General features: G+C 38.4%; 2 pseudogenes; both read left to right on the top strand.

The window, feature by feature from the left end:
* The first annotated feature begins 10533 nt into the window (after positions 1 to 10533).
* Positions 10534 to 10625, top strand: LOC111529006 (annotated as a pseudogene).
* Positions 10626 to 30474: 19849 nt separating this feature from the next.
* LOC111528992 lies at positions 30475 to 31297 on the top strand (annotated as a pseudogene).
* The last annotated feature ends 40792 nt before the right edge of the window (positions 31298 to 72089 follow it).

A 72089-nucleotide genomic window follows, 5' to 3' on the forward strand; every position in this document is an offset into this window, starting at 1 on the left:
TCCTGAACACAGCTTTTGGAGATAACATGGCAGTAGTGTCAGGCCTCTGAGCCCAAGCTAAGCCATCATATCTCCAGTAACCTGCACGTACACATCCAGATCTCCTGAAGCAACTGAAGATCCACAGAAGTGAAAATAGCTTCACTGATGACATTCCACCATTGTGATTTGCTTCTACCCCATCGTAACTGATCAATGTTCTTTATAATCTCCCCTACCCTTAAGAAGTTTCTTTGTAATTCTCCCCACCCTTGAGAATGTACTTTGTGAGATCCACCCCCTCCCCCCAAAACATTGCTCTTAACTCCACCACCTATCCCAAAACCTGTAAGGACTCATGATAATCCCACCACCTTTACTGACTCCTTTTTCGGACTCAGCCCTCCTGCACACAGGTGGATAAACAGCCTTGTTGCTCACACAAAGCCCGTTTGGTGTTGTCTTCACACAGACACGTGAAACAGGTAGAACTTGCTCTGAGCATCAAGGGAGCCTCGGCCAACATGAGAGATGCAGGTACTCTGAGAACAGTTGCCATTCAATGGCCTTTCCAATCAATATTCCTTAACTATTTATTCTACATTTATTTAGAGAAGAAGAGAAAAACGTTTTCTATTATGCAAATTTTATAGGTAATTTAAATTCAGAATATAAATTACATTTTACGCCGGAAAATTGTTCAGAAACATGAAAAACAGAAAAAAAAAATTCTTTTAATTTTTTTGGTTTCCACTTGAAAACATTGGTAAAAATCTTTCCTGTTTTCTGTGCTTTCTATTATTTTTATTTTATAAATTTTAAACTAATGGAACTATTCATGATTTAAATTTAATAATAAATAAATAATAAATAAAGTAAATCACCTATTCCTAGTAAATGACCCTACTCGTTTCATAATATCAATGAATTTTAACTGGTCCTCAATACAGAAGACTGTCAGTTGGCATGTGACAGATTTGCAGCATTGCCTGAATTTAACAATTTGAACAAAAGGACAAAAACTGAACACAGTTGATGAAGTGTAATTGAGCCAAACTTTCATGTACAGAGTCAAGGCTGCAGTCAGTGTTACATAAACCAAAGTTACTTGCAAGTTAAATTAATTGAGAAGCAGAGAGGGTGTGCTTGAGAGAGAGTGTGTGTGTGCGCGTTGGTCTTCAGAGAAGAAAACAAACAAATGTGTAGAACAAGCCCGAGAAGGGAGTTCTCAGGCCCCAAGGACAACGGAGAGGGTAGTCTCCACTACGGATGTGCCACTTCCTGCCCCTTTGTGGGTAGTTCTCCTCTAAACCAATCACCTCCTTCCCTAACATCACCTTTACTTTGAACTAGTCTGAGTACACTTCAGTTACTTATAACGAGTGGGAAGTTTTAAGACTGATGTGGGGTGTGCATGTGTGTGTGTGTGTGTGTGTGTGTGTGTGTGTGTGTTGAACAATCTCAGAGTGTTAGGGAGATTTTTAAAGGAAGGAAATGAGAGACAAGGCAACTCAGTGGCCAAACAGGTTGATTTACAAGAATAAGCCTGCGAGGGCTCCCAGTCAGGAATCTGGCTGAGACCCTGACTGCTCATAAGCTGAGGTTTTCATAATCCAGTTTCTACAGGGGAGGGGTTGGGGAAGCGCTGGCAGGTTGGAACTGTCAGGGGCAGGGGAGGGATGTAGTTAGGGCCAGTCAGGCTTTGTTGTGGTCAGGGTTGTTACACTCTGTTAAAGGTATGAGCGAGGTTGACCTTTGCTTTTTTTGGGGAACACTGTCACCAAGGTAGGAAACACAAGATACCAAGGTAGAAAAATGTCATTGCTATTGTTAATTCTCACACAGCGGAGGAAACTTAGAAATCAGTTCAAGGGAAGAGGCTGGCAGAGGGGTTTCCTAAGTCTTTGGAACAAATCAATCCAAGTGCTAAACAACACGGAGACAACATTTATTGAGCACCTACTAAGTACTGGGTTGGGGAGAGAGGTACAGTCCCTTAGGCCAGTGATGCCAGGAGCCCAGGCATTCTATTAATACCTTTTAGCAATCAGTAATGGAAGGGAGAGCTTGCCCAACTGGTGATTCTGAGGCTGACAGGAGACTAGAGTGTATGGCTGCATGAGTATGCCACGGCCAACGCAGAAGCCATGCAGATAACGTGCCAAGGCCGAAGGTAATGCATTATGTTCCAGGACAGTGACATCAGAAGGCGAGTAGAGAAGGCAGCCCAATTTTGGTGGGGTTCTCACTCTTCCTCAATTGTCTGTTACATCTAGGTAGCAAGAGAAAGATAGAAAAATTACTCAGCAACATCTAAAGCCCTGATTGATCTATCCACTGTGGAAACTCTGCAAATGTCAGCTCTAAATCCTACTTCTTCTGGAGTATGACTTTCATTGTCTTTCAGGGCATTCATGTCAATGTCTATAAGGAAACAGACAAACATAGTCATTGGCAAATATGTAGATTAAATACATTGGGTGGATGGAGGGGTAAAGTGGTCTTAGAGGAGTGTATTGAAGGGTGTATTGAAGTTGTAATGACAACTCTTTGAAGGATTCACTGATTCTTCCTGGGAGAGGTAAGACTTCTAGGCACTCCCTCCTGAGTTCAGCAGACCAGATGTTCAGGCCACACTGCTAAGTAAAAGGAAAAAAAATATAGCCTCACTAAGGCACTAGAAATGGGATCATTGATATTTTGTCAAGCTCAGCCTCTTACCCAAAATACAAACAAAACTCTGGTAGTTATTCAGTGTGAAGAAAACAGTTGCGGTGTGTTATCAAATCCTGTGAGAGACTAAAGCTTCAGATTAATCAATAACACAATCTGACTTCTGTCTTAGTGAATTAGGCCCAAGGGCTAGAAATCTTTCTGAAAATCAAGAGAAGTCTTCCACTGTATCAGGGCTGATCCTGTTTCCATTGAATCTGGCCCTGTTAAGAGAAAGGCCTTGGTGATAAAATAGGTGTTCTCAGATCCTATATCATGGTTTTTCTCCTGATTCAACTCTTGGGGCAGGGAGTGTGATGGGGAACAAGTTTGTTAAGCTTTGCACATAAAAGATATACCTTCAGAAACATAAAATGTCATTTTCAATACAGCACTTCATAAACTAAATAGCCGCCCGACCCCAACTTTTAACAAGCAGTCTGCCTTTAATACTTGAAAACCAAAATTGCTTTCTGTTTTAATCGATGAAAACCAAGCTTTAGCTTATAAATGGATTTTTCCCAGAATTCTTTATAAACCACCGGAAGTGGATATTTATAATGGAAGTCCACTTGGTTCTTCATAAAGCTAATTTAGGCTGGGTAATTCCCTTCAGGCAGCAGTAGGCATTTTTCTCTTCAGCTCTTGTATAATTAATACCAAGATACAAATATATTCCTATCTATTTCAGGGGGTGCAGAAGTGGTGAGAAAAAAAAGAAGGGGAGATGATACTAGTGTCAAATGAATTCTCTAATACATTTCCCCACTAGAGGGAAAGATAAATTAAATGTGCAATAAAAATTTAATAGCGAACAGTGATTGCACTATAGGAACCCTGATAGAAATAAGCATAATGGCATAATAAATTTTCTTGTGTGAGAAATGATTATTTGGAGCTTTAAGCTTTGACAATTCTTGTAAATCTTATCTGTTTGTTAGCAATTAATAATATTAAATTGCTTCACATCTCCCTAGATAAACATCAGCAAGCTTTCAAATCATTGTTGAAGAAATGCATAATCTACTGCACATCATCAGAGTTTTCTAAAATTTCCGAGATATTAAATAGCACTGTTCCAAGGAGAAATAAAAGCAATTTGATCTTTACTACTGATATAAATAGATCAACAAATATTTGTTAAATCCGACTTTGTGCTTAGTAGAGATAGCTAGCTGTCCATCAAAATCCATTTTTGTATTTTAGGGTATAATAGGAGTATAGCACATCCCCAGTCTCCTATGCCTCTACTGTGACCATATGACTCATCTCTCCGATAACACTGACTGGAAATGATGTTTGCATTTGTAAGCTAAGTTTTAAGAATAGGACCATGGGTCGGGCGCGGTGGCTCATGCTTGTAATCCCAGCACTCTGGGAGGCTGAGATGGGTGGATCACGAGGTCAGGAGTTCAAGACCAGTCTGGCCAACATGGTGAAACCCTGTCTCTACTAAAAATACAAAAATTAGCTAGGCATGGTGGTGGGCGCCTGTAATCCAAGCTACTCAGGAGGCTGAGGCAGGAGAATCATTTGAACCCAGGAGGCGGAGGTTGCAGTGAGCTGAGATTGCGAGACTGAATCTCAAAAAAAAAAAAAAAAGGGGGGGGTGACCACTTGGCTCTTCAGGCTCTTTCAGCTTCTCCAAGCTCCATGTAGAAAACAACAAAATCCTAAAATAGGAAGAACCACACATTGAGAGGAGCTGGCTCTGAGTCTACATGTGGCGAAAAGCTGTTCATGAACAGGAACAAGAATGCCAGCCTTGGTTAAGTGAATAAGATCTAGACTTCTGTTACATTTCAGCCATTACATATCGGTGAGTCTATTTGTCATAGCATGTTTGCCCTGTCTGACCAGTAGAATAGCATTCTTACAGACTTCATGAGATACATAAAGAAGTGAAAGACATTGCTCTTCTTACAAAAAATTACTTTACTCTGGTTAGAAAAACAAAGAATATGTGCAAGAAAAGTAAAATATCATAAAAATAGGAAATGATAGTTGAAGAGATGCCAGAGGATAGTACAAGAGTAAATTCACAACTAATTGGCATTGGCACAAAGTACTAGGAGTTCAAAGGTAAAAACCTAAATATGTATTTGGAAAATATCCATAGGAAAATGGTAGGTTCTACTGGTGAGAGCTTCAAGCTATGCTGCTGATAATAATCAAATCACCTTCTGGGAAATTCTTCACTTGAATAAATAAACCTAAAGCTCCTGGTATCCTTAATTCGTTTAGATATTGATATAGTTTGTGTATTTGTTTCCACCCAAATCTCATGTTGAATTGTAATCCCCAGTATTGGAGGTGGGGCCCAGTGGCAGGTGATTGGATCATGGGAGTGAATTTCTCATGAATGGTTGAGCACCATCCCCTTGGTGCTGTACTCACAATAGTGAGTTCTCATGAGACCTGGTCGTGTAAAAGTGTGTGACACAACTCCACTTCTCTGTCTTGCTCCTGCTTTCACCATACGACGTGCCTGCTCCCCCTTCACCTTTTGCCATGATTGTAAGCTTCCTGAGGCCACCCTAGAAGCTGAGCAGATGCCAGCACCATACTTCTTGTAAAGCCTGCAAAACTGTGAGCCAATTAAACCTCTTTTCTTGTAAATTACCCAGTGTCAGGTATTTCTTTATAGCAATGCAAAATCAGCCTAATACCTATGTGTTCCAGAATCTCTGATTTGCCTGCAGTTGTAAGCTTATTTATTCTTGTAATGTCTACTTTTGACCTGATTAGACCATTTATGTTCTAATTTTGTTGTTGTTTCCTTAAAACATCATGTTATGATCAATCTCTTCCCTTTCAGTGTAAAATGATTTCTATTTCACTGATTCCATTTCATTCAGGAAGTAAGTTTGTAAATTCTAGCTAAAAGAGACTCAGTTCAAATTTCAGCTCAGATTAGAAGAGTTCCAGAAATAAACATGATGTATTCATATTATTTTTAAAGCTTCTTATTAAGTGTTACAATTTGCTAGCCACAGTGGATGTAATGATGAACGCCATGTAGACCACAGCCTTTTGGTACTTATATTCTAATGAGACTTCCTGTAAAAGAGGAGGTCATATCATAGACAGAAAGAACTAGATACATGAAGCCTGTAGGCCTGGAGATGACTCAATGGTCAAAAGATAACTGTCTTCTTTAAATCTTTAACGGTTTTTTTCCTAGGGAACAGAGATCAGACTTATTTCTCATGGATTTTGCCCACTGATATGGACAGTGGGCATTGTTAGTCACTCAAAAAATGTATTTTGAATGAATGAATGTCATCTTGAGCCTAGGAACTTGAATCAATTCCAGATATTTTTCATTTGCTGTAAGAAATGGCACATAACTTGGTCATCTAATTGCTGTGATCTTTCAGGAAAAAAAAAAAAAAAAAAGTCAACCTAAGAACCAGGACCACTGGTAATAGCCATAGGAAGAAGGATTTGGGTTTGAGATAAAGATGCAATTTCTAAAGGTCAGAGTGTTCAAACATGCATGATCTTACTTTCTGAAAGGAATTAAGACGTTTTCAGGCATCGTGGACCAAATGACAAAGATATGAGGCGGAAGACATTCAGACATTGGAGGTTCTTAGGCAAGGGCTCAAGATACTCCGAGCTGAATCTTCAGTGAAAACGTGGGGTTAGCTGGGAATTAGCAAAGCAAAGGCCCTAGGGTCCCTGGGGGATGAGGTAGGGGAAAGAGCTAGACAGGAACCAGGACCCCATAGATAGTCCACAGGGTAGAACTAGAACACCAGAAAAAACTAAGGAACTTAATTAAGGGAGAGAAACCTCACCGGAGGCTCTGTCATGTTGAGTGGGCCACCCAGAAAATGGTATGCTTGGGACCACACAGATACTGAGAACTCATCCCTTAGCCCTGAATACAAGGTCTGTTTGGCCGTGAAAAGCAGTGTGTTTGTTTTAGAGGAAACCAAGGCTCTCAGCAGTCCTGGTGGGAACACTTGACCCTGCCCTGGGAGTTTCTCTTAATTCTGTGCTCTATCATACAGAGGTAGTAAAAAACGAAGGGTCTTCTGGAATGTTTAATAGCTCTGTGACTTGGGGAAGTCCACTCTGACCTTCAGTTTCATCAGCCAAAGGAGGACAACAACATGAAGCTGGGAGGGTGGTGTGAGAATTAAATAAGAATTGGCTCTGATCTGTGCTAGGTGCCTAATCAATGTATTGCTTCTTTTACCCCTTCTAGCCTTGAACTTTTATAATTCTTTCTCCATGAGAAGCTTCAAAATCTTTTTATTTTCAAGCCAAGCATGATGGCTCACGCCTGCAATCCCAGCACTTTGGGAGGCCTAGGCTGGTGGGGATCACCTGAGGTCAGAAGTTCGAGGCCAGCCTAGCCAACATGGAGAAATCCCAACTCTACTAAAAATACAAAATTAGCCAGGTGTGGTGGCATATGTCTGTAACCCCAGCTACTCAGGAGGCTGAGACAAAAGAATCACTTGATTTTTTTTTTTTTTTTTTTTCATTTTCTCTTGGGAGCCACTAATTTATCATTTGAGAAAGTCAGGTGGTATTTATAGATCCATGAAACTGGAATGTGCTGTGTAAACTAAGATGAAGGCAAAGCCAGGGCTTTTGGTTGCCCCCTCAGGATCCTAGTAGCCCAGTCTGGCTATTTTGTAAACCTAACTAATTTTTCTCCATGTCTGCTAGTGTTACTATAAATTAAGATGTAATGCATTCTAGAAGTTCATTGGCATTTGAAAGGTCTTCTCTAAACTGTATCTAAATAACCTAGAGTTGATGCAGCATTCTAGGAAGGACAAACATGTATTTTTACATTTAATTCAGAACGTGGCAAAAAAGCAGAGGCTGTCACGTGTTCTTTTCTTCATCCAGAAAATCTCATTCCACAAGCATAATTCTCTTCTCGCCAGGAGTCACCAGACTTGCATCAAACAAAAGTGTGTTGGCATTACAATAATCAAAGCAGGACCAAATGTCCTTCAATCTTCACGTTCCTTTCAAACCAAACAAAATATGGCCCAATGCACATCTATTCCAGACAAAGCACTCCCATGGGAGTGGGGGTAAAATGCCCTAATGCATTTTCAATTTACAAAGTAACTTTCCCTATATTTAGATCAGTCAGTTTATATCTGAGTTCAAAAATTCAAGAGAATCTGGCATCTTTCCTCCCTAGCACGATTATGTTTTTCAAAGAATTCTGTTCTCAAAAATTTTTACCCTTCTCTCAGAAATAGGCTCTTTAGTTGGGGTATTTTAAGCTATATAAATGTTTCTTTATTTTCATACTTACAAACTGTCTAATTCACTTTGTTAGTGCATGGTTTTGCTTTTCAAAAGATCTGTTTACGACACATACAACAAAACCAAGTAATCATGTTGTCACCCAATATTAGAAAAATGATCATTAGTGCTCACAACAATCATTTCAGGCCACATAAAATCAAAATAATGCCTTATGATCCATCCAAGACTATCAGATCTGAGTTGTTTATGTTTATATATTTTATTCTATAATAAATCCTTGATATGTGGGTAAGTCATTTGTCTGCAATACATTTTAATATGAATTAGGTGGGCTTTTTTGTTTTGTTTTGTTTTAGATAGTAACATAAGGAGGGCAGGGGCAAGATTAGGAAACATTAAAAGACTTGAAAAATGCTCTAAAATAAACATAGGGCATCAAAGAGAAACACAGTATTTAAGAGCAAGGATGAGGAAAAGAAGATAATCACATAAAAATGTTTCATTCCTCCATGTTAGTGGTCAGAAGTGACCCAAGTGCTAAGTACCACACCACAGAAAGATTTTTACAAAGTAGATAACATAATATTTCTGAATTAGAGTTTTGGGATGTAATTCATGTTAAGTGGTTAGTTCAGGCTTTCAGGCAGTTTGCACTTTGAAATCAGAGTCATTTCTGAAATCCTATGAGAATTTAGTTTTTAATTTCCTAAGAAATAACTGACTTGCCCGAAAATCAAATGTTGGAATTGAAAAGGGCAGATTTTTAGATAAAATCATGTTACAGTTGATTCTGTGAGCACCCGTATTAGTTATTTCTGGTTGTCAATATACCTCAAAACACCTCATGCTGGCTGGGTGCGGTGGCTCACACCTACAATCCCAGCACTTTGGGAGGCCGAAGAGGGTGGATCCACCTGAGATCAAGAACTCGAGACCAGCCTGGCCAACATGGTGAAAACTCGTTTCTGCTAAAAATACAAAAAATTAGCTGGGCATGGTGGCAGGCACCTGTAATCCCAGCTACTCAGGAGGCTAAGGCAGGAGAATCACTTGAACCTGGGAGGCAGAGGTTGCAGTAAGCTGAGATTGTGCCATTGTACTCCAGCCTAGGCATCACGAGCAAAACTCCATCTCAAAAACAAACAAAAAAACCAAAACACTCTTTGTGCTGTGCTGAAGTGTTGGTTGAGAGAGAATTGCAGACATCAGGGCATGCTGGAGCCCTACCTCAATGGGCACTAAGCACAATTAAGCAACAAGCAGGGAACGGAGGCGGCAGGTAAGAGCAGGGACGTGCCTGCTGAGCCGCCCTTCACCCTTGACTGTGGGCAGTGGACAGGGATCATCCAGGTCTTCACGAAAGTATAGACAGCTTTCCAGATGGAATGGAGGCTTAGATGCCTAAATAATAGATGTCTGTTAAATAGACTAACAACATCAAGAGGGCAGAGGATGATGAAACAAACACTAAAAAGATATGGAGGCTGAAGAACTGGGTTCAGAAGAGAATTCTTTGGGGCACCAGCAGGCACCTTAGAACCTTGCCTTGGATTTATGGAGGCTTGCAGAAATAGAAGTGGCATGTCCAAACCGCCATCTTCATTACTATTCATTGTATGTGCTTACATGAACTGAGGACTGTGGGTGCACTGTTATCAGAACAGGGCCATGGGACATGATTAATGGAAAGACATGAACAGCCACAGATAAAGGATGCAAAAGTTATATCTGAACCAAAATTTTAAAATTTACAGAGATAGTTATTGACAGAGGCAACACAGCATGCTCCCAGATGGAAGTAAAGGCTCCCCATGTCTACAGTCTTGCATGGAGATGCAGGTACTGTATCACACACCAAGTGACCATTTCCCTAAATGCAAGGAGCTCATAGCTGCCATCCACATGGTACTAGTGTGTATTGGGAGGGAATTTATTATACTCTCCTGACCCCTCCCCATATTTCTGATGTGGAGATTCTTGTTCAGTCTGCCTTTTCACCACATACAAGGAACTGCTGTAAAACCACTCAAGTAAGCATTTGATTGGATAAATCCACGACCTTGTCCAAACACATAGCATTCCTTAGGATATCCAAAGATCGGGTTTGTTTTAGGTCCATTTCTACAGAGGACATGGTTTACATGTTTACTCTAAAAACCTGAAGCTGGTATTTCCAACTCAGACTAGTCTGGAAATGGTGACTTCTGGGGAAGGTTCTATTTGAAGATTTCATTATAAGTTTCATCCAGTCTTCAGTTTGATTACTTTTAGGCCTGAACTGACTTCTGGTGCCCCCAGCTGAGCTAGGCTAGCTGGCAAGTGGAGGCCTAATAACAGATCCACTTTCAATCAAAAGGTCATTGCTGTGCTTGTTGATAAATACCGCATGTGTGACTCATGTTATTTATTTAACCTTTAATAATGCTTACTACACCTGCATTTCTGGGGCCTGTGGCTAAAGTTTAGGAATCAGTCCACTTGATTATGAGTTTAGAGACCCAAATTTAGTCCTAGTACCAATGGTACCAACAGGGCAGTAAATTAAGTAGCTTCACATCTCAAGTGACTTTCTTCATCTATAAAATAAGGCAATCGATCCTTTTGTAGTTCATGAGCATAGATGAGTGGGTGTTCACGCACTTGTGTGAGATGTGCCACCCTTGAACTGGCTCATTACCCATCTGACCTGGAGAAAAAAAATTAAATGAAAAACATTTAAAAAATAAAAATAAAATAAGGCAATTGGACTAGGTTAACGTTTATCCAAGATTTTCCTGAAGTTTCTCACTGGTCTCACCTGACGTGGACTCATCCCCGACCTAGATTCAGAATCTTTGGAGAAGGGGTCTGGAATATTTCACTTGCAGGAAATTCCCCTACGGACACTGAACCATCAGGTCATTTCTGAGGTTTCATTGATCTTTGACATTACATGAGGACAAGGACAAAGTAATATTTCTATTGATCTGATATGACTATATGAATAAGGTTAATTCTAGCAATTTGGCCCAAATGTGTTAGGTCACCTTCACGTGCTTTATATCAGGTGATTGAGTCATCAAGCATAGAGGTACTATGGCAACTGTTGAAGAAGCTCAGAATTTTAAGCCAAGATGACCTGGGTTCAAATCCCGCCTCATTTCTGCTCCAATTCTCTTCCTTCCTGATTCCCTAAGCCTCCATTTCCCAATCTGTTAAGCGTGTGTGATAACAATGCCTGTGTCTTAGGCAGTACCATCACAAATGTTTCCATAAAAGACAGCTTAGGAGAGGCAACTGTAAGAGAGGGATAGGGTAGGAAGTGAAGGGCGGGGAATGGGATGGAGGACTGATCTTGAAACTTCATTTGCATAAGAAGGTCCATGTGAGGTGACTTTGGCAAAGGTAGGAGGATGGGAACTGATGGAGATTTACTATCACTACTTGTGATGATTATGAAGATTAATAAGAAAATAAGGATATTTTTCATAGATTTTTCTGACACAATGATCAATGAGTAACAGCTCTTATTAAGTTGAACCATATGAAATTGCTAATTTTCAACTCTTTTTGACTGTCTAAATGGCAGTTTCATATGATTTCAAAATAATATAATTTAATATTGAAATCCCAGTATGACACAATGAGTTTATTTTTCCCAAATTATTCATGTCATTTTCAAGTAAGAAAAAGTGGGAGAGGTATCACTGAATATATAACATGTTTTTTCTTTTATAATGATTTTTTTCTTTTAATGAAAATTCAAAAGGCTTCACCTTAAGTCACACTACCATCATTTTTCTAAGTAATGATACAATAAGAAGGGAGGCAGCAGGTAGGAGTTGTGATGGAAAACACCCAGGAGGATGTCAGATGAGGGATTCTTATGCCTTGTTCTAACGATTACAATAACAGCTGTCTTTCTTGTAGAGCACACCCTGTCTCTGCGACTTTAATGATGACATGGACTCCTAATCGGGTGTTAATGTGACCCATGGACACCACTGGGTGCTTAAAAAGTCACACACTTTCTGCCTGCTAGTAATGGATGGCTCTGCATTTCCTTTCCTTAGAGGCCATCTTATAAACAAGAACTAGTCATATGGGGTATAAAAATTATTAACGGTCTTAACTGAACTATTAATATTATGTTACTAACCAGATGAGGTATCAATCTAATTTAATTTGCTAATTTCATATTCACATTTTATCTAATAGCTAAAATGAAGAATAAATCATGTTGACTCTCATATGTTTATGCTTCATGTTTTTAAACTTTGTGGGTGTGGATGTCTCCATTGAAATTTATTTTCTGTAAGTTCTCAGAATATCTGGAAAGCTTGCTAAAAGGAAAAATGGAACCGTAAGGTTTTCCAGGCCATGACGACTCACACTGAACACATCACCCAGCAGATATAACATTTGTTACTACATGAGTCCAAATACTCAAGATGTCACATAAAAATATGAGAACTCAGACTGGGAAAATAAGCCTGAATATTTTATTAGAAACCCAGAATTGCAAAGAACCCAGGTCTGACTAAACACATCCATGATTACTATTGGTCTATACTGATTCATTAATTCAATCATTTTATCTCTCAGGTGGCAGGAGAAAGCATAGAAGAAAAGCATTCTTTGAAAAATAGATTAGCGAGGATTTTCTTGTGTACTTCGTATTTGTTTTGTTGTTGGTGGTGTTTAATTGAAAGAAGATGAAAGGAAGAGAGAGATCTATACCTAAATTTTTCCACACCTCCATCTCTGACTTGATCTCTGCACCAATCCTTGGCAACTCCGAGGAGATTCTATTTCTGTGTCTTTCTGGGTCTGATGTAAGTGAGGAAAGAATGCTGAACTGAGAACTAATAATAATGGACTTGGGACAGTAGTGACCTGAGCTCTTAAACTGCCTTTAATTTGATCTAGTGTGATATATTTAAACATCATGAGAGGGTAAAGAAAATACTATAGGAAAGACAAGAGAGAAACAAAAAAAGGAACCCTCAGTTCCAGTCCTGGTTCAGCTTCTGACATAAGACCAGGAAACAGAGAAAAAGAAAACCCTTTAAAAAAAAGCCAGGGAAGCACACTAGCCAGGCTGAGACTGGGCAGCAACTCTGAAGGCAATGATGTGGAAGTCTTGGCACATTCAGGGACCTGACGAGAGGATGTGTTAGGATGGTCTCATGGAGTTCATGGAGTTTGGGATTTTCAAGAACAGCAGGATTCAGGAGGCAAAAGCAGAGGTCAGTAAACTATAACAACCAAAAATCGAATCCAGCCCCACCCCTTTGTTTGCATGGTATCTATGCTGCTTTCATTCAACAATAGCAAATGGAATCAAGTAGTTGCAACAGAGACCATGTGGCCCACAAAGCTGAAAATGCTTAGTATCTGACCCTTTGCAGAAGTTTGTTGATGCCTGGGGTAGAAGAATTCAGAAGGAAGGTCAGAATATTACAACAAAAGTAGGAAATTGGGAATGACCATACTACATTAAAAGACAAAAAGGACAGCAATCTGCCCTAAACAGAAACCCCTACACGTAAGGAATGGGGAGTCGGGGGTATCACCTTGCAAAATTCATACTATGGAGTCTTGATGATGAGATCAAAGAATTTTCACTTCATTCTCTAGGTAGTAAAAGAAAAAAGAAAAGAGTCACTTCAAGGTTTTTCACTAGTAAGAACGCCAGTGATGTTTTAATTTAGTTACTGTATGTGAGATGAGCTACATAGGAAATCTCCAGAAAAACGACCCTCAGTGTGTGCAATGGAGAAAACTGGAAAGGAACCAACTCAGGTACAGACCTAAGATTCCCTACACCTCAGGCCAGTTCAAAGATTGTTGCATCCTTGTAAAAGTGAAACATCTATCAATATATGTTTTTAAGGCGAGTAATTTAGGTTTTCCTAGTCCAGACATTTTTCTTTTCCTACCTGATTTTTTCTACCTTTTTCCCTTAACATCTTGCATATACCTTGGCTAGTTGTGATCAGTTCTTAAAGCTGGAGGAGACATCTGTTGCTGAGCATTGGTCACTGCTCAGTAACCTGCCTGTAAGTTAATAATGGCAGGCGATCACTGAATAATAACTGTTAACTTTCTTCATAATGTCCCTGAAGCATTATTAAATGTGGCACTTACAGCTCCTTATATGCCATTTACCTCTGTAAAAGGTCATCTGCAAATATAGTACTTAAAAATATGCCACAAGGAAGTGTGCAATTACATGCTGAGCCATTCATTACCAGCACATGCCTACACAGAATACGTCCCATTTTAAATTTAGCCACTACCTCTTAAAACTGGCAATGGAGTTGTCTTTGATGCACCTTCACAGCAGAAAACATCCTGTCTCCCTCACTTTTCTGCCTGTTGTAAAGCCATACCTTAGCTCCAAAATGCTAAGAAATCAAAGGCTGAAGCAGGTGATACTTACCCTCAATGAGTCCCGTTGCTCTTTCTCATTCCTGAAAGATAACAGGGTATTCATGCTTCTCCTAGACTCCCCAGGTGCACCTACCCTAACCATATTTTAGTGTTCTCCTTTCAGCAGTATCTTATGCTCTGGACTTTCCTCAATTCCTGCTCTTCCCCAAAAAACCAACATGTCAAGGAGGTTCCAGGTTAAGATGGTGGATTAAAAATACAAATCTAATTTTACATCCTTTGTATTAGTCAGCTCAGGCTGCTATAACAAAATTCCATAGACTGGGTAGCTTCAACAACAGCCATTCATTTATCACAGTCCTGGGTAGACTATGAGGCTGGGAAGTCCAAGATCAAGGTGCTAGAAATTTAATTGCTAGTGAGGGCCCCTTCCTGGCTTACAGATAGGAGTCTTTGCACTGCATACTCACATGAAGACAATGATGCCTGGTTTTTCTTTCTCTTTTTATAAGGATATTATAATTCTATCATTGAGACCTCATCCTAATGACCTTGTCTAAACCTAACTACCTCCCAAGGTTCCCACCTCCAAATACCATCACATTGGAGGTTATAACTTCAACATATGAATTTAGGTAACACAAACATTCAGTCATAACACCTTCTTAAAACATCTCTAAATTTAAAACAAAAGGATAAAAAGATGTATAACCACAAAGAGAATGAGAACAGAAAAAGCAGCAAAAGCAAAAATATTTTGGAACCTGGAAGGAAAATTAATGAAAGCGAAGTTCTGAGTCTACAGTGAATAATGTAAAAAATTCAACCTAATTTATACCAGATAATCCTCAAAACTTGCAGGAACTGATAGCACCACCTATTTATGAAGTTAGCAGTGAAGGGGGGCACTTAAAATGAGGAAGAATCAAGTCAAAAAGTAATCATGTCTCTAAATATCATCTCCAACTCCATATCATTCAATCATGGACCCTCACAAACCAAGTAGAAATCTGGAGATCATTTTTTCTATAAAGAGGATAAAAGAGAGGGTAATGGTTAATTCTGAAGCAAATGAAGCAAGAACAAGATGTTCTAAAAAAGAAAATTCAGAACACAAATTAGAGCAACTCTTAGAAATCAAAAGTATGGTGGCAGAAATCAAAACTTTATAGAGAAAAAGAAACTTGAAGAAATTTCCAGAAAATAGAGTACAAACATAAAACTAAGAATGAAGAGATGAGAAAACTGCAGATTCAATCCAGAAAAACAAATTTAAGTTATAACCATTCCTGCAAGAGAAAATGAAGGAAATGGATAGAAGAAATCATGAATAAACTAGTTCAAAAAAATTCCCAAAATTAAAAGACAGTTTTCGTATTGAAAAGTCTCACAAGGTCTGGTGCAGTGGCTCATGCCTGTAATCCCAGCACTTTGGGAGGCTGAGGTGGGCAGATCACTTGAGGCCAGAAATTTGAGACCAGCCTGACCAACACGACGTGACAACATGTCTCTACTGTAAACAGAAAAAATTGGCTGAGTGTGGTGGTGTCCACCTGTAATCCTAGCTACACCAGAGGATGAGGCATGAGAATCACTTGAACCCAGGAAGTGGGAAGCAGAAGTTGCAGTGAGCTGAGATCAAGCCACTGCACTCCAGCCTTGGCAATAGAGTGAGACTCCGTCTCAAGAGAAAAAGAAGAGAAAAGTCTCAAAAAACCCAGGAAAATGAGTAATAAACCAAGGCATAATATTGTGACAATTTAGCTTATTGGAGACATTAGAAGATTTTAAACACATCAAGATAAAAGGAAACTAAGACAACTGTCTTCTGAGTTCTCAAAAGTGACCTTGGAAGCTGTATTAATGCTTTCAAAAGTCTGAAGAAAAACAATCACCAGGGTAGAATTTAATACCCAGCTAAACTATCAATCAAGAATAAAAATAAATTTAAAATGTGTTGTATCTAAGAAGATCTCAAGTTGTTTATCTCCCATACACACCTTTCTCTGAAAAACTACTGGAAGTTTTCATGAAAATGAGGAAGGAATGTAAGAAGCAAAGAAAATTCCCAAAATGGTGGCAACAAAGGATCCCAGAAAAACTTTTGTGTACCAAATAGAGAAAGCAACCAATCCAGACAGAAGCAAGTTGAAAAATGTGTGGTGACGGCCTCATATTGACGGCCAGCTTTCCCTCCAGAGTGAAGTGTTAAGCATACTGAAATTAAAGAAACAATCACTTTATTGGTGACATGCATCATGATGACAGTGAATGGCTAATACTAAATGACAAGATAACAAGGAGTTATGTTCCTATCAGAAACATTCACATCAAAGCCTAGCATCTCTGCTTTATTTAGTGTCCTGGCAAGAGCTATATAGCCTTTCTATAAACTACAATGCAGAAGAAAACACAAATCCACTTAGATGAAAGAAATTCTCCAATGTACACAGTTGCTTATATATGTATGAAATATTTCTGAGGGATTTCTTAACAAGCTGGTAGCAATATTTCCTGGTGGCTAGGTGAGAAGAGGTTGACTGAAGACTTAATTTTCACAATTTAACCCTTTGATACTTTAAAAAATATACAATACATTCTTCTATTGCCTACTATAGAATAAAATAAAATGTATTTCCTAAAAATTATTATAAATACACACACTTTGGCTCCAGTTATTTGCTTCTAGGGATTTATCTAACAAATATACCCAAACATGTACATGATGACATGGATGGGAGATTATTCATTGAAATATTGCTTGTAATACCAAAAGACTAGCAACAATAAAAATAATTATCAATAGGGCAAGAGTGAAATAAAATGGAAGCACTACATGAAAGAAATAAGAGGAGGCATATAAGTAACCTCAATAATGTCAATGAATTAAACACCAGTTTCCAACAAACATGAAAAGATGCTCAATGACATTAATTGGGGAGATATAGAGTAAAATATCAATGAGGTACATTTTCATAACTATCAGATTGACAGAGTCTTATAATTTATTCATTATGATATGAGGAAACAGAAACTCTAATTTTACCTGAGTTTGCCAATATTTTGCTGTCAGAAGCTATATATACCCACATTTCCAGCCAGGGCATTTAATACTCTTGAATATGAGATGTCAAAAATGCCTAATCATCTTCCCATGAATCCCTCAGTCACCTCTGACCTTCACCATTCCAAGAAGTCTCTCTGGAAATGCCAGGCGCCATCTTCACTCTCTGCGCCCTGCGGCTCCCCCGTACCTTGTCCTGAAACACCGTGCCGCGTGCACAGCCCACAGTCCTGATCCCTGCTAGTTCGTCTATTCTTTTCTTCATTCTTTTGGCATTGGAATTTTTTCTTTCTCCTCATCTTTAATTAGTGAAATCTGCTGCATATTGTGCACTACAGTTTTGGTTTGTTTCTGTCCACCTTCAGTGGTTGCTCTGCTCTGTTTTTTGAGATGGAATCTCACTCTGTTGCCAGGCTGAAGTGCAGTGGCTCTGTCTCGGCTCACTGCAACCTCTGCCTCCCGGGTTCAAGTGATTCTCCTGCCTCAGCCTCCTGAGTAGCTGGGATTAGAGGCGCCCACCACCACGCCCGGCTAATATTTTTGTATTTTTAGTAGAGACAGGGTTTCACCACATTGGTGAAACTCCTGACCTTGTGATCCAATACTCCTGACCTCCTGATCCGCCCCCCTCGGCCTCCCAAAGTGCTGAGATTACAGGCATGAGCCATCGCGCGGCCTGGTATGACTTTTCTGATTCTGTACTTGGTGCTTATAGATGACAGCAGCTTGACAATGAGGTTTGTGGGAGACGAAGTGAGAAGGAGAGAGGATGCAGAGATCTAACATTTATTGAGCTGTAACCACATATCTGTCATCATATAAAATTTATTTTATTTCATCCTTCAAATAACTTTGAAAGGAAGATAATATTATATTTCCCCTTTTACAGATGAGGAAACAGGTTTTTGCTTATGTATTTTTTCTTTCTTTTCTTTTTAATTGTGTGATTTACTGGGCAGGAGGACAAAGAGGATTCACAGCAAGGGCAGCACTTCTCGGTCAGCATTTTAAGAGATTGTCCTTGAAGAAAAAGGAAAGCACTTTTGTAGTTAAATACAATTTATGCAACCTAGCCCCTCCACTGTCACGTCGCTGACCTTTCTCCTTTATTTCTTCCCATCCTGGATCTACCAGCTGTGCTGACCATCTTGGTTTCCTCATATGCTCCAGAAATGTCCCTTCCTCAGAGCCTTTGCTCTTGCTGCTTCCCTCACCTGAATGTCTTTTCCCCCAGGGGATCCTTCACTCACCTCCTTCATGTCTATGCTCAAACATCACCTTAGAGTAACCACTAACCACTCAACTTAAAATGGCAACTCCTGCTGGGCGTGGTGGCACTCATCCACAGTCCCAGCTATTTGGGAGGCTGAAGTGTGAGGGTTGCTTGAGCCCAGGAATTAGAGGTTGCAGTGAGCCATGACTGCACCACTGCACTTCAACCTCGTGACAGGGTGAGACCCTGTCTCAAAAATTTTCTTAAAGGGCGATTCCCCATGAAAGCCTTCCTATCCTTCCTTCTTTATGTTTCTCCATAGTACTAATCATGATCTGATACATCAGATTTTTATTTATTTACTGTGCACTCACTGTCTGTCCCACTAGAAAGTAAATTCCACAGGGCAGAGACTTATCTGACTGTTCACTCTCTGTACCTAGACCATTTCCTGACATATTATAGATGTTTCATTAATGCTTATTGAATAAAATAAAGTGAAGCGAATTAATAAAGTTTAGGAAATTTTGAGTTCCTCCGTGCCAGCCAGATTTTTTTATCTGCAAGAGGAAGAGCCTTTAGTATTTCTGTAAGTATTTTCAATCACCAAGAATAGAATCTAGTATGCACACTTTCCCAAACTCATGTGAACATACAACCTTCTTTCCATGGAGCAGGTTGCAAGTGCTTGTGCTCATGCTTTGGGAAATGCTTCTTTAAGCTTTCAAGCACTTATGCAGAAACGGAAACAGAATTGTAAAAGCAGATTTTGATGAAAAGGAAAAAGAGGAGGACACTAGAATTCAATGTGTCTGCAGTGAAGTGAGACAGCCATTTCACTCAAGGGTTCATTTATTTGTTCAGCAAGGATTTTTTGAGTGCATCTGATGGGCCACACACCTTCCAGACATAGAGACTAGGTAAAGATCAACAGCAGCTGAGGTCTCAGCTTCACAGAGCTGGCTTTGCTGACTGCTTTTAATCCTATGAAATTCAGAGGAAGATCATTCCAAGCCTGTGCCCCTCTCCTTTGAAGACTTTTCTTTCTGATTAGAAAGATACAGAGATGTAATTAACCCCTGGACGAGGGTGCCACACGCAAATTTGTGCGCCAACTGGAGGTATGGATTTCTCACCTGCTCTGATTTAATCCCTTCAGGATCCGTACCATAATCAATATCCTGCCACCTGGAAGGCATGACTGAATGAACCCAGACAAGCACCATGGACAGCCTCGCACTCTTCTATCATGTCTTCTTTTGGAGCAAGGGAGAGGATCACAGTGCAAAAGGGAGGAGGCTGGCTGGAAGATGAATTGCTAGGAGCTTGTTTTATCATCTCCAGGAGCCACTAAAAATAAATTAATTAATTAATTTCATTTTGTAAAAAAAGGATCCTCTTCCTGATAAACAGAACAGGGCAACAACATATTGTTCAGTGAGTTATGGTGGCTAAAATCTCACTCTGAAAATTATTTGTCATGGCAACGGGTGAGTGTCACCCCTGAAGCCAGCAGCCTGAAGCAGATAGATTGTTTCAATTATCTAATTTTCACAATGAATGGACTCTGCTTATAGGAAATCCATAGGTGGTTGGCAGTGGGAAATGGCGGCTGTGACAAGTTCAGAGCTGGGAGATCTACATCCTCTCTCAAAATATAGAACAGGATTGTCACAGAAGTAAAAGGAAGAAGAGCAAGACAAAGAAGGAAACTCATAAAACTTCACTTTTTGTCTTAACTCCTGGCTCTGCATTTTCTTTCCAAATTGTCCACACTGTCTGGTTCAGAGAAAGCTACAGGTAGGCATGTACTCGCACTGTCTAACTGTCTCCCTCTTCTTTCTGTGCCTCTCACAGTGCTTTGAAAGTTATACACATGTGAACAGAAAATGTCTACCTTGGCTTCAATGAACTCTTTGGCCTCCATGGAAACTGCTATTTTGCAAACTGAATTTCACATTAAATGTTTGGTAAAATTGTGTATAAAGCTCTATACCAAACAAAAAATTCAGTTACCCTTCATTTAGATAACCTCTCTCTTCTTTGCGTCTTCTTCCGACATAGTCAGTTGTCTAGAGCATATTTAGGGGACCAAAGGTGTCATTAATTTTTTGCCCCACCCAGATAGATGTTCTTGGTTTAAATGAAGCCAGGAAAGAGGCAAGACTTGTGGATGGTGCACTCTCATCTTCCAGCCCACCCCTCAGGGGCCTTTGACTCACTGGCATAGTCCTTTGCTCCTTCCTACTCTCTTAGCCCAAATAGGGCTGATACAGCTCTAATTTTGTCTCCCTTTCTCCTGTTCCAGTTTCTATACCTTGGTTTCACCAATCCCTACATATTCTGTGTGTGATTTTTTGAGGGAGGCCATTTCAACCAGAATGACTACCAAGAAATGACTTCCCCAAAGCAATGAGATTTTAGGGTGAAATGCCAAGAGAGTTTGGAAATGTGTTAACATTGAGTGTTTTTTTGCTTTGTTTTGTTTTTTTGTAACCAGCGAGGGTGAGGAGCAAAGCTTACAATCACACTGTCTGTAATTAATCTTTCCAACCAAGCCTGCTTTTTAGGATGACCCTCAGCCCCGAAGGAAATCACCACCCAGACTACATCTTACACTTTCCTGAGATTCTCAATGCATTCAGAGCTTGACTCCAGTGGAAAAAAAACTCAGTCTCTACACTAATATTTTTCTAATAATTCTCTGCACTGACTTTTTTCAGGTATATTTAGAAAAAGAAGAATTTTATTTTAGCGTAATCTCATTTTGGGTAGGGCTAACATTGATTACGTTGGTTTGTTTTCAAAATAATAGTTATTGAATCCCAAAAATGAACAGAGACTTAAGTGTTCAGTTATGCATCACTTCAATACCCTTGTTTGGCAAAGTTCAGTTTACAAAGCAAAACTCAAAAATGATTTACTTTTTAATAAACTGGAAGAACACCCAAGGAAACGATTGCCCAAAGTCTGCTGGCTGGGGTATGCCGGATGCATCTTCAGAAAATCTAGAGCCATATTTTCTTCCAAAGACTCTGACAGATAAGAGAAGCTATAATTATCAGTGTATCAAGTTTTGGCCTCATGAGAATTTCTGATCAGTCTCTTCTCTTCAGTATCTGTTCAAAGAGCATATGTCTTCAGTTCAATAGTTTAAACTCTAATAATCAAATCAGTAAATGTTTATTTTGTAAATTGCTGAGAGGGAAGGCATAGACAGACTCAACCTTTCACTGATATTTTGTTTACAGTGATGAAAAAAAAATGCCATCAGGTGAGCCAGAGTCTTTTTTTTTTTTTTTTTTTTTTTTTTTTTTTTGAGACAGAGTCTCATTCTGTAGCCCAGGCTCAAATTCAATGGCTCAATCTCGGCTCACTACAACCTCCGCCTCCCAGGTTCAAGTGATTCTCCCACCCCAGCCTCTCGAGTAGCTGGGACTACAGGTATACGCCACCATGACGGGCTAATTTTTATATTTTTAGTAGAGATGGGGTTTCAACCATGTTGGCCAGGTTAGTCTCAAACTTCTGACCTCAAGTGATTCGCCTGCCTCAGCCTCCCAAAGTGCTGAGATTACAGGCGTGAGTCACTGCACCCAGCCCTGAGAGTCTTTTTCTATCAGGCACATAGCATTTATTAGTGAGAGGTTGAGGATTGTTTTGTTTTTATTTTAAAGGAGAATATATTGAATAGTATTCTTGGATGTTCTGCATCATTGTCCCTTTCCTTAGATGCACTGGGATTTTGATGAATTCTTTGCCACAAAATCAGTATATTTGATGGGTATGCATATTAAACATGCTACAGATTTTGTAAGACACTTCGGGAATAAATGCAGTTGCACTCTTCTAGAGAGTCAGCATCAAGTGAGAAGTCTGGAGAGTCAAGGGTAAGATGTTTTAAGTTTTCACAAATCCTACCTCTGGGTATTTCTACAGAATAATTGCAATCGGAATCTCAAAGAGACATTGACACTCCCATACTCATTGTAACACAATCTACAATAGGCAAGATGTGAAAACACTGATGAATGAATGGACAAAGAAAATACTGTATATACATACAATGGAACACTGTGCAGCCTTAGAAAAGGAAGGAAATTCTGCTATATGCAACAACATGGATGAACCTTGAGAATATTACGCTAAGTAAAATAAACCAGTCACAAGAATACCAATTGTGTATGATTTCACTTGCATGAAGTGTCTAAAATGGTCAAATTAATAGAATCTAAGAGTGGAATATTGGTGACAAAGGCCTAGGAAGAGAAGAAAATGGAGAGTCACTAATCAATGGATAAAAAGTCTCAAACTACATGAATGACCTCTAGACATCTGCTGTACAACATTGTACCTATAGTCAACTCAACTTATATATTTGTTGAGGATAGATCTCATGTTGTGTTCTCATCAAAATAAAATAAAACATGGTATAATAAAATATATGAGAAGTCTTCATGGAATTTGGACTGTTATCTCTATAAAAAATGGGATTACTCTTGACTTCACACGACAGTAGCAGAAAGGGGAATGTTAGATGAAGGCACAGTTGGTATATCCATCAGACTTCTATTTATACTTTTACTCCCAAAGTATGTCATTTTACGTTCTTAAGTTCTATGGCTTTAGGAAATTCCAGAGGCCTGACTTCTTGTCAATTGCAACAAACATTATATTTTCAATGTTGATTATTTTATAAATATTTCCATTTAGTCTTCAACATTATATAGGCCAAGACAGGAAGTTGAAGGAGGCTTGGGCTGACTCTCGTGGAGCTGTATACAAAGAGTTACAGCTGTTCTACAGACAGACCTATCAGGACACTACAGATTTTTAAAATTGAGGATTTTTGAAAGGTTTCATTAAAGCAGGCTTTGAGCACAGGCTCAGACTACTAGACAGGGCAATCAGAGATCAAATTTAGAACAACAGGTCTGAGGTCAGGTTGCAAGGGGCTGAACCTGGGAAAGGACATGAAATAGATGCTCAGCAGTGAGGCAGCAGCCGGCAAACCCACCGAGCAGTATGAACACCCAGCAAGGCTGTGCCCGCTTATCTGAGGGCTGAAATTGGATATCCCAAACAGTGGCTTTAAAAATAAAGGTAAGTAAAATTGACAGATGGCACAAGATGCCACTTTTTTATTCATTCAATAAATATTTATAACACCTCTTAAGTGTCAGGCACTCTGGTAGGTGCTAAGGATATAGTGGTATATAAAACAGCCTTGATTCTTGCCTAACTGAGTTTATAAACCAGTGGGAAGCCAGGCTTTAAAAAAATCATCACAAGTAAAATATACACTAGCAACAGTCCTCATCTTAAGTTCTAAGTATGAATGTATATTTTTATTTTAATCAGGGGAGACTTTCTGGGGATGCAGCTTTAAACTGAGACCTGAAGGGAAAGTAGAGGTGAGACAGAGACAGAGGAAGACCGTGAAGGCAGAGGTGTGAGCTAGCACGTGCAGAGCCTGCAGCAGCGGGAAGAACTTGTTGAGTCCCAGGGTTTTCTGGAAGTCCACCATGGCTAGACAACAGTAAGTAATGGAGCAGGACAGCCACAGACATGAGAGCAGGGATACTACTGGGCCCCTTAGGAGCCATAGTAGGATTTTGGATTTTATGCCAAGTGCAATGGAAAGTCATTGGAAGATTTCAACCAGGGAGTCAATTGATTAAGTTAGCATTTGTTTCAAAAGTTCACTATGGCTTTCTAAATTGGAGCAGAAAGGGTAAGCAGAAAGAGTAGTTAGATTTTTGCATGGTCATTTGAGAGTTAAGAGTGGTGGTTTGGCAGGACCGGTGGGGATGGAGAGAAATTAGTGGAAATTTTGTTTTCTTTTGTTTTCCAACTGCCCCTTGCTATGGCACAGATGAAGCCCACCAACCCTGTTTCTAGTCTCACCTTGGGTAACTAGCCCAATTTCTGTCTCCTAGTTCCATCTAATTGGCCCATGAATATCAGAAAAGAGGACTCAAGACCACTCTAGCAGTTACTTAGATTAGTAATCCTCAGAGAAGCTTTTATAACCAAGATTCACTTGAAAAACTGTACCTCTATTTCTTTTTAAGCTAAAAGGCATTTTATGGTGAGCAAAGCAAAACTATTGCACACTGCTAATTCTTTTTGCATTTGTTTGACAGGAGACTTCTGAAATACTAGAGCCAAACACACTGGAACTGACCTAACCACAGGAAAAGCAATGTTGCTGAATTGAAAGCCTGCAAGAAATTCATCATTTATTATTAATGTCACCATGAGCACCGAAGGCTTTGATATGGATGCTGAAGATACTTCCCTGCTTTCAAGCAGGCACGACAATCTCACACCCTTTCCTCTTGCCTAAAAGCATTTAATTCATGGGGAAGAAAGCATTTTCTGCAGCTTGCCCTCCAGACCATCATAATAACAGAAGTTTTGAATGCAGAAACAAAATTATTTCAAAGGGTGTGTAAAATTTGCTCTCAGCACAATCTGGAAAATCACAAGATTTAGTAGAAACAGGGCCTGAAAAAAGCAATGAGTTTATGAGCGGGATTGCAGTGCACACCCCACGTCACTTACATGTGAAAACCATGTTTGTTGTCTAAGCCCAAAGTACTTCATTCTTTACCTTACTTCCAAATGCCCCAAAAGGCAGAAAATTTTTAGGACCTTGATGGTTGTTTCCAGTTTTTGGTGGCCATACACAGGATTATGTACAACTACATCACATCCACTAGCTCAGCTAATGCTGGGGACCTCTTGATGACTCTGGCAAATCAAGGATGCAGTGGGACATGGAGTGGCCAGAGCCATCACTTGGGACTTCGTACAAAGACTACAGACTACAGAGTGCACACCAGGAAAGCGGAGGCACACCACTGTCCTTATCTTGCCAGCAATTCATGCGAACAACTTTGCTCCATAAGCTCCCATGCCCAGTCTGCTAGGTCTTCCCACTGCCACAGAGAATATTTATTCCGTCAAATGGAGTTAAAAGGGGCTCTCTTCATTCACTCCTTGCATTGGCTGTATAACATTTATTCATTCATGATTGACTTAATAAATATTTGAATGCTGGACACCAGGCTCCTTAGACAAGTTACTTAACCTCTCCGAGCCCCAGAGGTCTTATATGTAGACTGGGGATCATAACCCCATTACCAGGTGATTGTGACAATTAAAGAGGTAATTTTTTAAAGCACCAAGCACATTGTCTAGCAATCAGTAGCTGCTCCATTTTTTCCCTTTCTCTTGCCTTGCACCTGCACCTGTCACTCCTTCAGCATGTTTTTTCTTCTTGTCCCTGAACTTATGCCCTCCTTAGAAAAACGGGCAGCTGCACAAGGCTTGGAGCTGCCAGGAGAGAGTCTATATCGAATATTCAAGAGCCACCTCTGTGCTCAGGGGAGAATAAATAGGAAACCCATGCAATTCTCTGCAGTCTCAGATAAACATGGGACTCGATTGGCCTGGTAACACATCTCCATGATGGCGAGATGCAATTATGTCCCCTTTTCTGTGCCGATGCTATTGTGATTTCTAATTGATGGCTTTCGGGAGGTCAGGGAAGTCTTGGTCCTTTCCTGTGGGGACAAAAATTGGACATGTTCTGTGCTCTTAAAGGGAAGAGCTTTCTTGGCTGACTTCTGGATTGCCTACAAAGGCACAGTACTCTGAGGGGCAGAGGCTCTTGTTATTTGCAAAAGTACCTCAAAATATCAAGCAAGGCACACCACACAGCCACTGAGAGAAATAAAATATTCATCAGAGGACATTACTAGGAAGGAAACAGCACAGTTAATTTCACAAAAACTCAATCATAATAGAGGCACAAAATTAATCATGCAATAGTGTTATGACTCCTGAGCCTCAAAGCCAACATAAAATAACTGAGGAAAAAAAGAGAAAATAAAACAAACATATGCCCTGCATAGAGAGCATCCATGACTGGAAGCTGATTTTCAACTATCTGCAAATTCCAGCAATGCCAAATCATGACTAGAGCTCTCTCATTTACTTAGAAAGACAAATCTTAACACATTTCACTAATGTTAATGCCAGTAGTCATATTTTGTTTGAATATATTTGACAGAAGTTTTACTGAAATAGGAAGAAAGAGCAAAAGGCTTGCAAAGTGAGAATGAGTTAGTTGTGCTACCCCTGGGTGCAAATTTTGCAGACTTCATAACCCACATATTTTCCAAATACAGCGCTTGGTAAGTCTAATTTTTCATTCTTCATGGCAGGGATCATTAAGAAAAACTTTACCAAACAAGGTCCTGCACTATAGAATGTAGGGCCTAAAACAGAGTGGCTAAAACTAAGGGAGTAGCTACCATTACTTGAGCATCTATTCTCTGCTAGGCCCCACACAGTGCACTTGGTATATATGACCTCCTGAGCCACCTGTGTGAAAGACCTTGAGAAGCAACAAAGTGAGCAGGCAGGAGAAATTGCCAAGGAGTCAGAAACCTCAGGTTTAAGTCCTGCCTTTGAAAAATCACTATGTGATATTGAACAAGTCATGCGCTCTTTCTGTGCCTCAGCCACCCCAGCTGTGAAATGGGGGAAGTGATTCTTCTTGTGCCTGCCTCAAATGGTTTGTGAAAGAACAAAATGAAATCAATAAAGCATACAAAACAAATGTAATGCAAATCCCAAGGGTTTTTCTTTTCTTCTTTTGTTTTATTTTGCTTTTGGAATCCTTTGAACTTAAAATTCTGATGAAAAGAATAAATGAATTCTCTAAACCTGTGGAAAGATGGCCTCAGCCTCCCGCCACAGTATTTGCAGGGACTAGGGGATTACATTTCTCCTGCTTTTCTGATTGATCTGACCTTACAGAGCTCCTTATTATGCATACCTTGCTCTAATTATGATGCTCGTGAAATGAAGGGGAGGTTAAGAAAGTGGTTTTGTTTTGTTTTGTTTTTTTGCAGGAAGCTTGGAGTCTCTCCAGGTATTTAAAGAGACTGGATTTGTGAGCTAACACTGATCTATTTTTCCAACTCCAGCAACACCCACGTACTCTCACATCTTTATATTTCAAAATGTGATAGTAGCCAAATCATTTGCTTCTGCATTTTCCCTCTTCAGTGAAACCCAGGTCCGCTTGCCCCCCTCATTTCAAGTGCTCCATAGGGGCACATCTGTGTGAACTCCTATAGGTATTTGGCAACCAGAGGTATGAGATAGAGGCCTTGACTCGTCTGACATCACTGCTTAGATGGTAAGGAGTATGTGACACAATGATATTATCCCACCCTTTTGTGGAATCTGAACATTTTAGAGTCCAAATAAACCTTCCCAGTTACTCAGTCTGACACCCTGGATGTGTGGATGAGAAAAATTTGGTCCAAGGAGATTCAAAAGCTCGTCTGACATCTGGACCTGGAAAGTGTGTCACTTGCCTCATTTTTTTCCCCCACCTAAGTCAGGAGTCTTCCAAGGACTCCCGGGTGACAAGGAGCAGGACAAGGGCTTGCTTCCTATGACTGCTGAGAGAAGTAGTAGGAATATTCTGAAAGCTGAGTTACAAATCCAGAAACAGGAACACCAGGGGGGCATGAGGATGCTTTCTGTGTTCCCCTAACAGACTCTATAAGAAAGAGACAATGAAATATACATGATCCCATGACAAATGTGTTTATTTTTGCTCATATAACCAAAGACATAAGACATAAGGCATGTCATGTAGAACTCAAAGAATCAGAAAGCATTAGAGAAATAAGGCACCGTGTGTCAGTAGTCAAGAAATGTGATGTTTAAATACATAGCCAAAACAGAGATCTAAGGATTATTCCTTAATTCCTATTTCATAATGGTTGAAAATTAAAGACTGTGATAAGAGAATCACTTAACAAAATGTAAAAATTTGGCAGAAAAACTCATATTTTCAGTAATGTAATTTATTTTGATTTCTTATTTTTAATGAATGATTTTTATCTCAAAGTAACCCATTTACATGGTTAGAAAATATTAAATAATAAAGAAAAGCTTAAGTTGAAAAGCAATCTCACATTACGTCTTCCCCACTTCCTCACATGAGGCAACCACTTTTATCTTTTTTATTTGTTTTTATTAATAATTATTATATCGCCAACTAGTAGTCTTAATCAATATTTCTTGGTTTATCAATTAATCACTTTTGAAATTGGCTGTATTTTGTGTTTTTATTGTCATCAGGTGAACAATTAGATATTTGAGTAAAGAAAATTGAATAGGTTTCCTGTCTACAGGGCTTTTATGACTTTAGAAGGCCGTGGACATTCACTGAAGAAATAAAAGTTAGCTGATAAACACTGATATATCTAGGTATACTGGTAGGTAATGGGTCATGTTATTTATTTGTTTATTCACATATTTACTTATTTAGCTCTATATTTTAATTTTTTTTCCAAGTTTCTTGTATAGAGTATTTTACTCCTAAATTTTAGGAAAACTTATATATCTTCTCTTTTCTGTTGTTCATTAAGACAGGGATCTCACTATGTTTCCGGACTTGAACTCCTGGGCTCCAGTGACCCGCCTGCCTCAGCCTGCCAAGTTATCTGGGACTACAGGCACGTGCTATCCCACTTGACTTAGAAAAACATATTTTAAAATTTAGAAAGACATATGGTTAGAAATGGTGAAATAAAGACACATATACCACCAAGTGAAAACACCACAATGAGAGAAAGAGTTCCGTCTTCATTAAAGTTAGAAAATATCTACAATCCATATGTTAAACTTACATCGTTTATGGAAGACACAAGGATAAAACATGATAACATGTACCTTTATGTTCTCGTGTGACAGAAAACCTTTGACGTTATGTAGCAAGGACTTGAAGTGTCCAAAGTACGATTCCCTTATTTAGGAGAGCAAGGTCAAGGGTTTGAGGGAGCTATTGACCCAGCACTGAATTCGCACCCCTGTAAGGTTTAGGGAAGAGGAACAAATGAGGAAATCTGTAGGCATCTACCTACTCAAGGGGCCAGATTCTGGGGTGGCCTGGGTAGGTTTTCTGCCTTGCAGCTACCTCTAATGATCAGCTGAAGGAAAATAAACACATAAAATACTGAAGGGAGAGAGAGTGAGAAAGAGGAAGGAAAGAGGGAGAGAGAGACTTGCGACATACAGGACTAAACAATTTGACACAGAGATTCCTGCCTCCTCAAGGGGCTGCTAACCTCCTCTGAGAGCACAGAGCACACATACCCTGGGGCAGAGTTGGTGAGGCCCTTAGAAACAACAAGCCTGGATGAAACTGCCTTTCTGCTGGTTCATTTCTCTAGCCTGTATCATATCTGCTCCAACAGCTAGCTCCAAAATGAGCACCACAAATATAATTTATAATCCATTAGGGTTCAGTATAGACAGCAAGTAAAAAGAAGGAAAATAATATAACAAACAGAAGGCATGTAAAGACTGCTCTTCAAGGTCATACCAGGAAGCAGGGGAACATTTAAAAGACTTTTTATGATATTCTATAAATTAGAGAAAGTATGACCTCATTGAAATCAGAATATAAAGGAAAGATAAACAAATCAAAAAAAGAAATATAAGATGTAGTAAGGAAATGAATACCAAGCCGGCAGATATCAGTAAATAAATGGAAGGCATAATAAAAAATCACGGAAATGAAAACAATTTATAGTCAGTAAGAAGTAGAATTGAACCTGCTGAAAACAGCCAAGGGACATTTGAGACAGGCTTTGAACAAACAAAATGAGAAACATGAAATTGGAAACAGAATTCATAAGTTTAAGAAGAACAATATATGCAGAACATGAGATCCAGTATACATATAATAGGCGTTATTGAAGTCAAAGGAAACAGAACAATAAAAGAAAAAAATGTCCAAAGATACAATAAAAGAAACATTTTCTGAACTAAAAATCAATCTGAATATATGTTTTCTTTCATCAATGATGGAACGACTGACAGGGAAAGGGATACAGTGATGCCCCTGATTATACAGGGTTTTAAAGATGAAGCTGAGGAAGCAGGAACGCCTGTAACGAGTGGCCAAAGAGTGCTAACCTCCTGGATTGTTTTGGGAGGAGTCACTACAACAACAGGCCAATCAATTTATCATGACAGACAATACAGTGCCAGGGAAGGGATGTACCAGAGTTCACAAAACCCCTGGGGCCACAAGTAGCAGTGGCTGTGCACCACTGACACTTGTGTCAAATAGCAGTGGCTGGATATTCTTGAAAAATGAAATAAAATTAAACTAGTGGTCACCCATGAAGATGTAGAGTTGACGTACCAAGCAGCAATAATGAACATGGTGAAAAGTTCAACAGGAAAGCTTCATCATGCACACATTCAGAGCCCATGCAGCCACAGACATCATGGGCATTAGGATTTGGGGCCATGCACAGAACCCGACCAAGCAGCAGAGGAATGGTTTTTTTGTAATTCACAATGGCTCCTGTGCTGGCCAAGATGACTGTGATGAGCAACGCCTGTGGCAACATGTTCAGCCTCATGCACGGAACGTGTCCAGAGACAGCAGGAGCCATTCTGATCTGTTTACCCCATGAGCAAGCAGCTTGGCTCTGTGCAGAGATAAACTGCCCCAAATGTGGTAGAGACCACCAAGGATGGATTACTGGATTGTTGAGAAGAACAACCATGCAGCTGGAATCATAGACCAACCCTGGATCACTGAGGTTACCCAAATAGCCACTCAAAATGTGAATCCCACACCTGGGGCCACTTCTTAATCTAGACAGAAAAAACTATTTGGTTTTGTTTTAAAATAGATCTATTTCCTTTATCATCACTTCAATTAAAGACTATAAACAACAAAAATCTCACGGTATCTACACATCTGGTGACCCTAGGTCAATTTGTGAGTGGATACAATTAACAAAATAAAATCCATTGTCTTTTTTTCCTGTTACATTAACTGAAATTGCACCTAATCTTGAGTCAGCTTCTGAGTAGAGAATTATATTGTTACCTGATACTGTTGATTCATTTGGAATCTCTAGACACTTATCTCTTGCACATAGGTACTCTCTTTTTAAAAGTGCTTTCACATAGGACAGACATTACCAATAGCAATGTCAAATAGCAGTTGATGTCTTTTCATTTTATGTATGTTTATCAGGTAAGTCTTATGGTTTTTTAAGTATCTTGAATGGTTTTCTGGAAAGACAGCATTGGTAAGTGGCCCATGACAGTATCCCAGTCATAAGAGGGTTATGTGATTACTTCTAGTCTTTGAATTGAAAAGCCTTGTCTTGTCATTCAAGAGCGTCTTATACCCAGGACATTCTCCAGTACAGAATTGGGTTCAACACGGCAAGTACTTCACTGCATGAAAAACATTTTGAAAAAATGAAACTGTATTTCTTTTTTTGTAGCCTTCCTCATATTTACAGTAATACCATTAATGGTTTTCTTTATCAATAGCAAAAAAGGCTACTTTTTGCAATGTAATGTAATTAGACATTTCATAATGCAACAAGGAGTTCCCCTCCAAAAGAAGGTTCGTGTATAACACTCATTTACAATTCAATATATAATTATGCAAATAATTTTAAACATAATTAATAAAGACTGTTCTATGGATGGTAGTGTTTAATACATTTTATATTTTGTATAGTGATTTCAGGCCTTTTCTCTTAAAAGCAAGAGCTATATTTAGTCTAATTCTTAGCACTGTTTTGTCCTTTGCACTAGTACTTTTTTTGGGCATGTTTTTTGTGATCCGTGTTAAAAATCCGCATTCCCAAAATTGCAGCTCAGATGTAAACTTATTATTCAAATAAATGTATAATTCTTAAAATTGCTCTTTTAATCAGATGCTCTTTTAGTATTATTTTAGAAACATTGAAAGGGTTTTTTGCCTAAAGTACTATTTGCTGGGAGAAACTAGCTTTTGGTTTTATAAAACTCTTAAATCTTTCATGGGACCTATATTTTCTTGAATTAAATTTTTACTTCTAGAATAAATAAGCAATCTAAAAAGGTGTTATCTGTGTTACTTAAAAACAGGCTTTCTCATATTTTAACCTACTAAACAATGAGGAGGAATTCCTGTCGTTAAGCATAAGGGCACTGAATTCTCAGGTGTCTGTCTTCCTAAGAGAAAAAGTGGCACATTCTGCAAGTTTCAGACACTTCCTGCTCATAGGCACCAAAGCCACGTGTGTAAACTGATCAACTTCTTGCCAAAGGAAACCACCCCTGGGAAAATGAAGCTCCCTGGAAGAGGCATTCACTTGGACACACGGTGCTCCAGGAACCAGTGGGCAGCCTTTATACGTGTGTGACCAGACCCCCAGCCATAGTATGGTGTGCAGTACAGAACAGCCTGCTATGTAACTGAAACTAACTGGACATTTTATAGGAAGTGATAGAGATGTTGGTCGTCAAAAGCTTCAAATCAGTGATCTGCAAAATAAAATGTGTTAGAAATCTCTGAAAGAAAAGAATTTTTTCTTCTAACATATTTTGGAACATTATTCTTCCATTTTAAGTATACATATGTATGTGTGTATATAAAAATGTCCAGGAAAATGCCATAATTAACAGGGAGATATACACATTTAAAGATGTTACCAAACTTCAAGGATCGACCAAAGATTCCTAAGGAGGGGACATCTAGGAAAAGAAAAAGTTCTGCTTCAAAAATCAATTTTCTAGAAGAAATGGAATAATATATATACAGTATACACACATGTACATAACTAAAGACATATAAAATGGTCTTGAGTGATAACAAACAAAGCTGATAGCATTAGTTACTTCTTTTTAAATGTACAAAGCTGATAACATTACTTACTTTTTTAAAAATGTACTGGAATTGGGAAGATAGTCAAAGATACTGATCTTCTTTAAAATTTTAATTTTTAAAATAGAATATGAAATATTAATCACCACCACCACAACAAGAATAACAATGATGAAGCAACTTCTACCAACTTATCAGGATGAGACAGTGTGACCCAAGTTGTTTTTTAAGTAGAAAGGAGAAAACATCATATTCAAATATACAAGGCCTAAACCACCTCGTGAAATAATTTTGATAAGCAAGAAATGACTGGAGAAGCCATGACTTTTTAAAAAATTGGTAGTAAGCAACCAATCTATTATAACATTGTTAGACAATTGTGAAAATGGTTATAGAATAGAATTACATGCTGTAAACCTGAAAAGATAGTGGGGGAGAAATCAGCTTTTTTTTTAATACTCAACTGGACTCAAGAAGGAATATGGTGGATGAATTCTTATATAAGTAACATCAATAAATGTTAACAATGTCTAAGAATTTAAATTATGCCAAAAAAAGAAATGTGTTTTGATGGCTTTCTCAGATTAGAGTCTCCCAGAAACTTTATCTTTCAGAAAGATTCCAACATTAGACAAACCACAGAACAAGGTAATAGAAAGCTGTTATCAGTTCAGAGATGGTATGGCAGATTATATTATTCTTAAAAAGCATTTATTATTCCCCATCCCCTCCCTGCATATACTACCCCATTTCATTAATGTAGGATTTGACCACGTGACTTTTTTTACTCAATGTAACATTAGCAGACTTGACACAACCAGGGGCTTCCAATGTGATTACAAGGTTGAGTCCATTCTCTCTTGGCTCTGCGATTATTATTACAAGAATCACAGGACGCTTATCATCCCTCATCTTTAGTCCCAAAAGCAAAAATAAAACGGGTGTTAAGAGACAGAGAAGACAAGCCACAGACTGGGAGAAAATATTGCAAAACACACCCACAATAAAGGAATTATATCTAAACTGTATTAAAAACTCACTTGAGTTAAAAAAAAAAAAAAAACTTATAAGTGAGCAAAAGATCTGAAGACACATCTCAACAAAGATTCACAAGCGACAAATCAGCTAATAAAAGATTCTCAATATATTTCATCAATAGGGAACTGAAAATTAAAACAACAATGAGATTTCTCTACACACCTATTAGCATAGCTCAAAAAAATTGGCAATACCAAATATTTGCAATGATGAAGAGCAATGGGAACTCTCATCTTCATTGCTGGTGAGAATACAAAATGCTACAGCCACTTTAGAAGACAGTTTGGTAGTTTCTTACATAGATAACATAGTCTTGCCATGCAATCCAAGAATTGCTTCTAGTCGTTTATACTAATGAGATGAAAATTTATATCTACACAAAAATATGCACACAAAGTTTTATAGTACTTTTATTCATAATCACCCAAAACTGAAAACAGCTAATATGCCCTTCAGTAGGTTGAGTGGATAAACTGTGGTACATCATATAATGGAACGCTATTCTTCAGTAAAAAGAAACATACTATCAAACTACAAAGGACATAGAGGAATCCTAAATGCATAATGCTAAGTGAAAGAAGCCAGTACAAAAAGGCTACATACTTTAGAATTCCAATTATATGACATTCTGGAAAGGACAAAACTATATAGACTGTAAAACATTCATTGCTTTCTAGGGGTTTACAGAAAGAAGATGAGAGAAGCACAGGGAATTTTTATAATGGTAAAATTATTTTGTATAATACTGTAATCGTGGCACATGACATTATACATTTATCAAAATTCATAGAGTTTTACAAAACAAAGAATGAATCTTCATGTATAACAAATTTGTTAAATTATTTAGGAGGTTGAGGGATCCCAGGAAAGAATGCAGAATATGAGAAGAGAATTTAACTGTGTTACAAATGTGTGAAACAGCCTCACTGAAGAAGGTTAGGGAGAAAACGTATTGAAGTAAGTAGCTTTGGAAATGAGTAGAATTTGTAAGATTAAAGGTGAAAGTTACTGCACCTAAGCACTGTACTCTGGCTAATAAAATTGTTTCCCGTGTGGTATGGATTAACAATTCTGACACTGATGTATGTGTATACTAATAATGAACAATTATGTAAATGGATGGTGGATGCTGGTTTTCATTGTTAAACAGAAGATTACAAACAAGAAAGGAAAACTACCCATAGTGACCCATGTGGTAATGAATTAGAGTTAGAGACATACCAATTAATGATTCATTAATTGTACCAAATTGTAACAACTTATGTTTAACTCTTAATATAGATGCACTTCATTATATATAGAAATGTTTATAGATAATTGGACAGATATGGATTAGTATACATAAATATTTCTTTGCTCTGTCAGCCAAGGAAGCCCATAAGAAGTGACACTATAGGAGCACTGAGCACACGTTGCAGTCAGATCTTGTTTTCTATTTTTCAATAAGGAAACAAGGCCACTTAGAGAAATGATTGATTCTAGGACAGGGGCACGAAATATACAAAATGAGCCTGGAGCATCTTGCAGCCCATTAAGAAAATGCTCGAGGAAAATGCACATACACACACACACACACGGAGGTATGTCAAAGCAACACAAGAGACAAAAGGAAATAGTCAAAATTGGAACAATATAAGCAATGAAATAAATAGTTTTAAACTATAACACCAAATATTTTAAAAATCAAAGAGTCTATACTCATATAAATAAATGATTGAATAAATTAACAAGTGGGAGAGAAGAGAAAAATCTGCCATGCAGAAGAATTCCAATAAGTTATGCAGATACTCTACCCCAAAGGAGGAAGTGCGTAACTCCCCACTCAAGTGCAGGCTGCACATACTGTACCATGTGGAGTCTAGGAAATGCCTACAGTATGGAAAGCTGGAGGCAGAAAATTTATAGTAAAGAAACCTGACAAGCACTGCTTCAGCAGACGATTAAGGTAAACCATTATACAATCAATAATCATAAATCATGTTGAGAGTATGTACCCTTGATATCATTTGATGAAAATTGCCTTTTATTTCTGTGATCCTGTGTACCAAAATCCATAACCTCAATCTAATAATGAGAAAAACATTGGAAATATTTCAATACAAGGGCATCCTCCGCTATATTAATGCCTGACCAGTACTCCTCAAGACTGTCAAGGTCACTGAAAACAAAGGAAGTCTAAGAAACTGTCACAGCCAGTAGGAGGCTAAAAAGACGTGACAACTAAATGTACTATGATATCTCAGATGGGATCCTGGGACAGACAATAGATAATACATAAAACCTAAAGAAATCAAGAAAAATTATGGATATCAGTTAATAGCAACATACCAATATTGATTCATTATCTGTACCAAATGTACTATACTAATATAATACTAGGGGAAATGGTGCAGGAGGAGAGTGGTGTATGTTAGGTCTTGGTGTCATTTCTGTAAATCTGAAACTATGAAGTCTGTCGAATTTTTAAAAACATATAAAAACATGGGATAGGCCTGAGTCCAAATCTAAATAAGAAACCTAGCCTAGCCAGATCCATAAGCAGGAGATGAAGTTGTCCATCCAGCCTAAATAAGCTGACTCGCAGAACTAGAAAGGGAATTCTGGAAATTCCTGAAATTTTTGACATAAAGAACACGCAGTTTCAACTTTGCTAAATATCACAAAATTGCTCTCCAAAATGGTTCTACTATTTAAACATTCACCAAATGCATGAGCTTTTAATCACTCCCACTTTTGCTTCCCATTGTCAGTGCAAACATTTTAATTTTGGCTACTCTAACAGGGGAGATATTTTATTTCTTTGAATCTGTATATCACAGATTCCTAGTAAAGGTGGTGGTCATCTTTTATCAATAAATAATCCAGTAAGTATCTCAACAGATAGAACTTAAAAAAAAATGACTTCAATAGAGGTGTTATGAAATTAACAATAAAGTGAGTTTGAATCAGGATCCAAACAATGTCCACATATTACATTTAGATTATGTGTATCACAAGTCTCTCTTAAAATATAGTAATTCTTCCTCTTTATGTGCTATTTGTTCTTTTTCTTTAAACAACTAAATCCTTTGTCTTGTGGAATATCTAGGTTTTTCTGATTAAAGCATTGTGATGTCATTTAACATGACCCTCCATCCTCATAGTTTTTGTAAACTGGGAGTTAGATCCAGAGGCCTGACTAGATATGTTATTTTTTAAACACTATTTAGTGTCTCTAAATGCTTTCTATTGCCTTACATCAAAAGAAAAATAATGTCACATTTGTTCCTCTTTTAGTAATGGAAAGATTAATTAGTGAACTCAGGTCATGTCAGCCTGATCCATCTATTATAAAATTTAACATCTAGTGTTTCTTATCTAACAGTTTTTGCAACTATTAATGACCATTATCTAGACACATTAAGTTTTGCAAATGTGGTTTTCTCTATCATTTCTTTTCATTTATTAGCTGTGATGCTTTTCAAAAGAAAACTTTACTCCACCAATTATTTTGCTACTCTGAAATGTAATCCATGAAAGAAAAATACTAACCTCTCACATTTGAAATACAGTGTCAGAGAATATCAGAACCTGGGAGATATTGCAGCCACTTTTTCAGCCAGTGGACGGGGGAGCTGACTCTAGAGGTCTAGCACCAAGCTTTCTTCTGCCTTCAGTGCTTTTCCCAGTGCAGCTATTTGAGCACTGAATGCTTCCAGCCAACCCTTCTTGTATTCACCCTCTGAGTCAGAGTCATCTTCCTGAGGGTCTTTGTCAGGGCTTTATCTGCAGAACACCTAGACACTATCTCTGACAAACAGGCTGGGTAGAAACCATTGTAGCAAGAAGAGTGACATTGCTGCCTCCTTTGATATTATTGATCAGCTTTAACTATCTTCAATGAATCTTTATACTATAAGAGACTAGAAGCAACATGTGGCTACACTTGACCCATTTTCACTTGCCATGATTTTTTCTCTACATTTTTTGGTATATATATATATACATATATATATATATATATACATACACATACATACATACATACACACACACATACATATACATACACACACACACATACACATATATATATATATATATATATAAATGAACTGATAAAATCGACATGGAATAATATTTAAAACTCAAGCCAAAGCTTATATTAGTATCTTCTTTCCTCTTAAGATATGTATTGCACTATATCAAGATCAACTCTAGTGAAGAAATATTTTAGCCTGAAAACACACGGATTTTGTTCAGTGCCATCAAGAGGAAATATATCTTACGTATCAGTCCCTTGCTATCTATGACTACTAGGCCAAGTGCTTTAAAATATGTTACTTTTGACTTCACAGAAACTCTCTAAGTTTGCTTTATAAGTGAATAAAGTGCTCACAATCATTCAGATCATTAAGTAGTAAAACTGATACTGTAACCTAGGTCAGAATTGTTTCAAGGCCTGTGTCTTAATCCATTTGCGTTGCAATAAAGAAAATACCTGAGGCTGGGTAATGTATAAATAAAACAGGTTTGTTTGGCTCATGGTTCTGCAGACTGTACAAGAAGCATGGCACCAGCATCTGCTTCTGCTGAGGACCTCAACCTGCTTCCACTCACAGCAAAAGGCAAACGGAATTAGGCAACATGTGGTGAGAAAGAAAGGAAGTGAAAGGGAGGTGCCAGGATATTTTTAACAGTCAGTTCTCATAGATGGAGAGGAGGAAGCTCTTGAGGGAATTAACAGAGATAGAACTCATTACTGGGAATACAGTACCAAACTACTCATGAGGGATCCACTCTCATGACCCAGACATCTTCCATTAGACCCCACCTCCAACACTGGGAATCAAATTTCAGCATGAGATTTAGAGGGCACAAATATCAAAACTATACCAGTCTGCATACTTTTCTTTGTACTATACCGACAAAAACAATCACTGAACCTCTTTCACTCCCAAGGCACTGTAAAGAAACAGAGTAATAGGGTGGCCTCTGCCCTCTACAACCTAGCTACTTGCTACTCAGGCTGTAGTCTGAGATCTAGCAGCAGGGACTTCACCTGGAGCTTGTTAACTGTGAAGAATCTAAGGTTTTGCCTCAAATCTAGGAAACAGAATCTGCATTTTAACAAGACCCCTAAGTATCTCATATGTGCATAAGAAATATGTTTGAGATGCACTGATAGAGAATTCTTCATCTAGTTGTGGAAATAATACAGACATTTAAAAAGAAAACTAACCACACAGAGTGGCCAGAAATGAGAACACATTGAGTTCTACAAGAAGTCAGCAATAGGGGACAGATTGGAGCTAGAAGTTGTATAGCACAGATCCAGGGAAGGTTGCTTGGAGGAGGTGGAGCTCAAACTGGGTCATGCAAAATGCTTTGACTGATAAAGTGGAAGATTGTTTTGAGAAGAAAGACTGTAACAATGAAGTGTGGAGGTGAAGACATGTTTGAGACATACAGAATGTTTGAGAAGCAGTGTTGACTCTGCCCAGAATGGCAACTCATCAGACTCTCTAGAAATGCACAAAGGCTGTGGTTTCATCTCTGTTCTCCTGAATTGTACCCAGAATCCAGGACTTTGCTGCTATTCAGTAAATACTTGTAGAATAAAAGGCACTTATCAAAAGTTACACTTCCTCATTGAATGATTTCATATATGCATAAACTCCCTAATTGTTATTGATAGTTCCTGAGTATGTTGGGGCTTGAGGAGGCAGGTTCAGCCATTGCCTTCCAAACCTTGGTTGTTGTGTCTAAAACACAGTGGTGCACTTCAAAATAATGAACATGCAGAATTTTTTAAAGTGATGCACAGAGATCAGGAACATACACAAGCATCTTATTTCCTGGATAGACTTACTATGGCCAGTATTTAGACATATTTCCTTAGAATAAAATAATAAAATAAAATTACTTAATGAAAGATATATAAACATTGTAGATCTTTAAATTACTCTGCTGAGTTGATTTTCAAAAAAGATATTCTCCTCAGCAATATCCTTTGTTTGGCTTTCCAGATCTTGGTCTGAAAGATCTGCTTAGAAAGAAGAAGGATACAGAGAAGTGGGTTAACTGGTGAATAGCAAGTAATTGCTACTATGTTGAGCTGTTATCATTTTCCAGAAAATGTAATAGTCATATTACATATTTTGTCTCTAATCCTCACCACAGCCTTTAAGAGATATATTTTGTGCTGCCATTTTACAGATAAGGAAACTTTTCTTTAAGGCTGACAGTGGCTTAATAGCTGTCCCCAAAGTTACATAGCTATGAAATGTTAGAACCAGAATTTGAAGCCAGGGCACTAAGTCTGCAAGTTCTGTATGCTTCCATTATATCTAACTTCTTGTTCTGCATAACAATTACCCCAAAATCCAGTGCTTAACACAGCCACTATTTTCTTATATGACACAATTTTGCAAATCATGAATTTGGGCAGGCATGGCTAGGCAATTCTCCTTCTTTACGTGGTATTAGCTGGGCAGTTTACATGGAACTGGAGTATCCACTTCCAAGATAGCTGACTTAGGATCACAAGTTAGTTCTGGCTGTTGGCTGCAAGCTCAGCTGAGGCTGTCCTGAGTTGAGGGCCTTAGTTCTTTTTACCTGAGCCTCTTCACTGGAATAATTGAGTTTTCTCACAGCATGGCAACTGGGTTCCACAAGTAAATATCCAAGAGACGGGAAGAAGAAACTCATAGTCTCCTAAGGCCTGAGCCATAAAACTGTCACAGAATCACGTCTGCATATTCAAGTGGTGAGGACACTCACAGAGCCATCCAAATTTAAAGGGAAGAGTTATAGGCATAGACCCTGCCAATACGCACGCGCACAACACACACACACACACACACACACACACACACACACATATATCAAGTAGCAACCATCTTTAATTTAGCACGTTTTCTAAAATACAGTTGTATTAGTCCATTCTCACGCTGCTATGAAGCAATACCCGAGGCTGGGTAATTTATAAAGTAAACAGGTTTAATTGACTCACAGTCTGCATGGCTGCGGAGGCCTCAGGAAACTTACAATTTCAGTGAAGGGCAGTTCTTCACAGGGCAGCAGGAGAGAAAGTGAGTACTGAGTGAAGGGGGAAGCCCCTTATAAAACCAAGGGCTCTTATGAGAACTCACTCACTATTGCAGCATGGGCAGAAACCACGCCCATGATTCAATTATCTCCACCTGGCCCTGCCCTTGACATGTGGGGATTATTATAAGTCAAGGTGAGATTTGTGTGGGGACACAGAGCCAAACCATACCAACAGTGCTGAAAATACATACAGCCAAGTTACATATCATGTATTAAATTATTCTGTTTTTGTTAACAGATCATAACACATCAAAGAAGAATGTTGTTTCCCATGATAAGATTTTCCTTACTTTTCTATTTTCTGCAACTGCATGCATGAGTTATTTTGAAAAAAAATTAAAACATTTTCTTAAGATTTTACTATAAAGTTTCTGTTTATTTCAGAAACTAGAAGTGGTCAAAGACAGAATGCTAATGGTGGAATGCTATGACCTTTTAGTTTTCTCGCCTTTGCTATATGAACTTGCTTGTTTAGCTGCCACCAGGAAGTTGCAATTTGAGGAGTGGCAACACTGGATTCAAGATATGGTTTCCAGGCTGATAGGCGTTAAACACTGCTTCTTCTTCAACGAAGCGCTGCAAAGCAGTGTGCTTCAACAGATGACTACTGAAGAGAGCCTCAGTTTTCCCAATTGCAGAGTAAAACTGGCCTGACTTCATCAGTGTCTTTAATCTATTTAGAATGTAAGTCAGGTTTTCATTTTGCAAATCCATGCAGACCTCACCCCAAGCCAACACAAGTGTAACTGGCTCACTGGCTATCTAATTACGCTGAAGCATTTCCACCCCATTAACAATTTCCTTTCCTCTCACATCAGTGTTGCAACACCACATTTACATTTGGCTAAGCACATTGGTTTCGGGTGTTATCCAAAGCTCCACACAATCCATTTTCCCACTTTAAGCAAATATGGAAAGCCAACATAACTCTCATATATCTACTTAACCCCTACTTTCTTGAATTTCCTAATCTAAATAGGAATTTGTTCCTACAAGCATCTCCACTGGAAACTCTCCAGGAAAATTCAGACTCTTCTTTCTACTCATGATTAAGCCTCAAGGTCCTGTCAGTGCAGCCAGGTCAGAAGAACAACCACAGTGAATTGATGAAAAGATGTAAAAAGGGCCTTCATTAACAGGGCAATAGAAATTTCCTTTGTGAACCTATCTCCATATGAATGGCCAGCAATACAGGACGAGTATATGAAGAAGTGTGCCTGACCTAGCAAGTTGCACTCTAGCTCCCAATCCATGATTTAAGGGTTAACTGTTGTCCCTCCACATTCTCACAGCTGAAGGAGTATTGTGAATAACATGCTCATTTGAAAATACATTCACAGAGGGACTCCTCCACATAATGGAGTGAGCTACACGTTCCCTGTTGCCAGGCAGTTGCCAGAAGCCACAAATGCGAGTTTGAATTAGGATTTCTGGCAGTGCTATTAAGAACACCTTGGCAAGTTGACAAGTCAGAGATTAGATTCAGTTCCCCAAGTTGTGAGCGATCCTATTTGTTCTAGCTGCTAACCACTTCTCACCTCACCTACAACCACTTTTTCCTGGAACGCCAAACAGAAAAAATATATATATTCTTTAATTTCTCTGTCATTTCAAAGTTATGGCAAAACTTGGGCAAAAGGTTAATCAAGTTATCTCCCCATCATGAACTTATGAAAGCTTATGCTGTATAAAATCTTCCCAACAGCAACATGTAATATAGGGTGTCCTAATGATGTTTTTTTGAACCACTTTATATTTTCTGAGAGATGGCTTCTGTGGGAGGACTAACTGCTTTATAATATAATATAGAGAAGAATAAAGAATTAATTCAGGCTTTGGGCTTTGCTTTATTTGGCTACAAAATTAAAGCACTGGAATTCTCATCACTTAACAGAAATTCATGTAACATTTTACCTGAATATACATCCAGACAGAGAGGTTTGTTACCAAGATTGAATGCTCATAATGTAACAATATATTACTTTATATAATATACTTAATAATAATATAGTTCTTTTTATAATTGAAATATTAATAATTAATAGAAAATAAAAGAAAAGATAACTATATATTTGTAATTGCATGACCTGATTAGAAAGTAAGGTGGCCCAAACTTGCATACCCTCTGACCTAATAAGTGTTCTTTTCAATATATATCTTTTTCTTAGCCCACATTTTCCAGAAAACAAAGCCTGAGACAATATTTACATAGAAAGTTTTATGAGGAGTATAATCCCAAGGAAGCTAGAGTAGGGAAAAAAAAATCAGGCAAAGAAAGGGAAAAATAAAATACAAAATGGTGTATAATGAATTTGGTTGTGGTCTTATTAGAAACCATACCCGGTTGCTCACCCACATAGCCCACCTCCTGAAGGGGCATTGGAAACACTGTGTCTCGTAACAACTTATCAGGTGGAGGGAGAATAACTTATCAGCCAGTTCCCTCATATCCCCTGTTTGGCATTGATCAAGCTCTCCTCTGGGGCCAGTAAGAATGCAGTCAGTGCCAGGCTGTCTTCTTTCACACCCAGCAGAAAACTATGGCCAAGTACATTTGACAAAGTACGTAAACTAGATCTAGCACAATTGTGAGGAAATACTTGCACTTATGCTTAAAACATATTTATTGTAGCATTGCTTTTATAAAGAATATGTAAAAGAGACTGAATGATCATTAATAGAGAAATGGTTAAATATATTACCATACTCACCTATCATTGGATTAAAGATAACGTAGAACTAGGTCTATTTAACCAAAAATATATCCAGGGCTTATTACATTTTTTTAAAAGTCTCAGAATTATACATATATCACAATTCACTTTCACACGACAAAGAAAAACTCCATATGAGACACATATATGTATATCATATAGACATACATCTCCCTCATATAAAAAATGGTTAGTAAGACAAATCAAAATAGTGGCTACAACCAAAACGGAGAGGGTAAGGATAGAATTCTCTGATGGGAGATTTTGTATTTTTATTTAATCATTTGTAATTTAACATTTTTTAAGTTAAATAATTTAGAGGAAAAAAGAAGGAAGAAAAGGAGGAGAGGGGACTAGAGGTATAAAAGAGCACAGAATTGGGATCCAGATTTAGCCCCTCACTTAATCCATTCAGGCAACAGTCACAGAATACACACAAAAGACTGTGTGGCTTACAAACAAAAATGTTATTTCTCACAGTTCTGGAGGCTGGAAAGTCCAAGATTAAGGTGCCACCAGATTCAGTGTCCGGTGAGGGCCTACTTCTTCTTTCATAAATCATGTCTGTCTTTGTGCTGTGTCCTCATATCTCAGAAGGAACAAAAGAGGTTTCTGGGGTCTCTTTTACAGGGACACTAATTCCATTCATGAGTGCTCCACCCTCATGACCTATTCACCTCCCACAAAGACCCCCGTCTTAACAGCATCGCTTTGGAGCTTAAGATTTCAACAATGAATGGAGTGGGGAGAGGCATGAACATTCAGTTCCATAGCAGCTACATCTGAATTCTGGCAGGATAGTGAACTATCCCAACCAAGAAACGTGTTTCCTCTTGAGACCTGATTTCTGAGTTCCAATCCTAACATGACTGGAGTGATTTACAAGAGCTTTTGCTTTAGAATAGTTCAAATGCTATGCTTTAATAGGTAATTATATGCATGTTAGAGGCAAATCCACGAATAAGATAAAACAGTTTGAATGACTTTTGTTGAAAATTACAAACCCAAAGAATGACCCCAACAAATTATCATGGAAAGAAAGTCCTGCGAGAGGACATGAGTGAAACAGAGAAAGGGAATGGCAGACAAATCAACCCATCTCAGTCAAATGTCATCTCAGATCATGAGGGTACAAAAGGACTGCGTAAGTAAAACAGCAGAACGAGCGAATGGTTGCTGAGGGGGTTGAAAAGTTTGTTGAAGCGACCTTAGTAAAATATGCCTTACAAATGTGTCCTAAGTAACAGCAATGAAAAACTTTCAGCTATCCTCAGTCTAATAGGCAGTGCAGGGAAATAAGAGCTCCCTTGAAGAGTGAGGGACTGGCCTCATTTTTCCCAGTGCCTTTTAACTAGACAAATAAAGGAAATAAATCTCTGCAATTGGTAAGTAAGAGATCTCATTCTGAAGGAGCTCCAACTAAATGTGATCATTTAAGTCAATAGAGTCAGTGGCGCCAACATATTCCAAGTGTTGTCTCATGTGTCTTCTAAGTCATTAATTTGTCCAAAGGTCACTGAATGTTAAAGCAGAGATAGACCTTAAAGACTATCTTACCAACTTCTTATTTTTAAAGTGAAAACACAACACAGTGTGTCACCTCCTCTGTAAAATATGATCACCCTCTGCATTTCTTCCCGTATTAACACTATTGTTAATTATTTCTTTTAGGAAAACATGAGAACATTTTTCAGGCTAAAGATAAGTAATCATACTCTTCCATTTCACATATAGGCTGAGGGGGCCTAAAAACATTAAATAATTTGTTCAAGTCCTAATAGCAAGGATTTTGCACAAAGAGATTTGAGAAATATTTTTTTCCAAAAATAAATAGCTTTTTACCTTGTTTTTAAAATGTTACATTCTCTTTTTTTAAACTAAAATGTAGGGAAAAGTACAGACGAATCACCTTAAATCTTATTGCCTAGAAATAGCCAAGTTGAAATGTTGCTGAAAATGCATCCTAAATAATTTCCATTGTCTCTCACTCTGTAACACCCATTTTTTCCCCAGTGGAAGAGGTAGGTGCCAAGCAAAACTAATTTTTAATTTGCTGTTTTCCAAACATACTACTGGGAGAGATTGTGTCAAGCAAAACTAAATTTTAATTTGCTGTTTTCCAAACATACTACTGGTACTCTGAGTTTGAATACTGCTGAGATATATGAAGAAAAATGTTACTAATGGAGTACACAGACTTTCTGGAGCAGAACTTCCAAAGCCCAGACATTTTCATTAATATTAAAAGATACAGAAATGTGTTGGGTAGATCCAGTTTGATCAAAAAGACCTCTCTGTAAAGAAATCCACATAGAGATAGAGAAAGACAAGATAGGTGGGCATGCACTATGCCCTATGATTGGTACACACTGGAATCTATCAAACCTGTCTTGCTCCCTGGGAAAGAGGCTGTGGTGAGGGTAGGGGGCACAGAAGTGGTACAATCTATAAAGCTGAAGCATTGAGAGAGCAGACCCAGTTTGAGGAGTGTACAGAGTTGGGTCACAATATTTCTCCCTTGTTCATCAGAGGACCACTTGTGCTTTCTTGAAAGAATCTGCTTTAGGGCCAGGAGTGGTTACCAGAACCAGAGGCTCAGACTTGGTCATGTCACTGGGACTTGATGAGAATTATGCTGTCCTTCAGCTGCGGACTTGGGCATGTCAAACATAGAGTGAAGTTGCAACCCCCAAGTCTTTGGCTGGGTAACTGATGATGCTATTCAAAGGAACAAGCTTCAAGTGATATTTGTGGTGATCTCCAGCATCAAGGGAACGTGGCTAATATCTGGCTCCAGCTAATCCAAAAGTAATCTGAACCGACCCTATGGACAGCACCTTGATAACTTGCTGAAACCATCATGGACTATCATGATAGGAAGTCGTAGGAAGAGAGAAGAGGCAACGTGGTGACTTGGGCCTTTTAATTTGAATTTTTTTTTTTTTGAGACGGAGTCGCTCTGTTGCCCAGGCTGGAGTGCAGTGGCCGGATCTCAGCTCACTACAAGCTCCGCTTCCCGGGTTCACGCCATTCTCCTGCCTCAGCCTCCCAAGTAGCTGGGACTACAGGCGCCCGCCACCTCGCCCGGCTAGTTTTTTTGTATTTTTTAGTAGAGACGGGGTTTCACTGTGTTAGCCAGGATGGTCTCGATCTCCTGACCTCATGATCCGCCCGTCTCGGCCTCCCAAAGTGCTGGGATTACAGGCTTGAGCCACCGCGCCCGGCCCTAATTTGAAAATTTTAAAGGTGATATGATATTTTATTTTGAATAGCAAGCCCATGTAATGGGTCATACTGAGTTCATAAATATATATGTGCATATTTTTAAATAAATGGTATCATGTTATATATGCCATTGGGTAGTCAACTTTTTCATTCAATGATATTGTGGCTGTCTTTCTATGTCAATTAAGGTATACTGACATCCTAATTAACAGTTGCATACTATTCTATAGGGAATATAAGTCATGCTCATTTCCATATTAGGAACAGTATTAGGACACTGAACTTGAATCTTTTTACTTTCTTTGCCAATATAACAAGTAAAGCTACAAGGATCATTAACATTTATCTCTTGACACACAAGCTCATTCCTTCCTTAAAATAATTTCCTAGAAGTTGAATTTCTATTTTTGGTGCCTTTTACCAAACAGCCTTTGAGAAATAATGTACAACACTGCATGAGTGTGTCCATGTTCCTGGTTTTTTGTTTGTTTGCTTGCTTGAGACAGTCTCACTCTGTCACCCAGGCTAGAGTGCAGTGATGTGATCTCGGCTCACTGCAATCTCCACCTCCAGGATTCAAGTGATCCTCCTGCCTCAGTCTCCTGAGTAGCTGGGACTGCAGGCATGTGCCACCACCCCCGGCTATATTTTTTAATAGAGATGGGGTTTCACCGAGTTAGCCAGGATGGTCTCAATCTCCTGACCTCGTGATCCGCCCACCTCGGCCTCCCAAAGGGCTGGGATTACAGATGTGAGCCACCGCACCCAGCCCATTTCTCTGTATTTTATTTATATGTTGTGTTAGCAAGATTTTTGTGTGCAGATCAAATAAATGAGGGGAAAAAATGCTGTTGTTTTTGTAGAATATCTGGAATGTTATATATATTTTCATGTGTATTGGCCATTTTTATTGATTCTATTGTGAATTACCTGTTTATGTCCTTTGCACATTTTTTCTGTATGGGAAAATTATTCTTTTATTCAATGCTTTGTAGGAGTTTTAAAAAATACATTTTAGAGATATTAATCCTGATCTACAGTACAAATATTTTCCTCACTTTCTCATTCTTCAAACTTTGTCTAATGACATATTTTCTATATAAATATGTCTATATAAAAGTTTATCATTTTAAGTGTCAATCAATTATTTTTTTTCTTTTATGGTTTCTAGCTGGAGTGTTAGACCTTAAAAAACTTCTTCAGCTCTCAAATCACCAAAACACCCATATTTTCATAGGGTATTTATATGGTATAACTTTAAAATTTGAACTACTGATTCATCTAGAATTATGTTAAGGCCTAGGCTTTTTCTCAGTGTCTAGCCACTTACTCCAATGTTAGTTGTTGAATAGTCCATCTTTTCTCCACTGACTTAAAATGCTATATCCCCAAATATTCTTGGAACATTTTCTAGAATCTGTGCTTTCTTTCATTTATCTATCAATTTAATATAATTTGATATGTGTCCTTGCCCAAATTTCATGTTTAATTGTAATCCCCAATGCTGGAGGCAAGGCTTGGTGGGTGGTAACTGGATGAGGGGGATAGTTTTCTCAGGAATTGTTTAGAGCCATCCCCGGTACTATTCTCATGATAGTGAGTCAGTTCTCATGACATCTGGTCATTTAAAAGCATGTGGCACCTCCCTCCTGACTCTCTTGCTCTGGCTCTGGCCATGTGATGTGCCTGCTACTCCTTCGACTTCCACCATGATTGTAAGTTTCCTGAGGCCTCCCTGGAAACCAAGCAGATGCCAGCATCATGCTTCCTCTACAGCCTGCAGAAATGTGAGTCAATTAAATCTTTTTTCTTTATAAATTATGCAGCCTCAGATATTTCTTTATAGCAATGTGAGAGCAGACTAACACACAGTTTTTTACTATTCCAGCGCCACATGGTTTGGTTATTGATAATTTAAATATATTTTAATATCGACGAATTCTTTGGGAGTATTCAAGAAGTTTTAACAAGTCCTGTGAGACTCAAGGTGATGAAATGAACCCAGGAAAGTAGAAGACAGTTGACGTGCAATGATGCAGAGAAGACCAAGTGAAACCACAGGGTTAGATGATCATGTCAACAAAGCCATCTAAAGATAAAGAAGTTCCTACTCAGTGAGTTTGAGAAAGAGTCTTAAGAACTATGTATGTCAATAAATCAAGTTGGCGCAAAACTTGTTTAATTCATTATGCAATATGATGAGACCCATCAGACAATTCTCATCAAAACCCTTCCAGAATTTTAACACTATCCTTAGGTTTTCTCTGGGCTTAAAATAAAACCTTATTTCAAGAGTATCATCTTTTTTCCTCAAATGCTTCATCCATACAGACATTTCCTAAAACTTCTTATACAAGATCCATTTTTTCCTTCATTCTTCAGAAAGAGTTTGTGCTTCTGCCTTACGTTACAGATTTCCTGGAACTTCTGAAAACCCAGACACTCAGTTTTTAGAAGGACATTCCAACCCACATGTTCAGTATTGAATGGGAAGCATCAACTATTGTGAAAAGCTACCAGCTGCTCCAAGCATGGAAACATGTATGAGGGACATTTCTAGAAACAAATGGGGATTATTCAAGCCTTCAGCAGAGAAGAGACAGGAGATTCTAGGAAGATAGCTTTGGCCTTGAGAAAATGAAAGGAAAAACAGGCAGAAATCTCAGTGCCTAAGTACCTGGGTTATAAATATAAACAAGAAAAACAAGGTGTATCTGTATCTGGGGTATATGGCTGCACCTTGGGGAGATACTGGGAGTGAATCGTTTCCACAATGTTTATCTTATCAGTTGGTCTGTTAATGTGGGATAATAAACCATGAATCCAGTGCGTGATCATGAGGTCCAATGTGAAGATTTGATATAAAACACATTGGGGTACGCTGTTCATAGGGTAATGGCCACCAGCGGAAATCTAGGGCACATCTAGAAGAATTCTTTGTTCATCATGTCACTAAAAATAAACAAGTGCTATTCATCTTAAATACCGCAAAAACTTATTACATAATCCTCTCTTATTTTGTAATTAGCCACTCTAAATTGGATGAAAATGTTTCCTAGTTAAGTGCTCAGATCCACGCGTCAAAAAAGAGAGTACATTTTAATTGTTTGAGATAAGAATATGTTGCACTGTCGTCAAACAGCAGAAGAAAGCATTCATTTTTAATCAATAAATAAATGAATAAACAAACATTGAGAACCGTTAGAGTGTTAGGTACTCTTCTAAGAACTGGACATAGAATTGTTAATAAAACAGGTGAGGTGCTTGCATTGCAGAACTTAACATATAGTAGAAGTGTGACAATAAATCAATAAATAAGGCATCAGATATTGAAAAGTTTTAGGAGAAAATGTGCCTATGTCTGTGTTGGGGAAGGCCTCCAGAGGAGATGGGGCTTGGACTGAGGATGTAGAGAACTAAGGGGGCTTGGGGATTCAATGTCTAGAGCAGGACATTTCAGGTGGAGGGGCAAGGTGACTGGATAATGGTTCAAAAGAATGAGGTGGAGAGTGTTAGGGCACGAGGTGGCAGAAACAGCAGGACGGACCCTACAGGCTAAGAGGTTGGATTTAATTTTTGAAGTAATAGGAAGCCACTGGAAAGTCTGAGCCAGAGAGTTGCAGGATTCATTTCTATCTTTAATTGACCACTTTAAGTATTATTGAGAAATGTGTTGAGAAATGATTCTGGAAGAGCTAAGATCATTTCTTACAGTGACTTAGAAGAAAAATAATAGCGTTTTGAACTAGATTGATAAAACTGGAGTCATGGAAAAGTGGATGGATTTGGGAATCTAATTCAATAGGCAGGCTAATGAATTAGAGTTCTATGTTATTAAGACCTGGATTCTGGCACTGATTCTAGGCAAGTGATTTGAGGTGATTCCTCAATCTAGAGCCATATATTGATCATTTTTAATCTACAGATTAAAATTACATAATATCAATTTATATTATTTTGCAAAATTTAATAATTCCTATGGTGAGAATATTTTTGCTCAGTCTTTCCATGTCTAAAAAAATTCTTTTTATTTCTTCAAGTATATATGTTTTCTAAGAGTCTAAGCAATCTTTCAGATAATTAATTTTAAAGAGAGTCCTCATTCCATGCATATTTGCCAGTATACATAAATCATCACATTTAAAAAAACAGATAAAATAGCAAATGCCTTCTTTTGAAGTGATAAGTATTTTGCCACATATATAGATGCATTTCAATGAATAAATTATCTGCTATTATCACTGATATAACAATTATAAAAGACATGTAAAATTCATGTCTCTAAAGGGATGTGTCTTGAGAATATCATGTGCATAGGGCAAATCATTTGAGCAGAGAATGAGATCTTTTAAAACATAATGGATATTTTTCAATTTTTAGTTTCATTATACAACTTCTCTGCTCACACAGACAAACACACACAGCATTGTAAATTCTATAAACAATCACTATAAACTAATGGGCCCCATCAGACATAATGTGACATTATAGAATATGCAAGCCATTTGCAGATTCAGGATTGACATTATTTTTATTAACTTTAGTGAAAATGATGACATACCTAAAGGGGAAATAGACCATTTCCCTATATCCAAAGACCTCAAACACTGAAATTAGCAGTATTTAATTTATCTTTGGGCCCTACTATTTTATATCAATGAACAAAAACCATTATTATCTTTGCATGGAAGCATCTATACTACTCTATACTAGAAAATAGAGAAGTATCGTTTCATTGAAAAAAAAAGTTCTCCAGGCAGCCGTTGCTTGCCTGTGTTTCCTTCCTTAAATGATCCAGGGACAAGAAAGAGCACAAAACCAGCATCACTGAGAGCCAATTCAAAAAGTAAACTTAATAAAACCTCAACCCCATGATGCCCAGAATACAATATTCTCTAGGAATGGAAATTCTTGACTAGTTTCATCTTAAAAAAAAAAAAATTACCCTAATAAATTTATGCCATCGTAAAATCATCTGAGCTCAGCTAAAATGGTTTTATGGATATAGTTAGAGGGCATTATTTTAAAGTTATGCTAGTGGCAAAATGACAGCAGTGAAGGCCAAGTGTACAAGAAATTATGTCCTGATCTCTTCACGCTGATACTATTCTTGTATCTTTATTTTTGGAATGATCACACTCAGATACTAAATCCATTTTCAATTATTTCATTAAGAAAAGAACAGAATCCCATTTCATGTATATTTTTTCCTTTGAGTGCTTTACCCCCCAAAAGGCAATAATATTGTAAAATATTTATTCCATTAGTTTTAGGTAATTGAAATGCCAAGAGCTAAGCACTTAATCTCTGCCGGCGGGGAGAGCTGCCTGCTGTCACTTTTTATTAAGTCCTTTTTTGCTGCTTTTTGCATAGTCAATAACAGTGTCTAAACCCAAGAAAAGATATAGAGTAACATTTAAACAGCCGTCTATGATAAGGTAATGTTTACATTCACGATAATATGAAAATGTCCACTCTACAGTGGCAAAGATTTTTCTCCGGGTTACCTAATTAGAATGTTTATTAGCTGCATTCATTATTCTGACAGGCCTAGGGATTTCTAAATATTATTAACTTCTCCAGCACCATATTCCCTAAAGAGCTTGTGTCTGCTGGAATCTGGACAGGTGGATTTTAGCAGCACTTGATATTTATCTTCCTTGCCTACGATAGTGCAAACCCGGAATACATAGCATTCATCCTTAGTACCTTCAGGGCACTAAGAGGGCTTCCAGTGAGTTCCCTCCTCATTTTAAAGGCACCCTCATGGCTCTGTCTGGTTAGTGTACAGTCTTCCCAGCTGGACTCTGATCAGTGATTTGTCACTGTGGTAAATAGACAACAAACAAATCTATCCTTAGTGGCACTAACTGTAGTGGGATAAGAGGATCTATTTCTGCCACAAGGGGTGGTAAGCAGGCAAGGAGGGCTGACAACCTCCTTATTACCTGAGACACCACACGGCAAGAGGTGAGCCCCAGAAAATCCAAATTCTGAGTCACGAAGCATGAGGACCTCATATGTTTGATTTAAACTATGTTTACCTTGTGTTTTCTGCCATATATGAATGTTTATTACTCTCAACATCATTATAACTTGAGCCTGAAATACATAATTCAAGTAACTTTTAATGCCTCTCAACCAATACACTATGGTATAGAGAAAAGTACATGGACTTTGGAGTCAAAAAATATGAGTTTGAGACTTCTGTTATCTATGTAGCAGCTGTGTGACCTGAATCAGTTTACTTGACCTCTCTGGGCTTCCATTTTCTCATCATTAAAATAAAAATGGTACCTACTTTAGGGAGTTATTGCTGTCAGAATTGAAAGAGATGGGAGGGAATGTAGATAAATGGTTCAACTACAGACTCACGAGTCAAATCTTGGCTTTGATTCTTGGTTCTACCACTTACCAAATTGATGGCCTTGGAAAAGTTACAAAACCTGTTTAAGCCCTTGCTGTCTCATACATGAAAATAATCATAGAGCTTGCTGCATGGGATAAGTGGATTACTAAAGCAACAAATATCTCGAGTGACTCCCATGAGCCAGGAACCAGAAATATAGTAGATAATTAAAAAGACAACAATCTCTGTCCTCATGGAGCTTATACTGTAATAGGGAAAGACAAACAACAACAACAACAAAAGAATGAATAAACACATAAATGTATGTAGCATAACTTGAGAGAGCAATAGGTTCTATGAAGAAAAATAAAGCAGGATATGAGAAATTGATTATAAAGCATTTAACTCAGTGCCTGGCACTTGGTAAGCACTAAATAACAGGCTGTAATGTCTCAGTCTCCAGTAAGTATCTCCCAAACATTAACTTTTTTCTTTCCTACGTCTGAGGCCCCCAAAATATCTCATGTTGCAGAAAGAAATTGAAGCCAAAACCCACATCAGCAGAGAATGAGCCTTTTCCAGGGCTTTTTGGCAGACAGCTGTACCCATGGGCCACCTAAAAACATAAGAACAAGAAACGATCTTTTATTTCAATTTGTGATGAGGTGTAAAATGCAAATGCCTTCTTGAGGTACCGTGCTTAGTGAGAGTACACTGCCATAGAAAAATAAATTGTCAACAAATCAACACATTTAAAGTTCATTAGTTGTTTTCTATTCTGAGAGTAGGAAAAGATGGGAAATTATAGCAGTGTCTCATCCAAGCATAAAGAGAAAGTATTTTTAGAAACTAATGTGCTGGTGAACCCTCCAGGCTCTATTTGGAGAGAACCTGTCCATGACAGTTAGGGATTTTGTTGAGGAGAGAGAGTTGTATTGAGAGAAGAGGAAACTGTGTGGAGAGCTTGTGTAAAGCAAAGGTAACCCTGAAACCGAGAGAGCTAACTTAAACAGACAAAACCTTCGGGAATCCTGGAAGAGAAAGGTTGCCTCGGGGCCCAAGAAAAAAAAGTTCAGGGCAGACACTGTCCCTATTCTATGGTGAATCCTGTCCAGGAAGATCAACTGTGGGGCACCCAAGGACAGAGCTCTCCACCCAGGTTTGGCATCTTCACAGAGACATGGTAAAGCACCAATGGAGCTGGAGCAGAGACATACCAGGCACCCACCAGAGGCCAGAAATAACTGGTGGAGATATTCTCAGGGAAGAGATGTGATTCAAGAAATGAAACTGATTTGGCATAAGAGGATGAACCTACCATGACTACTCTTTTGGAAGTAGAAGTTGGTGTATATGTTCAAAAACTAATCAACCCTGATATTTTATTGCCATTTTATAGCTAGGTTTTATTTTTTTAAAAAAAGAAAAGACTTCTTAAAAAGTTATGCAACTCCTTCTGTGTGGCATTGACTTATGAAGTCAGCTGAATCTAGATCACATAAAATTCCATACAGCACAGCCTTATTTCCCATTTCCATGTGCACAGGGGAACCTAGCTGGTTAGTGACAGTTCCCAGCTAGGTTCCCCTGTGCACATGGAAATGGGAAATAAGGCTGACCACTCAATGCTAATGGGTAGAGTCAGTGCTGGTGGAGAGAATGCAGTTTTCCCACTCCTGGCATGCTCTTCCATGCAATGGCAATGACATTATTATACTTTCTTGTTCTCACCCATTCCTCACCCCCTCAGGAGACAGGTGGTTAGTGAGTTTGAGGGAAAATGGCAAAAGAGCATGCAGAACTAAGGCCCTTCCTCTCTCTGTCTCTTTGGAACAAGATGAATTCATCTGCCCTGTGGAAGTGGAGGAAGGCCTGCCTAGTCCAGTGCATTGTGAAAATCTACCTAACTCTAGAAATTGATCTAGAAGTCCATGTGATGTAAAACCAGCCCTTCCTCTCTTTCCTCCAGGCAACAAATCACAAGACCAGACCTCATCTGGCATTTTAAGAGAAGATGAGTCTCAATTCCAAATTTATGGGATGTTGAGAAATGAAGAGAAAAAGGGATGAATACCAGTAGATTATAAAATTATGTAGAAAAACAAAAGACCTAGAAGCATTTAAACAATTTGGAAAGAAAAAAGTAAATTTGGAGAACTCTTACTAGTTGGTTTCAAACATTGACTATATAGCTACAGTCATCATGAGCTCAGACACCCTTAATTCTGCCCCAGCCTCATGGGTTTTCTCTACCTGCCCTGGTAGCCGAAAACAAACTACATAAACTCTTGGGAGCTCTATAGCTCCACCCATCATCACCTGAGAAACCTGAGTACTTATCCTGGCTAACATAGGGTAAGCTTATATCCCCCTTCTACAGCTACAGCTGGTATTCTCTTGAAAGTGCCACCTCCTGGCTGGAAGCCAACCAACTCAAGCCATTACAGCAACTCATAACAGAAAAATGCTGCTCCAAATAAGGAGAAAATAAACAGCTAATTCCACATCTGCAACATCCTGGCTAACCAGAGGTCCTGAATCTGTCCATGTGACAACTTCACTGCTAGAATAATCAGCATTCGAGAAAACCAGTGCACCAAACAAAACTACAACCAAGGATTCCCACAGAGTCCACTTCACTCCTCTGCCACCTCCACTGGAGCAGGGGCTAATATCCATAGCTGGAGGACCTGAAGACAGATCACATAACAGGACACTTTGCAGACATTCTCCAGCATCAGCCCAGAGCCTGATAGACCCACTGGGTGGCTATACCCAGAGGGGCAATAACAATCACTGCAGTTCAGCTCTTGGGAAACCCCATCTCAAGGGGAAGGGAGAGAGCACCACATCAAGGCATCACCTCATGGGATGAAAGAATCTGGACAGCAGCATTTGAGTTCCAGATCTTACCACTGAAACAGTCTAACCAAATGATAAGGAACCAGAAAAGTAATTCTGGTAATATGACAAAGCAAGGTTCTATAACATCCCCAAAAGATCAACTAGCTCTCCAGCAATGGATTCAAACCGAAAAGAAATCTCTGAATTGTCAGATAAAGAATCCAGAAGGTTGATTATTAAGCTACTCAAGGAGATACCTGAGAGAGGTGAAAACAAACTTAAAGAAATTTTTAAAAACAACAATACAGGGTATGGATGAAAAACTCTCCAGAGAAATAGATATCATAAAGAAAAGACAATTACAACTTTTGGAAATGAAAGACACACTTAGAGAAATGCAAAATATAATAATAACAAGTAGCGAGAGTGAAACAGTAATTTAAAAATTGCCAAGAAATAAAAGTCCAGGAACAAATGGATTCACAGTTGAATTCTATCAGACATTCAAAGAAGAATTGGTAGTAATCCTGCTGAAACTATTCCAAAAGCTAGAGAAAGGGAGTTCTTCCCAAATCACTCTATGAAACCAGTATTACCCTAATACGAAAACCAGGAAAGGACATAGCAAAAAAAGGAAAACTACAGACCAATATCCCTGATTAACATAGATGCAAAAATCCTCAACAAAATATTAGCTAATCAAAATCAGCAGCATATCATAAAGATAATACACCATGATCAAGCAGGTTTCATGTGAGGGATACAGAAATGGTTTAACATATGCAAGTCAATAAATGTAGTACATCATGTAAACATAATTTTAAAAATGTGTATGATCATCTCAGTAGATGCAGAAAAAGCATTTGACAACATTCTGTATCCCGTTATGATTAAAGCCCTCAGCAAAATTGGCATAGAAGGGACATACCTCAAGGTAATAAAAGCCATCTATGACAAGCCCACAGTCACCATTATACTGAATGAGGAAAGGTTGAAAGCATTCGCCCTGAGAACTGGAACAAGACAAAGATTCTACTTTCACCACGTCTATTCAATGTGGTATTGAAAGTTCCAGTCAGAACAATCAGACAAGAGAAAGAAATAAAGGGCATTCAAATCAGAAAAGAGGAAGTCAAACTGTGGCTGTTTGAAAATGATATGATTGTATACCCAGAAAACCCTAAAGACTCATCCAAAAAGCTCCTAGAACTGATAAATCAATCCAGTAAAGTTTCAAGATGCAAAATCAATAGCTATACACCCACAGTGATCAAGCTGAGAATCAAATCACAAACGTAACCTCTTTTACAACAGCTGCAAAAAAATAAAACACTTAGGAATATACCTAACCAAGGAGGTGAAAGACCTTTACAAGGAAACTACAAAACACTGCTGAAAGAAATCATCAACAACACAAACAAATGGAAACACATCCCATATTCATGGATGAGTAGAATCAATACTGTGAAAATGACTATACTGCTGTAAACCCAGAAAATCTGAGACAGGTCTCAGTTAATTTAGAAAGTTTATTTTGCCAAGGTTGAGGACACATGCCTGTGACACACAGCCTCAGGAAGTCCTGATAACATGTGCCCAAGGTGGTCAGGGCACAGCTTGGTTTCATACACTTTAGAGAGACATGAGACATCAATCAATACATATAAGAAGGACACAGGTTCCACCCAGAAAGGTGGGTGGGGACAACTCGAAGCAGTTAGAGGACTTCCAGGTCACAGGTAGGTGAGAGAAAAATGGTTGCATTCTTTTGAGTTTCTGATAAGCCTTTCCAAAGGGGGTAATTAGAACATGCATCTATCTCAGTGAGCAGAGAGATTACTTTGAATACAATGGGGAGGCAGGTTTGCCCTGCACAGTTTTCAACTTGAGTTTTCCTTTTAGCTTAGTGATATGGGGATCCCAAGATATTTTCATTCACACTGCCAAAAGCAATCTATAAATTCAATGCAATTCCCATCAAAATACCATCATCATTTTTCACAGAACTAGAAAAAGACTATCCTAATAGTCATATGAAACCAAAAAAGAGCCCGCATAGCCAAAGCAAGACTAAGCAAAAAGAACAAACCTGGAGACATCACATTACCTGACTTCAAACTATACTATAAGGTCATAGGTACCAAAACTGCATGGTACTTGTATAAAAATGGGCATGTAGAACAATGGAACAGAGTAAAGAATCCAGAAATTAAGCCAAATACTTATAACCAACTGATCTTCAACAAAGCAAACAAAAACATAAAGTGGGCAAAGGACACCCTATTCAACAAATGGTGCTGAAATAATTGGCAAGTCACAATAGAAGAATGAAACTGGATCCTCAACTCTCATCTTGTACAAAATTTACTCAATATGAATCTGAGACTTAAATTTAAGACCTGAAACCCTACAAATCAGCTCCACACACATAAGGTTCTCCACTCTACCAACTGAGTTATCAAAGGACATATGAAACCATATAAATTCTAGAAGATGACATTGGAGAAACTCTTCTAGACATTGACTTAGGCAAAGAGTTCATGACCAAAAATCCCACGGCAAATGCAACAAAAACAAAGATAAATAGATGGGACTTAATTAAAATAAAAAGTTACTGCACAGCAAAAGAAATAATCAGCAGAGTAAATAGATAACCCACAGAGTGGGAAAAAAATATTCACAAACTATGCATCCAACAAAAGACTAATATCCAGAATGTACAAGGAACTCAAATCAGCAAGAAAAAAACAAACAATTCCATAAAAATGTGGGCTAAAGACATGAATAGACAATTCTCAAAAGAAGATACACAAATGGCCAAGAAACATATGGACAAATGGTCAACATCACTAATTACCTCCTTACTCCTGCAAAGATGGCCGTAATTTAAAAATCAAGAAATAATAGATGTTTGTATGGTCATGGTGAAAAGGCAACACTTTTACACTGCTGGTGAGAATGTAAACTAGTACAACCACTGTGGAAAACAGTATGGAGATTCCTCAAAGATCTAAAGGCAGAACTACCATTTAACCCAGCAATCCTACTACTGGGTATCTACACAGAGGAAGTCATTATATGAAAAAACCATTTGTGGCCGGGCACGGTGGCTCACGCCTGTAATCCCAGCAAGTTGGGAGGCCAAGGTGGGTGGATCATGGAAGTTGGGAGTTGGTGACCAACCTGACCAACCTGGAGAAACCCTGTCTCTACTGAAAATACAAAAAAATCAGCCAGGCGTGGTGGTGCATGCCTGTAATCCCAGCTATTCAGGAGGCTGAGGCAAGAATCGCTTGAACTTAGGAGGCAGAGGCTGTGGTGAGCTGAGATACGCCATTGCACTCCAGCCTGGGCAAGAAGAGCAAAACTCTGTCTGAAAAGGAGGGAGAGAAGAGAAGAGGAGAGGGGAGGGCAGGGGAGGGGATAGGAGGGGAGGGGAGGGAAGAAGGGAGGGAAGGGAAAAGAAAAGAAAAGAAAGAAAAGAAAAGAACTCTTGTACACGCATGTTTACAGCAGCACAATTCATAATTCCAAAAATATGAAACCAGCCTAAATGCCTATCAACCAACGAGTGGATAAAGAAAATGTGGTATATAGACCAACAGAACAGAATAGAGAACTTAGAAATAAGACTGCATACCTACCACCATCTGATCTTCCACAAAACTGACAAAAACAAGCAACAGGGAAAGGATTCCCTATTTAATAAGTGGTGAAATGGCTAGCCATACACAGAAAATTGAAAACTGGACCCCTTCCTTATACCTTACACAAAAATTAATTCAAGATGGATTAAATACTTACATGTAAAATGCAAAACTATAAAATCCCCAGAAGAAAATCTAGGCAATATCATTCAGGACATAGGCACAGGCAAACATTTCATGACGAAAATGCCAAAAGCAATAGCAACAAAAGCAAAAATCAACAAATGGGATCTAATAAAACTAAGGAGCTTCTGCACAGCAAAAGAAACTATCCTCAGAGTGAACAGACAACCTACAGAATGGGAAAAAATTTTTTGCAATCTATCCGTCTGACAAAGGTCTAACATCCAGAATCCACAGCAAATTTACAAGAAAAAAAAACTTAAACTTACAAGAAAGAAAACAATGACCGCATTACAAAGTGGGCAAAGGACATGAACAGACACTTCTCAAAAGAAGACATACATGCAACCAACAAACATATGAAAGAAAGCTCAGCATCACTGATCATTAGAGAAATGTAAATCAAAACCACAATAACATACCATACCATCTAATGCCAGTCAGAATGGCGATTATTAAAAAGTCAAAAAACAACAGGTGTTGGCAAGGTTGTGGAGAAATAGGAACGCTTTTACACTGTTGGTGGGAATGTAAATTAGTTCAATCATTAAGGAAGATAGTGTGGTAATTCCTCAAAGACCTAGGAACAGAAATACCATTTGACCCAGCAATCCCATTACTGAGTATATATCCAAAGGAATATCAATCATTCTATTATAAAGTACACACACTCATATGTATGTTGCTGCACTATTCACAACAGCAAAGACATGGAATCAACCCAAATGCCCACCAGAGATAAATTGGATAAAGAAAATGTGGTACTTATACACCAACGGATACTGTGCAGCCATGAAAAAAAAAACGAGATTATTTCCTTTGCAAGAATGTGGATTGGATGGATTTGGAAGTTGTTATCCTCAGCAAATTAGCGCAGGAACAGAACACCAAACGCCACGTTATCTTTTTTAAATGCAAACCGAACTATGAGAACACGTGGACACAGGGAGGCGAGCAACACACACTGGGGCCTGGGGCACAGCAGGAGGGAGAGCACCAGGAAGAATAGCTAATGGATGCTGAGCTTAATCCCAGGTGATGGATTGATCTGTGCAGCAAACCACCATGGCACACATTTACCTATGTAACAAACCTGCACATCCTGCACATGTAGCCCAAAACTTAAATAAAAGTTGAAGAAAAAAAAGTGATATGTATTTTTTATTTTTATATTTTATTTTATATACATATATATATATGCACACACATACATACACACACACACACCAAAGGAATACCACTCAGCCATAAAAAGGAATGAAATAATGGCATTCACAGCAACCTGGATGGAGATGGAGACTATTATTCTAAGTGATGTAACCCAGGAACAGAAAACCAAACATTGTACATTCTCACTTATAAGTGGAAGCTAAGCTATGAGGATGCAAAGACATAAGAATGATATAATGAACTCTGGGGACTTGGGGGGAAGTGTCAGAGGCCAGTGAGGTATAAAAGACTACACATTAAATTCAGTGTACACTGCTCAGGTGACAGTTGCACCAAAATCTAAGAAATCACCACTAAAGAACTTATCCATGTAACAAAACACCATCTGTTCCCCCAAAAACTATTGAAATTAAAACTAAAACAAAATAAATCTTATCGACACTTTAAAACAAAACAAAACAGCAATGGAGAATAATCTTTCCCAATACAGGTCATGCAGATAGACATTATGAGCCAACAATATTTGCTGCTCTTAAAACGCAAATAAGTCATGTTCTGCTTTACACACATTACTAAGGTAATGCCTAAATTTATACTGTTAGTACTCAGGGCAAAGGGGAAAGAATACTTAAAAGTGAAAAGAATGTTTGAAGGGAAAGAAAGGAACCTCAAATAAGACCCAGTGATTGGGTTTACCACCACCACAAATTTCCAAACCAAATGAGAAGGAAACAATGTATCAAATTCACTCCCTGGGAGAGGACACAGTATAAGTAGCTAGATTTCCCCCTACCCTAGGATATGGTAAGAGCATATTACCCAAATTAACCTCCTACTTGAAGATCTTCTCCCAGTTGAGCTTAATCCACAAGTGGTAGACTCCAAAAAAACTGGAGTGAGAGGCTTCCTGACAAAGCTGAAATCTAGATTTCTTACGTCGTAGAATGACCATAAAATTTGTTTTCCAAACAGGGCAATTATGAGAATAAAAATGGCTGGTATCATTACTTTGGGATAAGATGCATACAATGGGACTATCCCAAAGAAATTGGCACTTCTGGTCGCCCTTCTTAGTAACCCCTGGGTCCCCGCATGGACTCAGGCAGCATCCAGCACTGTGTTCTGAAAACAAAGCTTTGCCTGAAATAATTGCTGTCAGGGCTGGGGATTGGCTTGCTTTCTAAATGTGGTGGGGATGGGGGTCAGTACCAGGAATCATTAATGCCCTAATAAATTTAGAGTCTTAAAGGTGAAGCTCATTGGAGATTGGCATTAGAGTAATTCATCTTCTGAGATCCTGAAGAGATCATTATCACTCCCAGTGAAAGCTACTGAAAGAAGCTCAGTCCCACCTAAAAGACTATCTTTGACTAAAAATGAACAAAATAAGAAACAGGAGAGAACTTTGATTCCATTAGACTTTTAATTCACAAAAGCAAGCAAATTTAATTTCTGACTTTAATTATTTTGCACCTGAACTTGCAAAACAGTGTAATTTTTGGACTATCTTCTCCTCAGGAATTTGATAATAAGAGGATAGTTTACATTCAAGTTGATGTATCTCTATGTTTTTGGCATTTTATTATTGAGAATATCTCAATGTTGTCATTTAATTTTATTGTATTATCTCTGGTGGGCTATATTGGGAAATATGGCTAGACATAATTTGGAAAGGTAAGTGCAACTAAGAATGAATTTTCAGCCTTTGGGATAGAGTAGTGTATTAGTCGGTTCTCATGCTGCTAATAAAGACATACCTGAGACTGAGTAATTTACAGAGAAAACAGGTTGAATGTACTCACAGTTCCACATGGCTACGGAGGCCTCACAATCATGGCAGAAGACAAAGGAGGAGCAAAGGTGCATCTTACATGGTGGCAAGCAAGAGAGCATGTGCAGGGGAACTCCCCTTTATAAAACCACCAGTTCTCATGAGACATTCACTATCATGAGAAAAGCATGACAAAAATTCGCCCCCATGATTCAATTACCTCCCATGGGATCTCTCCCATGACACGTGGGAATTATGGGAGCTACAATTCAAGATGCGATTTTGGTAGGGATGCAGCCAAACCATATCACGTAGCCTCAAAGTTAATTTAATTAATATACTCTTCTCCCCCATTTCAGCATCATCCAGGGGCAAAATCAGTGCTGCCCACAAGGGGTCCCAAAAGATATTGAAAAGTGCAATGATTAGGAGTGGGGAATGGGTTTGAAGCTAGGAGCAGATTTCCTTTGAGACCACAGTCATATCCACAGGGAGGACATCCATAGCCCTGGCCTTTTCCTTTCACAGGGAGAAAAGAGTTTTAGCATCATCCTCCTAATTTTTTTCCACTCGGTTTCCTCACTCTTCTTTAAGAGAGGCAGAAAAGGTTACCCAGAGAGCATTTTATCCACGATTTTCAAGCAAGAGGCACTACCAGAGCCACACTCCTGTGCAGATGTGGACTCTCTTTCCCACTCCACTGGGACATGAGAGGCAGTGACAATGACATAGGAGAGCAAGATCACTCTTCAGACTCCAACTTCCCTTAGCTGAGCTGCTCCGCAGGTAAGAAACTAACACACATGTTTTGTTTCTCCATCTGCCCTCTCTTTTGTCTTCTCCGTTGGTTCAGAACCTACGCAGGAAAGAGCCGTACTCTCTATTGGTCTCCCTAGGCCCCCCCAGCAAACACCTCATATCGAGTACCTAGCCAAATGTCTGGATGCTCAGTCAATATTTGTTGACTGAATGGTAAGAGCTGAAGTCTACAATTCACATCAAAGACAGAGCGGTTCCCAAGTCAAAGCAATTCTTGACCAAAGATATTGACATATATAAAGAAACATGTCAGTCATATGGTGGTAGAGTTTCATCCAAAAAAGAAAATAGATTTGAAGAAAAAAGAAAGGACTGAGAGATAAGTGTGTACAACCTAAGTTCTGTCCACCTAAACCCTATCAGGAGAGAGAGTGTCTTGGCCTGTAGGATTTCACAAGTGATTTCAGTGTGCAAGGGAGTGTGCAAGCAACCTGCTTCTTACTTATCTTGTTAATGTAAGAGATTAATATTTGTTACAGAATTCTTAGAAACCCCAATTTTCTAAATAAAACATCAGTGGAAAGAAATCTGATAAGCCATAGGAAATCATTACTAATATTTTAGCATATATCTTAGTCCTTTTTATTTTTCAGTTAAATACATATGATTATTATATGCAGAATTTTTTACCAAACCACGATTATAAATTCTATTTTTGCTTGTCTTTTCACTGGATGTATTATGACAATCTTTACAGGTCAACAAATATACTACCATATTGTATTTTTAAATCAACACAAATATCACTCGTTTTAGATGTATGAAATGTATTTCGTCAGTCACCTATGCTGACATATAATTGTTTCTAATTTTTCTGTACAAAAACAAAACCCATAGAGGTCACACTTGTACATATTCTTTATGCATACACATTTGTGCAGATAATCAGCTTTTCTTGAGACAAATTTAGTTACCAAGGGCCAGGAGAGTATTGGGATTTTCTCAATAATAATCTGTGGGCTAGCATTTCATTGAGGATTTTGGGTACATTTTCTCATTTGATCTTCATAAAATTCTTGTGAGATATTATTCTCGTGGTTTTACAGAGGAGAATGCAAGTTTGGGTTAGTTAACTGGACACACTACTAATAAAAGGAATATCTGGAGTTATAACCCATCTGTCCTTTACCAAAGCTGAACCAAACCACATAGTGGAATCACGCTATGGCTTTAGGATGTGGTAAGCTTTTTTCTGTAATTCCTTCTTTTGGGTACTACTATAAATGAGGTTTGTTTTCCAATTTATTCTCCAGTTAATGATTATTGCTATACAGTAAAACAATCACTGAAACGTGTTTGATCTTCCCTTGGGGTTTCCAATGACTGATTTCAGGTGATTGTGTTAGGTTTTGCAGTTACTCATTATATCTTCTGTAAATAATAAACTTACTTCTTCTTTTCCAATTATCATGTCTCTTCTGTTTGTTATTTTTAATCTCTACTTTTATAAACTAATACTTCCAAAACCATCTTAAACAGTAGGGATGACAGTAGGTATTATTGTCTTATTTCATCTGACCTCATCTAATCCAGTGTATCTTTGGTGAGCCAGGAACTGACGTTTGCTGGAGATGGATCCCCCACCATACTCCTTGTGTTGAGGAATGCTATATCTAATTCCAAGGAACTGAGATTTTGTTTTTTATAGCATAATCTTAAATTTTATCAAATACATATTTGACAACTGTGAAATAATGTTTTCCTCTTTAACCTCTTAATATCATGAGTTATATTAATAGATGTCTCAATGTTGTGCCATCCATTCTTTCCTGGAATAAATCCCACTTAGTCATGGTGAATTATTCATTGAATATACTCCTGGATTTGATTTTCTAATATATTATTAAAGATCTTTGCTTCATATATAAATAAAAAATTAGTCAGATGTGTGTTTTTTATTGTGTGCCAACTTTTTCAAGTTTGGGCTACCAGACTTACACTATCCATATAAAAATAATTAGAATTATTGCAAGGGCCTTCTTTTCCTGTGCTCTGTAAAGTTTAGATAATCAACATCCTTTATCTGCCCCCTGAAGGACCACAAAACAGTTAGGAAACCATCTAAACTAACACCTTTCTTGGAGCTAATTCTTCAGACAAGATTTTGATTTTTTTAAAGATACTTATATAGTGATATGTTCAATCCTATTTCTACCAATGTTAATAATCTGACAAAAAATACATATCTATTCAAATGATACTTTGAAGATCATTAGCCTAGAATTATACAAAGCATTTTTGTATAATTGATGTAATATGTTTATTGCATTGTTAATTTTGCATTTTTAGCTCTTCAAATCACTTAATATTTTATCTATTTTCTCACAAAATAAACTCTCACAATTAAATATAAATTGTATTGTTTTTTGTTTTCTAATTTATAAAACTGGGCTTTAACCTTTATTAATTCTTTCCTCCTATCTCTATGTATTCAGCTGGCACAAAAGTTACTTTCACACCAACCTAATATTTGATTTCCTGTTTTTTATTTATTTTCACTAGTTGATTTATTTTCTTTCTTCTTAAAATGTTTTTGTTTTTAAGAAACATGCATAAGTGCTGTATTTCTGAGCCCTTTCATACTCATGCATTTGTTTTTGTTGCTTTCAGATGAATGACAGTTTGGCTAAAGATAGAATGTGGGGGCATAACCTTTTCCATCATGCTGTTGTAATCATTGCTTCGTTCCTGTAATCATTGCTTCATTATCTTGTGGCATCTAACATTGCAAAGAAGTCTAAGGCCATCCAGATTTTTATTTTCCTTTTTAGATGTCTGTTTTTATTGTTGGTTGGTTGATTGTTGTTGTTGTTTTAATGCTGTGATGCTTTTAGAATTCTTTCTTCGTCCTTGAAATTCAACACTTACCCTTTTAATTAAGTTTCCCTTTTACCCATGAACATTTTCCATTTGCAGCTCATCCATCATTGTTTACGGGTTGGCTGTTGTGATTCCACCCACCCCTAGTGTAGAGACAAAAGCTACTCTCTAAGCCTGCACGGCTGGAAGTTAGATTATGAGCTCTAGCAAAGCCCCCTGGGTACATGTTGTTCCGCTGACACCCTGGATCATGGGGCCAGCTGGCCTGCCCCAGGCAGAATCATTATCTTCTGGTTGTATTCCCTCCAGGAAATGAGTTGTCTTGAGCTGAGGTGTCAGGATACAAGGGGCAACTTGAGGCTTAGCTGTCAGTCCAGGTGGAGAGGTGAAGAGGGATCCTATTTCCAGGACAGATTTGTCAGAGCCATTCTGAAGTTATGACAACTATTTACAACCACAAATCACTCCTTCTGAGAGATTCAGAGGAAAAAGGAAACAAGAGGAAGACAAGCTTGGAGATAATCGAAACTCAGCCCGAAAGTCGAGTTTTCATTTCTTTAAGACTCTGAATAACAGGGAGGGCATATCCATTTTCTAATAGCATGTTTATTTCTTTTATTCATGTTCACATTATCAAGGTAGGGAAGGGCTATTGGGAACCAACTGCTTGGGTTCTTGTCTTTCTTGCTAAATTTCAAACTTGTTCATGGCACTGCCCTGTGTTTTCTTCTCATATATTTTTTAGGGGGGAGATCAGAGGACACAGAGACTCTCTGTGCATACCTTGGTGGTTACATGTGTGTGCAAATGAGAAAGACTAGAGGAAGAAAAAAGTACTGCTCAAAGGGAAAAAATGAATGGTCTTTGAATATTATGAAAAAAAAAAAATACGTCTTTCCTAAACTTCTAGTGGCCTGTGCCTCACTCACGTAAGGGAACTAGAAACAATGTGATTTAGGAAATTAAGAAGTGACACAGAATGGAAGCAATCTCGGCAGGGGGTGGGAGTGGACAATCTGGCCTAATTGTAATCAAACCTAATGTCACTGGTGATGAGAAAGAAGAAAAGACAGTTAAGTTCAATCACATCAATATTTTCAGGGGTTAGGTATGCAATACCAAGAATGCAGTAAGGAGAACTAGTGGTACCACATTGAAAAGCCACTACTTTTAGAAGTTAATTAATAAACATTCATTTTGCTTCTGTTGGAAATTGCTTTAAATACCCCCACTGAAGAAATATTTCATACTTCACTTCTTTAATATCCCATTACTGCCACCATTTCCTAAGAGAGGGGTTCTGGGTAACCTCAAGAATGCATAATTTAGATAGATGTGGAATCAGAGGATCAGATATGGTCCTAAAACATTTCATAGTGCTGTGCAACATAAAGAAACAAGAAAAATTATACTGAGAAGCAAATACCATGAGAAGGATATGGAGGCTGAGAAACAAGATTAGCCTTACTTGAACCTTTTCCTTGTGCAGTCTGGTACGTTCCACATGCACTGCTGTTTTCCATGGTATCTCACTGAAACTCCTTATTAATTCTGTGAATGGATACTATTATTCTAATATTACAGAGGTGGAAAGCAGGACTTGGCAAAGTTATATACATGCCTATAGTAAATAGCGGAGGCCTTCTTCTCCTCTAAATATATTGGCGATATTTTCTTAAGAACTTGATCTCTAAGATCAACTTAGAGATCATAACCTCAGACTCAAGAAATTTAAGTACCAGAACTATGGAAATTCGAATTACAAAATTAAACTATATGACTCACAAATTGATATTCTAAATTAAATGTTGGCAATATACTAATTTTTTTTTTTTTTTTTTTTTTTTTTTTTTGAGACAGAGTTTTGCTCTGTCACCCAGGCTAGAGTGCAGTGGCGCAATCTCAGCTCACCGCAACCTCTACCTCCCAGGTTCAAGTGATTCTCCTGTTTCAGCCTCCTGAGTAGCTGGAATTATAGGCACCCACCACCATACTCAGCTAATTCTTTTGTATTTTTAGTAGAGACGGGATTTCACCATGTTGGTCAGGCTAATCTCGAACTCGAACCTGACTTCAGGTAATCCACCCGCCTCGCCTACCAAAGTGCTGGGATTACAGGAGTGAGCCACCGTGCCTGGCCATATTAATTAAATTTTTTAATAATCCTTAAACCCTTAACATTATAACATTCCATAATCACAACTAACATTACACACACATATACATATAAATATACATACATATATGTGTATTTTTGTATTATAGTAATCTAATTTTACTCCCATATTATATTAATTTCATCTCTATTAAAACACACAATTTAAAGTTTTATAAAGAAGTAAACAGAGGCACCCTGTTGTTCGCAACTAACTTAGGCTCTGATCTTGCATATTCCATGTCTGAGTTTTGTAACAGAACTTGTCCTTTTTTGTCCAAGCCTACCACCATTGAGGCAACTGGAGATTACATGAAACTGGAGCATGCATGCCAATAACCATATAACTGAACTCGGAACTGATTTTTGCAGCACCAGTCACACCTTCAGATGACTGCAGCCCTAGTGAACATTTTGATGGCAATGCTGTGAGACTCTGAGCTAGAACTACATCTAAGCCTCTTTTAGATCCTGACTCTCAGAAAACCAATGTGATTTTTTTAAATGGGTTTTTGTGGTTGTTTAAATTGCTAAGTTTTGAAGTAATTTGTTATACAGCAATAGCACATATCTAGTAGTTTTTGTTGAAAAGTAGACATTGCAGATAATACAGGATAGCAACTTGGATCCTGCCATGTGTTAATAAAACTTGTCAGATTTTTGTTCTATTAGGCAGAACAAATAGAACAAAATAACCACCAATATTTTCTTTCCTGTGGTATACAGCTCTCATACTTATTTCTTATTCTTATGTCCTCTCGTTGCTGATTTTTCATTCTGAACCTCCTGGGTCTCTCCTGTGCCTATCAAATTTGGCTGTCAGCCAAGGATTTGGGTAGAAATAGAGTTCATCCCTCTGTAGTTTCCTTGCTTCTAAGAATTGCCCAAATTTCTAGCCTTGGGCTCTGTTCTCTGACCCTTTAGTATTTCTGCCTCCCAAGCTGTGAGCAGCTGGGAGACGTATTAAAATTAAGAAAAGCATGAAATTCACCGATCTGGCTCTCCATAGCTTTATCATTCAGGAGCAGATTTATCTCTGGTCTCTGACTGCTTTTCTTCCATGCTTCCTGAAAGGCTCCCTCAGGGCATGTTTAGTTAGTTGTCAGCCACAGATCTGAGCAGTTAATGCTCTAATTTCTTCTCTTTTTGTGATTCATATCCTTCATGATTCCTCCTTACAATTTTCAGCTTCATTCCTTTAGACTTTAAGCATATTAGCTTCTAAGACAGTAGAGGAAAGAGTCGTAGCCATGAGCAATGCCATCAGCCAAGGAAGCCCTGAACTCCAAATTCTTATCTCTTCCTGTTCTTCAGGTTGTACAGCTTTGGTTTTGTTTGTTGTTTGTTTGTTTTTCTTTTTGGGGGGTCAAATTCTCCCTTAGCTTCTCTCTGCTTTTGGGTGCTTTCCAGCATTTCCTGTTTGATTTTATACAGTTTTCATAATTGTTATCTGCCAGTGAGTTGCATAACCACTTCAATATTCCATTTTTAAAAGAAGTAATTCCAAGGCTTGGTTTCAAATACTTTCCTCTGATTTTGAACGCGTCCTCTCTGGGCATTGCAGGAGATCGTCGTATCTAAAAGTCTTCGGCCCGGCGCGGTGGCTCAAGCCTGTAATCCCAGCACTTTGGGAGGCTGAGACAGGCGGATCACAAGGTCAGGAGATCGAGACCATCCTGGCCAACACGGTGAAACCCCATCTCTACTAAAAAATACAAAAAACTAACCGGGCGAGGTGGTGGGCGCCTGTAGTCCCAGCTACTCGGGAGGCTGAGGGAGGAGAATGGCGTGAACCCGAGAGGCGGAGCTTGCAGTGAGCTGGCCATTGCACTCCAGCCTGGGCGACAGAGCGAGACTCCGCCTCCAAAAAAAAAAAAAAAAAAAAGAAAGTCTTCGTAGTTAGTAATTGGAGATACCTCAAGAAAATAGCAATCAGGAATTTTTTCCTGTAAGATGGTAAGTTATATTGCAAATATCTAAGAATTAAGACCCAGAAGCCAGATTCCTGGATCATTTTAATACAGAACTAGTAGCTCTAAGCGTTTACACAGCTGAGAGCCTGCTTCTCTGAATTTAACATTAGGGTAGGTACTTGTGATCATTTTCTACTGCTGTGGAACAAATCACCACAAACCGAGCAGCTTAAAACAATATCCATTTACTAGCTTACAGTTCCATAGGTCAGACATCAGCATGACTATGTTCTCATGCTCAGGCTATCACAAGGTTTAAACCAAGTTGCTGGCCAGGCTGGACCCTCATCTAGACGTTGTGGAGAGAAACTGCTTCCAAGCTCATTCAGTGTGTTGGCAGAATTCAGTTCCTCACAGTTGTAAGACTGAGGTTTCCATTTCCTCATTGGTTGTGAGCCAGAGGCCTCTCTCAGCCCCTGCATGCCACTGCCTTCCTTCTCACAGGGTCCCTCCATCTTCACAACTCCAAGCCCGCAGCAGCACATCGAATCCCCCTTGTGCTTCAAATCTCTCTGACTTCTTCTGCCATTAGCTGGAGAAAAACTCTCTGCTTTCAAAGGAGTTCACTTGGTTAGATCTGGCCCACCCAGATAATCATCCTATCTTAAAGTCAACCGTGACATCTAGCCTGACGTAATGAGTACTAGCTCATTATCTTCACAGGTTTGGAGATTAAAGTATAAAATCTAGGAGTTCATTTTCAGAATTTTGCCTACTAAAGCCTCATTATAAAAGCATCTTTTTTGCTAGATCAGATGCCACCCAAGGACAGAGGTCAGAAGGAAAGCAAGGAACAATTATCACCTTCACCCATTTCAGGCCTTACTTGTCAAATTCAATTATTAATCAACAGCCAGTGTGTTCTCTGTTATAATCCACAACCCAAAGGAATCCAATGAGACTGGGCTCCTATAATCACAAAAAGTACACACACGTATTTTTTAACACCTGTAGGAAGAGAGGTTTGTAACATG

The sequence above is a fragment of the Piliocolobus tephrosceles genome, chromosome 11 (genome assembly GCF_002776525.5).
Source record: "Piliocolobus tephrosceles isolate RC106 chromosome 11, ASM277652v3, whole genome shotgun sequence".
NCBI lineage: Eukaryota > Metazoa > Chordata > Mammalia > Primates > Cercopithecidae > Piliocolobus > Piliocolobus tephrosceles.